Source organism: Stenella coeruleoalba (assembly GCF_951394435.1).
Source record: "Stenella coeruleoalba genome assembly, chromosome: 12".
Taxonomy (NCBI): Eukaryota; Metazoa; Chordata; class Mammalia; order Artiodactyla; family Delphinidae; genus Stenella; species Stenella coeruleoalba.
The window spans coordinates 89554418-89626506 of NC_137158.1; the positions used below are offsets into that span (position 1 = coordinate 89554418).

The following is a 72089-nucleotide window of genomic DNA, read 5'->3' on the forward strand; positions in this document are numbered from 1 at the left end:
CTCCATTGTATATTCTTGCCTGCTTTGTTGTAGATTAACTGACCATAAATGTATGGATTTATTTCTGGGCTTCCTCTTCTGGACTCTCTACATTGATCTATGTGTCTATTTTAGGGCCAGTACCTTAGTGTTTTGACTACTGTAGCTCTGTAGTATAGTCTGAAGTTAGGGAGAATGATGCCTCCAGTTTTTTTTTTTTTAAATAATAGAAAAAATCTTTAAAAATATTTATTTTATGCACAGAACTTGTTTAAACTTGGAAATTGTATGCATTTAACCCATTATGCAAGATGGGATTTTTAAAATTGTTATTTTAATATACACAGGCAGGCCTCAATTAAGAATAAGTGAGATTCTAAAGCAACTCAGTTTTGTGAAAGTTATAACATATGAACACATTACCTTATTAGCAATCTCATACACAATATTAACATTTTCTTGTTTTGCCCACCAAAGGCTCTTTTTTTCAATAATGACCTTGAGCCATAGTTATGCACTGAGTGCTTTAATATCTAAATAACGAGAATGAGTTTATTTCTATGAAAAAATATATTCATAAATTCAGCAAGAATCATCACAAATTCAAACTCTTTAGGCTCCTTAATCAGCTCTCCCTTCTGCTAAGCCCTAAAGCTTCTTTGGTGACCCTTTGTTCTAGGTTAAATCTTGGCTAGTAAAGTCAGATACAGAAGTTTTGGAAGATACAGAAGTTTTGGAAGAAAATGCAGGATTCTGAATGTAGGAGATACAGAAGTTTTGGAAGAAAATGCAGGATTCTGAATGTAGGAGAAGACTGACAGAGAAAGGAAATGTGAGTAGATGTTGTGACTAGATCTCTTTCATCTTTCTGAGAGTATCTCTTCCCTGACCTCTCTAATCACCCCCTTCCTCTTCCTTTCCACTCCTCCTCCCAAAGAATGACCACCAGAGTTTCCATCTTGGTTACCAATATGCTCCTATTCATTTTAGAACTTTACTCAATGCAACTGTCATTGAGTTTTATTTAAAATTTCTTTCTGAATGCTACGTAATGGCCTTTCAATTTTGTTTTATTTCATCTTCTTTTATGATAAATAGCAGAGGAAATAAAAACAGTGTATGCTTTTAACACCTCTTTAATCAGAAAATCTGTATATACAAAGTTATCAATTGTCTTTACAAAAAAATGATTTAATGCAATTTTATTGAGCATACAAGCAATTCTGGGCATTTCCCTATGGGGGTTTTGGCTAAACTCAGCTGTACTCCACATGCCCTTCATCTGTCTTTGGGGACTAGTAGGCTAGCACAGGGATATTCTTCTCACGGATTTTGCTGTAGCACAGGATAGAAATCCCAACTGCACATGTGCTTTCCTAGCCATTGATCAACTTACTCTTACTAACATTCAATAGGCTAAAGTCAGTCATTTGCAAAAGTCAAGGTCAAGATGTGGAAAAATATATTCAACATTTTAAATGGGACAAACTGCAAAGTCAAATAATAGATTGTAGTGGCATGGATGAGTAAAATAGTGAGATCATTAACGTAATCTACCACAGTCCTTAGACACTAATTTGCTGTGATGCCTCCAGTTTTGTTCTTTGTTTTTTCAAGACTGCTTTCATAATTCAGGGCCTTTTGGGGTTGCATATAAGTTTTAGAATTATTTGTTCTAGTTCTGTGAAAAATGCCAAGGGTATTTTGATAGGGATTGCACTGAATCTGTAGATTGCTTTGAGTAGTATGGACAGTTTAACAATATTATTTCTTTCAATCCAACAACATGGGATATCTTTCCATTTCATTATGTTATTTTCAAATCCCTTCATCAGTGATTTACAGATTTCAGAGTATAGGTATTTCATGCCATTGGTTAAGGTTATTCCTCGGTGTTTTATTCTGTGTGATGCAATTTTCTTTTAATTTTATTTATTTTCTTATACAGCAGGTTCTTATTAGTCATCAATTTTATACACATCAGTGTATACATGTCAATCCCAACAGCCGAATCCATCACACCATCATCCCCAACCCCCCGCAGCTTTCCCCGCTTGATGTCCATACGTTTGTTCTCTACATCTGTGTCTCAACTTCTGCCCTGCAAACCAGTTCATCTGTACCATTTTTCTAGGTTCCACATACATGCGTTAATATACGATATTTGTTTTTCTCTTTCTGACTTACTTCACTCTGTATGACAGTCTCTAGATCCATCCACATCTCAACAAATGACCCAATTTCGTTCCTTTATATGGCTGAGTAATATCCCATTGTATATATGTACCACATCTTCTTTATCCATTCGTCTGTCGATGGGCATTTAGGTTGCTTCCATGACCTGGCTATTGTAAATAGTGCTGCAATGAACATTCGGGTGCATGTGTCTTTTTGAATTATGGTTTTCTCTGGGTATATGCCCAGTAGTGGGATTGCTGGATCATATGGTAATTCTATTTTTCATTTTTTAAGGAACCTCCATACTGTTCTCCATAGTGGCTGTATCAATTTACATTCCCACCAAGAGTGCAAGAGGGTTCCCTTTCCTCCACACCCTCTCCAGCATTTGTTGTTTGTAGATTTTCTCATGATGCCCACTCTAACTGCTGTGAGGTGATACCTCATTGCAGTTATGATTTGCATTTCTCTAATAATTAGTGATCTTGAGCAGCTTTTCATGTGCTTCTTGGCCATCTGTATGTCTTCTTTGGAAAAATGTCTATTTAGGTTTTCTGCCCACTTTTGGATTGGGTTGTTTGTTCTTTTACTATTGAGCTGCATGAGCGGTTTATATATTTTGGAGATTAATCCTTTGTCCGTTGATTCGTTTGCAAATATTTTCTCCCATTCTGAGGGTTGTCTTTTCATCTTGTTTATGGTTTCCGTTGCTGTGCAAAAGCTTTTAAGTTTCATTAGGTTCTGTTTATTTTTGTTTTTATTTCCATTACTCTAGGAGGTGGATCAAAAAAGATCTTGCTGTAATTTATGTCAAAGAGTGTTCTTCCTATGTTTTTCTCTAAGAGTTTTATAGTGTCCGGTCTTACATTTAGGTTTCTAATCCATTTTGAGTTTATTTTTGTGTATGGTATTAGGGAGTGTTCTAATTTCATTCTTTCACATGTAGCTGTCCAGTTTTCCCAGCACCACTTATTGAAGAGACTGTCTTTTCTCCATCGTATATCCTTGCCTCCTTTGTCATAGATTAGTTGACCATAGTTGCGTGGGTTTATCTCTGGGCTTTCTATCTTGTTCCATTGATCTATGTTTCTGTTTCTGTGCCAGTACCATATTGTCTCGATTATACTGTGGCTTTGTAGTATAGTCTGAAGTCAGGGAGTCTGATTCCTCCAGCTCTGTTTTTTTCCCTCAAGACTGCTTTGGCTATTCAGGATCTTTTGTGTCTCCATACAAATTTTGAGATTTTTTGTTCTAGTTCCATAAAAAATGCCATTGGTAATTTGACAGGGATTGCATTGAATCTGTAGATTGCTTTGGGTAGTATAGTCATTTTCACAATATTGATTCTTCCAATCCAAGAACATGGTATATCTCTCCATCTATTTGTATCATCTTTAATTTCTTTCATCAGTGTCTTATAGTTTTCTGCATACAGGTCTTTTGTCTCCCTAGGTAGGTTTATTCCTAGGTATTTTATTCTTTCTGTTGCAATGGTAAATGGGAGTGTTTCCTTAATTTCTCTTTCAGATTTTTCATCATTAGTGTATAGGAATGCAAGAAATTTCTGTGCATTAATTTTGTGTCCTTCAACTTTACCAAATTCATTGATTAGCTCTACTAGTTTTCTGGTGGCATCTTTAGAATTCTCTATGTATAGTATCATGTCATCTACAAACAGTGACAGTTTTACTTCTTCTTTTCCAATTTGTATTCATTTTATTTCTTTTTCTTCTATGACTGCCATGGCAAGGACTTCCAAAACTATGTTGAGTAATAGTGGTGAGAGTGGATGTCCTTGTCTTGCTCCTGATCTTAGTGGAAATGGTTTCAGTTTTTCACCATTGAGAATGATGTTTGCTGTGGGTTTGTCGTATATGGCCTTTATTATGTTGAGGTAGGTTCCCTCTATGCCCACTTTCTGGAGAGTTTTTATCATAAATGGGTGTTGAACTTTGTCAAAAGCTTTTTCTGCATTTATTGAGATGATCATATGGTTTTTATTCTTCAATTTGTTAATATGGTGTATCACATTGATTGATTTGTGTATATTGAAGATTTCTTGCATCCCTGGGATAAATCCCACTTGATCATGGTGTATGTTCCTTTTAATGTGTTGTTGGATTCTGTTTGCTAGTATTTTACTGAGGATTTTTGCATCTATATTCATCAGTGATATTTGTCTGTAATTTTCTTTTTTTGTAGTATCTTTGTCTGGTTTTGGTATCAGGGTTATGGTGGCCTCATAGAATGAGTTTGGGAGTGTTCCTCCCTCTGCAAATTTTTGGAAGAGTTTGAGAAGGATGGGCGTTAGCTCTTCTCTACATGTTTGATAGAATTCACCTGTGAAGCCATCTGGTCCTGGACTTTTGTTTGTTGGAAGATTTTTCATCACAGTTTCAATTTCAGTTCTTGTGATTGGTCTGTTCATATTTTCTATTTCTTCCTGGTTCAGTCTTGGAAGGTTATACCTTTCTAACAATTTGTCCATTTCTTCCAGGTTGTCCATTTTATTGGCATAGCATTGCTTGTAGTAGTCTCTTAGGATGCTTTGTATTTCCGCAGTGTCTGCTGTAACTTCTCCTTTTTCATTTCTAATTTTATTGATTTGAGTCCTCTCCCTCTTTTTCTTGATGAGTCTGGCTAATGGTTTATCAATTTTGTTTATCTTCTCAAAGAACAAGCTTTTAGTTTTATTGATCTTTGCTATTGTTTTGTTTCTATTTCATTTATTTCAGCTCTGATCTTTATGATTTCTTTCCTTCTGCTAACTTTGGGTTTCGTTTGTTCTTCTTTGTCTAGTTCCTTTAGGTGTAAGGTTAGATTGTTTATTTGAGATTTTTCTTGTTTTCTTGAGGTAGGCTTGTATAGCTATAAACTTCCTTAGAACTGCTTTTGCTACATCCCATAGGTTTTGGATCATCGTGTTTTCATTGTCATTTGTCTCCAGGTATTTTTTCATTTCCTCTTTGATTTCTTCAGTGATCTCCTGGTTATTTAGTAACGTATTGTTTAGCCTCCATGTGTTTGTGCTTTTTACGTTTTTTCCCCTGTAATTGATTTCTAATCTCATAGCTTTGTGGTCAGAAAAGATGCTTGATATGATTTCAATTTTCTTAAATTTACTGAGGCTTGATTTGTGACCCAAGATGTGATCTATCCTGGAGAATGTTCCATGCGCACTTGAGAAGAAAGTGTAATCTGCTGTTTTGGATGGAATGTCCTATAAATATCAATTAAATCTATCTGGTCTATTGTGTCATTTAAAGCTTGCGTTTCCTTATTAATTTTCTGTTTGGATGACCTGTCCATTGGTGTAAGTGAGGTGTTAAAGTCCCCCACTATTATTGTGTTACTGTTAATTTCCTATTTTATAGCTGTTAGCAGTTGCCTTATGTATTGAGGTGCTCCTATTTTGGGTGCATATGTATTTCTGATTGTCATGTCTTCTTCTTGGATTGATCCCTTGATCATTATGTAGTGTCCTTCCTTTTCTCTTGTAACATTCTTTAAAGTCTATTTTAATTGATATGAGTATTGCTACTCCAGCTTTCTTTTGATTTCTATTTGCATGGAATATCTTTTTCCATCCCCTCACTTTCAGTCTGTATGTGTCCCTAGGTCTGATGTGGGTCTCTTGTAGACATCATATATATGGGTCTTGCTTTTGTATCCATTCAGCAAGCCTCTGTCTTTTGGTTGGAGCATTTAATCCATTCACGTTTAAGGTAATTATTGATATGTATGTTCCTATGACCATTTTCTTAATTGTTTTGGGTTTGTTTTTGTAGGTCCTTTTCTTCTCTTGTGTTTCCCACTTAGAGAAGTTCCTTTAGCATTTGTTGTAGAGCTGGTTTGGTGGTGCTGAATTCTCTTAGCGTTTGCTTGTCCGTAAAGCTTTTGATTTCTCCATCGAATATGAATGAGATCTTTCCCGGGTAGAGTAATCTTGGATGTAGGTTCTTCCCTTTCATCACTTTACATATATCATGCCACTCCCTTCTGGCTTGTAGACTTTCTGCTGAGAAATCAGCTGTTAACCTTAGGGGAGTTCCCTTGTATGTTATTTGTCATTTTTCCCTTGCTGCTTTCAATAATTTTCCTTTGTTTTTAATTTTTGCCAATTTGATTACTATGTGTCTCGGCATGTTTCTCCTTGTGTTTATCCTCTATGGGACTCACTGTGCTTCCTGGACTTGGGTGGCTATTTCCTTTCCCATATTAGGGAATTTTTCAACTACAATCCCTTCAAATATTTTCTCTGGTCCTTTCTCTCTCTCTTCTCCTTCTGGGACCCCTCTAATGCGAATGTTGTTGCGTTTAATGTTGTCCCAGAGGTCTCTTAGGCTGTCTTCATTTCTTTTCATTCTTTTTTCTTTATTCTGTTCTGTGGCAGTGAATTCCACCATTCTGTCTTCCAGGTCACTTATCCATTCTTTTGTCTTAGTTATTCTGCTATTGATTCATTCTAGAGTAGTTTTCATTTCAGTTATTGTATTGTTCATCTCTGTTTGTTTGTTCTTTAATTCTTCTAGGTCTTTGTTAAATATTTCTTGCATCTTCTTGATCTTTGCCTCTATTCTTTTTCCAAGGTCCTGTATCATCTTCACTATCATTATTCTGAATTCTTTTTCTGGAAGGTTGCCTATCTCCACTTCATTTAGTTGTTTTTCTGGGGTTTTATCTTGTTCCTTCATCTGATACATAGCCCTCTGCTTTTTCATCTTGTCTACCTTTCTGCGAATGTGGTTTTTGTTCCACAGGTTGCAGGACTGTAGTTCTTCTTGCTTCTGCTGTCTGCCCTCTGGTGGATTAGGCTATCTAAGAGGCTTCTGCAAGTTTCCTGATGGGAGAGACTGGTCCAAAGATATAATTAGCACTTCCAATGAGGAGGAACTCACATCTTCACAATCCTAGGTTCTGCATGGTTAGGCGTCCTGATCCCTCAAACTTCATTGACACTTCCAGATCACTGACGTATTATCCAGTAGAACATCACACTGAGGGCACCTTGGTATCCTGCTAGTGTTGGAGGGTCTCCTGCAGAGGCGGGGGTGGCTGTTGCTCACCGTGAGGACAAGGACACTGGCAGCAGAAGTTCTGGGAAGTACGCCTTTGCGTGAGCCCTCCCAGAGTCTGCCATTAGCCCCACGAAAGAGCCGAGTGGGCTCCAGTTTTGGGTTGCCTCCTGTGTGATGCAATTTTAAAGGGGATTGTTTCCTTCCTTTCTCTTTCTGATAGTTTATTATTAGTGCATAGGAAAGCAACAGATTGCTATGTATTAATCTTGTATCCTGCAACTTTACTGAATTCTTTTATTAGTTCTAATAGTTTTCTGGTGAAGACTTTAGGGTTTTCTGTATATAGTTATCATGTCATCTGCAAATAGTGACAGTTTTATTTCTTTCCTTCCAATCTGGATGTCTTCTAATTCCTTTTCTTGTCTGATTACTGTGGCTAGGACTTCCAAGAAAAAGAAGAGCAAACAAACCCCAAAATCAGCAGAAGGAAGGAAACAATAAAGATCAGAGAGAAAATAGATAAAATAGAGACAAAAAAATAGAAAGGGTCAATGAAACCAAGAGCTGTTTTCTTGAAAAGATAAATAAAATTCATAGACCTGTATCCAGGCTCATGAAGAAGAAAAGAGAGGACCTAAATAAACAAAATAAGAAACAAAAGAGGTGAAATAAAAACCAATATCACAAAGGCAGAAAAATCATAAGAGAATTCTACAAACAGTTATCTGCCAACAAATTGAACAGCCTAGAAGAAATGGACAAATTTCTAGAATCATATAACCTTCCAAAACTAAATCAGGAAGAAACTGACCATCTGAACAGATGAAACACTAGTAGTGAAATAAATTTGTTATAATAAAAAAAAAAAAACCCTGCAAACAAAAGTCCAGAACCAGACAGCTTCACAGGGGAACTCTACCAAATGTATAAAGAGCTAATACCTATCCTCAAACTATTCCAAAACATTGAAGAGGATGGAACACTCCCAAATTCATTCTATGAGTCCACCATTACCCTGATACCAAAACAAAACAAAGACACTCCAAAAAAATTAAATTACAGGCCAATATCTCTGAGGAATATAGATGCAAAAATCATCAACAAAATATTAGCAAACTGAATTCAACAATATATAAAAAGAATCATGCAACCTGAGCAAGTGGGATTTATTCCAGGGATTCAAAGATGGCTCAATGTTCACAAATCAATCAATACGATGCACCACATTGACAAAAGAAAGGATCAAAATCACATGCTCATCTCAATAGTCTCAGAAAAAGCATCTGACAAAAATCCAACATCCATTCATGAGTTAAAACTCTCATCAAAGTGGGTACAGAGGGAACATATATTAACATCAACAAACCCACAGACAACATCATACTCAATGGTGAAAAGCTGAAAGACTTTCTGCTAAATTCAGGAACAAGACAAGGATGCCTACCCTTGCTAGGCTGTTTTATGACCAGGCAGAATGTGGGCTGTGTCCTCTGCTCAAGCTGACCTTCCTCAAGCTGCAGGTCGAAGCAGATCACCTTTTAGGGTGAGCAAGTGTCATCTGCTGATCCAGAGTGTGGTATGTGGGGAAGAGCAGAGCCCTCATCTCCCAGTCAAGCAAACCAGACAAAGTTCTAGCCCAGTGCTCTTCAGAGGGGTGGAAAGGGTAGAATCAAGGCTGCAGGGATATAGAGTGGGTGCTCAGCTGTCATCTGGGGTCCGCTGCACACCTCCCCCACGCAGTGTATCCCATTTTCTTTCCCTTGCATATTTTTTGTTTATCCATTCATTTTACTGGAGCATAATTCCACTAGCTTCTTGAGAAATGGTGCCTGGGCAACAAAGTTTTTTAAGATTTGCATGTCTTAAAATGTTTTTCTTCTATCCTGCCATTTGATGGATAATTTTATTGGGTGTGGAATTTCATGTTAGAAATTAATTTCCTTCAGAATCATGAAGCCGTTTTCTCATTTTCTTCTTACTCCCAGGTGTTTCTTTTGCGAAGCCCAAAACCTTTGTGCCTGCCTGTTTTTTCTTCGCGATCCAGTGTCTTCCTCTTGTTCCCAGGTGTTCTGAAGTTTCACTGTACGTGCATCAGTGTGGTTCTGTTTCCATCCATTGTGTTGGGCCCTTGGCGAAATCTTTACATCTGGCAACTCACATCTCACTGGTCTGGAAAATTATTTTGTTGTTATTTTTTGTTTGTTTGTTTTCCTTATTTTCCCTTTATAATTCCTTTGGTTTGGATGTTGAATTTTCCGGGCTGATCTTGTAATATTCTAATATTTTCTTTTATATATTCTATCTTTTGTGATTTTTTTAATCTTTCAAATCTTCTAGTGAGTTTTTAATTTCTGCTAGCAATAAAAAGCATTTTTTTCCTGAGTTGTTCTTTTTTCTGAATGTTCCTCTTCTATAGTACCCTGTTCTTCGTTCAATGTTTTCTTTTCTCTCTGAGGATGTTAATGACAAGTTTCCTTTTCTTCTATCAGCATAATTCCTGCTCCTTCCAGGTTGTGTTTCTCTACCTGTGCTTTTAGGTCTTGTCTCTCATGCTAAGGCTTCCCCTCAGTGCCATTCCATCCTGTTGTCTGTTCAGGATGAGGACCAGGGGATGGAAAAGCTGGCTGGAAGCTCAGAGGGGACGACTGGCAGTTGTTATGTCTGAATTTATTGTGGGTTATCTGGTTGAGCCAGTTGTCAGGGAGCACCTGATATCTATTATTCCAGTTCTGTAGAGGCTGGTGGGTAGGAAGTCTTCTAATTTCCTGCTTGTACATACTGGCTGACAACCTGGGGAGCTAAATGGTGAAGGGCTGGGGGAGGAGGAATCCCTGCCCACAACCCTCAATATGCAAGTGAGGACTGAGTTATGTTTACAGAACAGCAATCAGGCCCTCAGTAGAACCTGGAATCCCTTAAACATCACAGGTTTCTGCCAAGGGAAGGTTGGGGCAGATGCCCAAATACACAGACTGGAGAGAGGGATGTAGAGTACCCTTTGAATTTCTTTTCAAACCATCTTCCCCATCTTGCTTTGTTTCTAGCTCCACCCTTAATCCCTGATTCCAGAGGTGCTTGATGCTGCCCTGCCTGAGGGTTTTGAGGATTCTGTCCCATAACTCAGGTTGGTCTCAGCTTCTCCCACTGCTGCCTTGGGGTTCTTTTGTATCTGCTAAATCAGTTAGCAATAATCCAACTTCGGGCTTCCCCGGTGGCGCAGTGGTTGAGAGTCCGCCTGCCGATGCAGGAGACACGGGTTTGTGCCGTGGTCTGGGAAGATCCCACATGCCGCGGAGCGGCTGGGCCCGTGAGCCATGGCCACTGAGCCTGCGCGTCTGGAGCCTGTGCTCTGCAACGGGAGAGACCACGACAGTGAGAGGCCCGCGTACCGCAAAAAAAAAAAATAATAATAATAATCCAACTTCTCTCCATCTTCCAAAACTTTATTGCTATTTTATTCCACTCCTCTATATCTCATCCTTGTGGCTTTTTCAACAGAATTCTCTTGTCTTAGTTTGGTGTATTTTTGCAAGAGAATGAGATGCGAGATGATGTGCATTTACAACTAACCACCTCTAAGCTATAAATTGCTAAGTTCCTTCCAAATTCAAACTTTTACATACAACTCAACATAGCTGGAGATTATTTGGGTATATAATAGAGATAATATTCCAACCTGATACAAACAAAACTTGACTTTCCCAAACCCCAGCTTTTACAACATTCACCCTTTCCCACACTAGAGCACGATGCTGCCATTATTATAAATTAAGTTCTTACGTCTGTTTAGGGCAATTTTAAGATTATGTATCCTTTCCTATTGATCTATAAGTCAATTATCACACCAGAGCATCCAAAACACTCAAACACATATGCAGGCTCACACGGGCACACACACGTTCACACATGCACACACAGGGGCACACATGTTCATGTGCTCACACACACTCTTACACACATGCACATGTTCACAGATGCACACACACGTGCACACACGCTCGATGACTTGGTGTTTCCTCGGGTAACTGTCTCCAGGAAGAAAGGGAGGAAGGCGAGGGCAGGTGGTAGGAAGAGCCTCCTGTACCCAGAAGGCAGTGCCGACACGCAGCATCATGTGACCTGCTCTCGGGAGTCGTCCTGGTTTCTGATGGTGAGCAGACATCTTTTCTCAAGTACGGAAGAAACACAGTGTGGATGGACTACCAACTAGTTGTTCTCACGTTAGCCTACGGCTGCAGCTGAGCAGTTTGTGGAAACTCGCCCAAGATTTTGGGTATTGAAAGCATATTTGGGCAAACACTCCAAGCCCAAACTCAGCACTTTATCAATGTTGTTCAAGCACAGGCTTTGCCAAACAAACAACAGATAAATACATACATAAAAGGTAAATATTAAGACAATTTCTTCTGATTAGACAAACCCGAAGATTCATGCTGCTAATGTAGAAATGTTTCTAGTCATGATTAGTTGTAATATCTTTTATGGTTTTCTTTGGATCAGAGAGGAGAAAAGAAAACACAAAAGGAACAGGAAATTTAAAATTATTTCCTACGGTCTAGGAGGAAGAAATTGCCTATGGCTGAGTTGGAGAGAAACTTCTGAAAACTGGATTTATTCTGCCAGAAAGGGCTTTTGATTCTAAGCTGTCCTAAAGATACAGACAATTCAGTTAAGCATGCAACTCAAAGCAATGATTCAGGATGAGCTGGAAAGAGGCCTTCTGGTGAAGGCTGAGATATATGATTAAAAAGTAATTTAAAATAGTTAAGACCATGAAGAGTTTGGACTGGAAGTCGGGAAATTTGAGTTTTAGCCCCAGAATCTGCTTTTAATTAGTTCTGTAACTTAGGGAATTAACTTCTCTTTCAAAGCCTTGGCTTCCTCATCTAAAACGCAGAAGCCAATGCATACAGTCACCAAGGCCTCTTACAGCCCTAAGTCTCCCTGAGGGAAATTTCAGCCAGGACGCCACTGACACACTGGCAATGGAGAATAGGGTGGTCCCTGGGGTGAATCACAGCTGTGAGACACGGGACACGAGGTGAGCGCATTCTTCTCAACCAAAGCCTCATGGAGTCTTTCCTTCATGCATCTAAGAGCTTCCAAAACGCAAAGAGACAGACAGTCCCATTTTACATTTTTTAATTTTTGAGAGAAAGACAGGCAGAGTGATGACTACCCCACCTCTCCCCCAAGTGCAATGGAAGCCTGGGCCCTCCTGGGGTCCCACATGAGGCTCGGAGACCCTCCCACCATGCATCACCTCATCCCACCCCCAAGAATGAAAGGGGGTGCTCAGAGTGTGAGGAGAGTGCAGGAGGGAGTCCAGATATTATCAGCTGTGAGCCCAAACCCAGTCCACAGGAACGTGCCTGTGAATTTCTAACATCCCATATTTACCAAAAAGTGTAAAGGTCATAGCAGGTAGGGGCATTGGTTGTAAGAAGTAGCAACCCACTTGTCCTGGCATAAAAATAGGGGGCCTTTATTATAAGAATATGAGGTGATGCCTGACATCAAAGGAGGAGTGGAGCTGGGCCATGTGCACAGATCACTCTGTTCCCTGCATGGACCACTCTGTTCCCCACACAGGACCACTCAGTTCCCTTCCCCGCATGGACCACTCTGTTCCCTGCACAGGCAGACTCCATCATTTGCTTCTCTTGCCCATGTGGGAGTTGGCAGCCACCACTGCTCCAAGGTTCCTCGTCAGTCCTGAGCGTCAGTTCCCGGTTTCCAGGACGTGTGATCTGATGGGCCCACTTAGGTCAGAAGGTCATGGTTCATCCAACCAGCTGTAGCCCAGGGGAGGGGGACCAACCCTGTGCCTGAGGTGGGAAGTTCCCAGAACCATGAAGCTTACAGGCCCAAGAAGTCCTCCTGCAGAGAGGCTGCCGCATGGGGCAAGGAGCACATGGCATTTTAGTCTTGAGGGGAAAATTTAGAGTTGCTCTTTTGAAAACATTTTCCCTGTTTAGAAGTATTTTTCTTTCCACCAGGAAATCAGTATGATGAGCAGGAGAAACAATTCACCTAGAAGTAGTCCTGTATGTAAAGCTTTATCCCAAATGTTTGGCCACTCCAAGATTGTGTCGTCTGTTCATAAAACTATTTCGCATGTTTGCTTTGGGGACCAGCCTGTGCTGAATCGGTGTCAAACGACTGGGACAGGCTGTGTGGTGACCGACGGCCGGGAGCAGGCCAACCCAGCCTTCCAGTCAGGCCACAGGCCAAGGTTGCAGCACTGGATGGCGGCTGTCACATCCCACGGGAACCTGGATTCTGGCTCCCACAGCGCAGGCCCACTGGGGTCACGACCTGAAGGCGGACAAGAACGGAAAGGGATAGCCATTTCTCCCCTGGGTGGCAGGGCGGTCAGCCAGCAGCCTCGGGTCCAGAGCTGGAGCCCGAGGTGAGCAGCGGGGCTTGGGCCCGCAGACGGGGCTGTGACGGCAGGTTACGGCCCAGTGGGAAGGAAGCTCCTTGTTACATCAGCATACAGTCTGCTCCTGAAAAGACATTGTTTCCGCGTGGGATGGGGAGAGACCCCGTCTGCAGGAGGCCTGGGGCACGGAGGCAGGTCCCTCTCCTTTTCCCACACCCAGCCTGGGGCCTGGAGGACAGCTGTGGCCCAGCAGCCCCTCCTCTCTGGACCTCTGCTGTTTCCCTTGGGGAGGCTCCCAGGCCCAGGAGTAGCACAGACCACGCGGAAGGACATGGGGCACCTGTGGACCCCCCTTTGTGCTTCTTCTCCATCGAGCCACCCAGGCCACCTGCTGGGGCCACGTGCCCATGCCCACTGCCCAGCAGACTCTCACTGGCAGGACCCAGGCATTTCCCTAACACGCTTGTGTGTTTTCTGAGATGTGGTGTTAACCTCGTAAATGTCTGGATGAAAGTTCGAATAAACAAATAAAATCACCCATTGTCCTTGACCCCACGTGGACTGGTCTGTTCTAGCTGAGCCACGAGCCTGTCTCTGGAGTGTCTGTAAGCATGGATGGCTGCATGGGTCCACCTGCTGTGCTTCTCCACGTGGAAGCACCAAGCTCATCCAATGAAGGGATCACTTTTAAATCTGACGTTGGCTGTGATCAAGGACTACAGAGAACACGGTCTAGTCAATGAAGACAGTGTGTGAATAGCTGGGTCTCCCATGTCCTCAGTGAGCGCCTGTGGTGGGACCACATTTAGTAACAAGACGTTAGGAGTGATGGATAAAGGAACTGAGGATTCCAGTTAAGGGGGGAGGTTAAGGGGGTGAATTCAAAGGATGTACCAGCTGCAGTCGTCATTGATTCTCCTCCCCCATGTTTCCTCTCTTCTTTTCCCTGCCCCACCTCCCTCTGAGATCCCCCTTTATAACCTAGCAGGTCAGCTGCATAAGCCGCACTCTGCAACCCGGCCTAACAGACTGGCTTTATGTTTCCCTAGGCAAGCCCCTCGGCCAGTGGGTGTTATCTCACTAGGTGTGTGCTGAGCGTGTTCAAGAACCTGGTTCCCTTCTGTGTCGGGAGAAAAGTCACCATTGCCACCCTTGTGGGTCTTACTCAGCAAGACAGCCTTGCTTTCTGAGACCAGCAATTACGCTCCGTCTGAACAAATGAAGTCAGCGCCCAGAAGGGCCGCATCCCGGTTCACCTGGTCAGTCACTGGGGCTCACAAACCTGCCCAGAAAAAACCCACCAGATCCTCGGAACCACAGCCACTTCTCAGTCTTTCTGCCATCTCCCGGCTGGGTTCTGGCTTCTGACGTGAGATATTCCCTGTCCCCAAAATATTTCCTAATATCTCCTCAACCCAAGAAAGTTCAAAGACTCTACATTCAGATACCCATTCCAATGCATTTTAAAACCTTTCTGCCTATCACAATTATTGTAGCTGAGCTAAGCGACAAGGTCTAGCGTTTACAAATCACGTCCAATGTGGGCCCTTCTGCCAATTAATCTATTCAGCTGTTTTTCTGTAACTGTTTTCTCTCTGATCGTAGATAATGTCTTTCAAGGTATTAGGTGGCGCCAGTGCATTCCTTACACACTGCCTTACGGTCCTGCAAAGAAAGTTCTGTTTACATTATTACTTAGTGAGAACTAAGAGTTTGCTTGGATTCATTATTTCTTCTTTGGTCATGAAAAATGTGTGAATTATAAAACCTACCTTTCCCAAAAGCATACCTTTCCAAAACGTTGCCCAAATCTTGTTTTTTCTCTGATAGTGATTTTCTAAGTCACTTATTTTGGGGGGAAAGGGATGGAGAAAAGTACATTTTTTCCTTTTAATAGGGACCCTTAATATTTAATGGGAAACAATGATTCTAGTTCAATTTTGCCTTATGCCTGAGCCTAGTAAACATCATCATAATATGCATAAAAGTAACAACGACGTGCCAAATGTAAATGACGCCACCTTAAGAACCAAAGTAAACTCCTTCCCTTCAACGATTTGTGAACAAATAGATGAGGGGCCGCTGGAGATGGATCAGGTCAACTGTGTGTCGACTCCACTCCTGTGGGGGAGGGCCCCCTCTGCCACCCCCGAGCTGCCCACGGCCTGCTCCAGGCTCCCAGGCACCCCGGGAGAAGGTCCTGTGTGAGGAGGGGGGGCTGGACCCCCGATGCTGCCCCATCAAGGTCAAGGTGAGCCGGCAGACAGCCACAGAGAGGCAGCCTGCCCCCGTGCCTGGCCATTCCAGAGAGAGCTAGAGAGACACAGAGAGAGGGAAAGAGAGAAGGAAGGATGGAAGGACAGGAGGAGGTGGGGCTGCGGCCTCGCTCTGCCTGCCGGATCTCACGCCAATTTCTCGTAGTGACTCCGACCCAGACTCATTACCCAAAGGGAACCCTGGACCTAGCTTGGAGAAGCTGACACCACACAAGGCTTCAAAGCACCCTTGGACCCAGAGTCAGCCCAGCGACTCCCTTTGTTCACGTCCCCCCAAGCACATAGCGGCTGCTGGGACGATGCAATACAGGAGCCGGCACTCGACCGGCCAGGACAGCTGCCCCAGGGTCACGAGGCCAGGCGCCACGCCCTGCCGCATAACCTCTTGTCCTTGCTGACCTGGTGTACACGTGTATTTCCCAATTCCAAGAGTAGTAAGAGATTGCTCTGTCCCCTGATGTCTCACCAACAGTGGAGGCTCAACATCTTTCGGTGACTGACACACGTGAGCTCACCCACAGGTGGACCCACCCAGCCCCATTCTCGGGCTCCCACCTCCCGGTCAGCGGGTAACAAGACGCAGTTCCATTCTGTGTCCTCACTCCTGGAGGCGGGTCTGCTTAGCCAGAGGTTTCAGATCAGACGTGTGGGGCTCAGGCCGAGGGCGCTCTGTCCCCGGGCCGCGTCTGTGGCCAGCCAGGGCCCTCTGTCCACAGCACGAGGCCGGGTGCCTGCCGAGGGGCTGTCCTGAAGCTTGAGGGCCCGTCGCTCCGAGAGCACGCTGCACCAGGCTACGCCCCACGTGCGTGTTCAGTCTCTGCATCCTACTCGGCCCTCGCGACTGGGGAAGGAAGAGGCACCCACCACACGCTGCATGCTGTTCACCCTGAGTTAAACGTGTTGCCACGTGTTCCTTCGTGTTCCTTCTCTCGTGTGTCTTCTCTAGCGATGACCTCGTCCAGGGTCAAGTTTGATCTTTTTATCGAGATGTCAGTTGTTTTCTGCCTTCTTTGTTAAACTTCTCCCTATAAATACTCTTACCAGCCTGTCCTTGGTGTTTCACTGTTTCACGTGAACACTTGGGATTCGTACATATTCAAGCCTAAATCATTCCCTTGATCACATGACTGACCGTGTCAGACATAGGACAGCCTTTCCCACCCATGACTGTATGAACGTTAACCTGTACTTTCTTCTCTACTTCACGGTTAATGTGCTAACATTTACATTTCTGATCCCCATGGAATTTAGTCTATGAGGTTTAAAGCAGAATTCTAGTTTTATTTTACTACGAACTGTTTGCCCATTATTTCCTGCTGTGCTTTTGTGAAAATAAACCCTTCTTCATTCACTGAGCTGAGGTGTCACTCTAATTTTACACCAAATCCCCACATATTCTGGAGTATCTTTCTAGACTTGTATTCTATTCAGTCTCTGTTGCTTTGGTGGGACCTTACAGCTTTAACTAAGCCCTTCTTAAAGCGTGTGACAGTGTAGCACGGCCCTCACACCCTTCCATTTCAGGTTACTTTTGAAAAGTTTAGCATGTTTATTCTTCCCAATGAGCTGTAGATTAATTTTGTCACTGTCTCCTAAAATTGCATTAGGGATTTTCTTTGAACTGTATAAAAATGTTACAGGTTCCTTTTAAAAATGTAAATCTTTAAATATTTTATGTCTTCTCCATTTATCCAGATCTTCTTGATGAAAATTTTTATATTTTCTTCATAAAAGAACTTTACCCTAGCACAGTCATCCCTAGGAATTTTTCATTGTTACTGTGAATAGAATCGTTTTTATTACATCTTATGGTCACACAAGTCTCTCCAGTTTTCAGGCAGCTAGTATTCTCTTCAGCGTTGACAGCCCTGTTTCTCTTCTCCCCTGGACACACACACCACCTGCTTCCTTCTCTTGCCTCTCGCTTTCTCTAAACCAGTCCTGCCATTATTCCGAGTTCACCGCTTCCAGGGCCAAAACGGCGACTGCAACATCATCTGTGGGGTTCAGACTAATGTCCCCTATCAAGACGGAAAGCTGTCTTTATAATTTTAATGAATTATGAGTTTCAATTTTATTAAATGTTCCTTTGGCTGCTGTCAAGATAATCATAGGTTGTGAATTCTATAAATACATTTTTAAATAACAAACACCTTTTTTTCCTGGAATAAGACCAGCTGTGTTTTAATGTATTAATGTTTATTTATTAATATAGATCAACTGGATTTATGTATTAGTACCTCTGCTGTCTTCCCACCGAAGAGCGGCTGGGTGGGCAGGCCCAGTCAGAACATGCTTCTGTCGTTAGCTGACCGCGTCATTCCTTTATCTCCTAGGATTTACTGTTGCAGAGAGGTCTGCCAGATTTTTGTAATCTGTTTTTAATTAGCTTGCTCTCTCAGAATGCTGAAAACATTTTTTTTCTTCTTTTAAAAATCTTTTGCCATGTTTGCTTACTGTAAGTGTTCTTTTATCAACTTTGGAGAAGCTTCTTCTCCATCCAGGAACAGGCACCTGAGCTGTCCCTCTGTCGCCATGTCCCGTGTTGGGCTCAGCATCCCTCACCTCTGGGTCTCCCGTCCCCTCCGGTGTTTGTCCTCCTGTTCAGCCTGAAGGAGATGCTCCAGTGCATCTCCCACATCACTGGTTCTCGACATCATTAATTATGCTTCATTAATTATGCCTGTACTGCCTCCCATCTGCATTATAAATCAGGCCAATATTAGTTTTATTGCAAACCTCCCTTTTATTATTTAGCTCCATTTACCTCTCAGTACTTGTCTTTGTTTTTAGCTGACGTATCATTTTATATTTTATTAATAATTTGAAATACTCCTTTGAAATAATTTTCTGCATTTTGGAGACCATCAAAATCATACTTTCCCTCTCTGCCTTAAATCTTTTAGTTGTAAAAGTATTTTTATTTAGACTTTTTAATAATAGGCTCCACATTCTACTGGGTATTTTTTTTCCCTCTTTATACCTTTATAAACAAGATAACTGTTTGCAACTCATGCTGTCACAGCAAGAATAAGTACATCTCTCTTGGTCTCTCTGTCCATTGATATAATGACTAAAATCATTTTTCAAAACTAACGAGAGAAAGTAAGGTATCCAGCTACTAGTCTTTGCAATTCTTTATGCTCCTTTACAGTTCTTAGCTTACTTTGTACACTGAAAACATTACCCAGGATGTACACCCAGATGCCTTCCACCAATTCACGTCTATACGTTTACCTCCCAGAATATAGTGGGTCACCATTGGTTTTCCTGTAGTTTACCTCAACTTATTTCCTAATATCTGTAGTAGTGTATCATTTTAAGAAAATGATAAAAGAAAGGGAAGAGAAGAAAGTCATATGCACTTCAGAATTCTGCCTCACAAGCAGCTTTAAAGGCATTAGGGTATGAATTACCATCTACTGCTACACAACAAATTACCCGAAAGCTTAGTGACCTAAACAGCAGACGTTAGTTACCTCACAGTTTCTGTGCATCAGGAATCTGTGCAGAGTTTATCTGGAGGCCTCTGGTTCAAGGTCTTTCATGAGGTTGTAGTCAAACAGCCAGCCAGGGCTGCGGTCTCATCTGGAAGCTGGATGGGGAGGGGTCCACTTGCACTCACATGGCCTTGGCAGGCTCCAGTTCCTCATGGACGGTGGGGATGAGGGCTTCAATGCTTGCTGAGCCACATGGGCCTCTCCAAAAGACTGCTTCCAGCGTGGAAATCTGCTTCCCCAGCACAAGCGAACTGAGAGAGCAAAAGTGAGAGAGCAGAAGTGAGAGAGAGCAAGGGAAGCCCCCAGGATGGCAGTCAGGGTCTTTCTAAAACTGAATATTGAGAGTGATATCTCATGATGTCTTCTCTTCTGCCTCGTTCCCCCTTTAAAAGTGAGTCACTGGCGCCACTCACAGCCCAGAGGCAGGGATCACCAGGGTCCACCCCAGAGGATGGCTGCAGCTGGTCACCTCCTTCATGGTTGGTCACAGGCAGCGAACACATGGAGGAAGAGACAGGAAAGTACTTTCTACCATTTTTCAGATACTACTGCCAAGAAGTACAACTGGGGTCTCTCACGAAGAAGACCAAGCCTTGGTCGGCTTCTTGATCCATCTTCGTTACTCCCAGTATCTATCACTGAAAGGTTTTGGTATTAGATGGTCTATTGGTTGAAATTTTTCATTTTGAAAATTTCTCTGTCTTCACTTGTATTTGTTGTGATGCTGGATATAAAGTTTTGCGCTGAAACTTGTTAAACAGACCAAACAGAAGAACTTGCACTTCTTCTACCTTGAACGTGCTTTTAAACTAAATGTCCTTTCTAAGGAATAAACAGAGTCGGAATTACATATCTAAATCACGTGCGTGTTTATTCTAGAAAGCAATGGCTAAAAGCATCCACATAATCGAGGGGTGAGTTTTGCTTTTATTTATTCACATGTAATCCCATAGGTAGAGAAATCCCAAATATGATAAAGGCATAGTTGACTTAGGTATGATGGCAAACACAGCAAGTATCCTCAGGCGTTCTGCTGAATTAAAAAAGAAGGTTAGCCTGGTTAATGTTTTTATTTAGCTAAAATAGATATTACAGTTGATATAAACACAATAAAATTACAATAATATCATGAAACAGAGAAAAAGATATTTGAAATAGTGGTAACTCCCCTGGATTAGGGACTTCACTGTGTACATTCTTTAACAAAGTCAGGAATTTTAGCAACAAGAGGAGCTGTTAGTGAAGAGAATCACTTATCCTTGTGTCTTACACCTGATAGTGTAGGCAACCACAAATCCACAACAGCCTACCATCAATGTGCTTACCACACCAGTGAAGGCAGACACTTGGAGAAGCTTAGCGATGGCCCCAGCATGGCCCTTGCTAGCTGGCGGTACTCAGATTTGAACCCAGGAAGTCATACTGCAGAACGCATGCTCCTAACTTGCTATGAGTTGTTGCCTCAGTGAGGAACATGGGAACAGGTACATGATCAGTATTTGTTCACTTAATTAACAAATTCATGAATGCTTCAATGAATGGATGGACCTAGATTTTTTTTAACAAAATCTGATTCAAATTATGGAGTACTACCTCTTTTCTTTGGAAGGTTCTTATCCTAATAAGTGGTGCCTACAGAGAAAAGCTGCTTCGTTTATTTTTCTTAGTCAACATAATATCATGTTCGTGCTATTTTAAGAGGGGGGAAAAAGACAAAAGGAAAATGCATAATCACTACTGTAAACCAGTTTCATGTGTACAGAGGTAGCCATCTTTACCCTCATCCTTTATCCAATTTCAAAAACTTGGCAGTGTGTGGAGTTACCAGTCACCTCCTAAGACTTCTGGTGTTGGAAGTAAGACCCTAACTCTCACTGAATTATGGACTGGAAAAATCTGGTCTCCTTATGTGTTTTCCATATGGTTAGCTGAAGCTTTCTCTGCTCCAACACTGAGAAGGCCAGCATGTCTCCCCTGGCGGTTTTAAAGATTTTATAAAGTGGAAAATATTTTGCTTCCTTGGACTATCAAACTAGAGAGAATGAAAGACACTGCTATCATGTTTGGTGTTCATTTATTTTTCTGAATGTGGTAACCTCTTAAATCGGTGTGAGCTTAGGGGGCTTAAGGTTTGCAATTTGACCACATAAAACCAGAAATGTGTATGTATTTCTCTGTTAATATTTTGAGGAAAATATCTCCCCATCTTTATTATAGTGATACCTATTTTTCTGAATTCCATTATCTTCCCCAAAATGTTGTGTCTTTTAGTAGAAATAAGAAGTAGAAAAAATGTAAATTAATGTTTCTCCCTAGTGAGAAACAGGAGGAGGATGGAAAGTCATTCAGGAACTGAAACCAAGCATGATAATTGCCACTTTGGGGCTCTCAGACACAGGGCTTGCTTCTGTAGACTTCTTTACCAGCACCAAGAAAAAAAATCAAAAACTCTTACAGCCAAAGCTCTGTGAATATTTTTGCTTTTTATCTCAAGTAGTTCAGTAACACTTCTAAGAATTGTTAAAAACAATGGTGGATTAGATGATCCTGACTAATGATCTATTAAAACTCAGGGTCTGAATGCAATTTTCATCATTTCCAATTGCTTTCCAACTGAACTAAAACTTGGCAGGATTACTAAAACTGCCCTTAAATTCTTTATTTCATCATGCTAAGTTTTAATTTGTTTAATTTACTTGTTGGCCATTAAAAGTATAATTTTATTTTTCCAGAGGTCACTCACATGTTTGTTTAGCCCATCTGACTTGACAGTTTGCAACAAAGAAAACAGAAATTAAAGATAATGGTATATTAATTCAGGTTTTGATATAGTTTTTATTAATATTATTTTACGTTGAGGAGGGAATACTGTTTCAAAAGGTTTGATTTGAAAAATGGTTCTTTACAACTGCTTTGCCAGATGACAGCAAACTGATGTAGAAAGTGGTGGATCAAGGTAGGTGGGGAGGAAAATTGTACTAAATATGATTTTGCAAAAGACAGGCTTCAAAACTGAAATTTATTTTCTAGGAAACTTTTGAGCAAGGTTAAATAGTGAGTATTAAAGAACTTGAAAATTTATATTTCCAGCCACCCAGTCTTATGACATTTTGTTCAAGTAATATTTATTTTTATATATTCCGGTAAGGGGAACTTAGGTCTAAGTCCATACATCCAATGTAAGTGAACACATGAAGAATTTGCTAGGAAAGGTGAGCACACAACACTGAAGATCACTTGGCCCATAAAGTCAGTCTTTGGAATCAATCTATGACAAAGGAGGCAAGAACATACAATGGGGAAAAGACAGTCTCTTCAACAAGTGGTGCTGGGAAAGCTGGATAGCTACATGTAAAAGAATGAAATTAGAACACTTCCTAACACCGTACACAAAAATAAACTCAAAATGGATTAAAGACCTAAATGTAAGACTGGAAACCTTAAAACGCCTTAGAAGAAAACAAGGTAGAACGCTTTTTGACATAAGCTGTAGTAATATTTATTTTTGGATCTCTCCTAAGGCAAAGGAAACAAGATCAAAAGTACACAAATGAGACCTAATTAAACTTTAAAAAATTTGCACAGCAAAGGAAACCACTGACAAAATGAAAAAACAACATACCGAGTGGGCGAAAATACTTGCAAGTAATACGACAGATAAGGGGTTAATATCCAAAATATATAAATGTTCATACAACTCAATATCAAAAAAATAAACAACCTGATTAAAAAATGAGCAGAAGCTTGAATAGACATTTTTCCAAAGAAGACATACAGGTGGCCAACAGGCACATGAAAAGATTCTCAACATCTCTACTCGTCAGGAACATACAAATAAAAAACACAATAAGATATAACCTCACACCTGTCAGAATGGCTGTCACCAAAAGACCACAAATAACAAATGTTGGTAAGGATGTGGAGAAAAGGGAACCCTTGTATGCTGTTGGTGAGAATGTAAATTGGTGCAGCCGCTATGAAAAACAGTATGTAGGTTCCTCAAAAAACTAAAAATAGAACTACCATATGACTGAGCAATTCCACTCCTGAGTATATATCCAAAGAAAATGAAACACTAATTAGAAAAGATATGTGCACCCCGATATTCATAGCAGCATTATTTACAATAGCCAAGAATATGGAAGCAACCTAAGTGTCCATCAACAGATGAATAAAGAAGATGTGGTACACACATACAAGGACTACTACTCAGCCATAAAAAAGAATGAAATAATGCCATTTGCAACCACGTGGATGGACCTGGAGGGTACTGTGCTAAATGAAATGTCAGACAGAGAAAGACAAATACTGTATGATATCAGCTATATGTGGAATCTCAAAAATAAAACAAATGAATATAACAAAACAGAAACAGACACACAGATATAGAGAACAAACTAGTGGCTACCAGTGCAGGGGGGGAAGAGAGGAGAGGCAAGCTGGGGAGATGGGATTAAGAGATACAAAAACTACTATGTATAAAATAGATGAGCAACAAGGATATGTTATAGCACAGAGAATAGAGCCATTATTTTATAATAACTTTAAATGGAGTACGATATTGAATCATTACATTGTACGTCTAAAACTAATACTGTAAATCAACTATACTTCAAATAGATAAGTAAGTAAATAAATAAATATATGTTAGTATTTTGCCCTGAATTAACTGGGTCCAAGGGACTCTGGCTTTTGCAAAGAGTTGACATTTTGTTCAGGGACAGTGGGAAAGGCTTGTCATTATCTCAGAAGAGGAAATGGGCTTTCTATAGTTCACCTCTAAGTACCAGATTTGGTGTAGATTTTTAAAAAGGTATTCTTTAGGAAGTTCCTACAGTATTTCTATTCTTCTGTCCTTACTTTGCTAAGTATATTTATTGATATACAATATACAATATTTATTGTATGTTTACTGTATATCAATAAATCTACTTAGTGCAGTTGATTGTACATCAATTTTACCTAGATAAGGCTATTGAAAGCATAGTCAAACTCATTTGTTGCAGTTAAAGAGTGGTAGGAGAGAAATTTATATCCACAATACATACGCTAGGGGGGAAAGCTGAGAAAAAACCTTCTAAGCCTCCACGCCAAGAACTAGAAAGGGAACACCAAACGGAACTGAGGAAAAGATAAAGGGAATCATGAAAAGCAGAGGCCAGCGCGTTATAAACATATGTGTTTGTTTGTGTTTGCAAGCACCTGTTGTCTATTAATCACCTGAGATTCTACCTGACACAGGTTCCTATGCATGACTGTTCCTTCGTGTTCTCATGGAAGGAGGTTGGCATTGCTTTCTCTTCTCAGACAGCTGATGCACCACTGACCCAACGTGCAGACTCTGTAGCAAATTCCAGGATGTTTGAGCTCAAGTCTGATAAGGAAAGAAAATGTAGGATTCTAGATACTGGGAAAACTTGTAACTAAATTAAATGTTTTAGTGACATTATAAATCATGGTACATCAAAGTTAGTAAAGAAAAAGTGGTAACTCAAGAATAACAGAGAGGGGAAATTGGATTAACAAACTGTCATTAGAACAAAGTAAAAGTGGGCAGGAGAAGGATGGAGTGGGAGTTTGGGGTCAGCAGATGCAAACTACTATATACGGAATGGATAAACAACAAGGTCCTAGTGTATAGCACAGGGAACTCTATTCAATATTCTGTGATAAACCATAACGAAAAATAAGTTTTTTTAAAAAAGAATTATACTTATGTATAACTCAGTCACTTTGCTGTATAACACAACATTGTAAATCAACTATACCTTAATTTAAAAAAAAGTAAAAGTATCTTGGTAAAGACAAAAGCAAAATCAGAAATGTTGACCGAAAGTATGACCTTTCTTAAGAAGGAAGGTCTCCTGCTCTGTTAAGCAAGTGACTATTAACTTCTCTCTTGCTCTTTTCACTCCCCTTATATACCATGTGCTCCTAGTATGCAGGTTTGGTGTCTCACGTTATTCTTAAATTATCCAATAGGGCCTCTTAAGGAGTGGCTGGGTCCTAATGTTGAGCAATGCAAGATGACCCTAAACAACCTTTTTTTACTTTTGCTTTTATTGGTGGTGGTGGTGTTGAGGGGACACTTTCAGTAAGTCTGGAGATGCTAATGAAGACATCATCTTGTCAAGGCCCCCGCAAAAGATCTGAGGGAAACAAATGGCTACACTTGACTAAAACATCTGTGAAAAACCATAAATTTGTGGATTTAACATGGTCAGGTAATAGAAAATGTGCTACAAAAATATCCCTTGGTCAAAAAACCCACCGGATTAATCACGAAAACATATAATAAATGACTATGGTACCTGGATATGACTGCCACCAAGCCTCGGGATGTGGATTATAGAGAAACAGACACGTGATTATGATCCTTGGACCAAAGAGCACCGCCCAGGTGGAAGAGGAACATGCTGCCAGGGGTGAGGTAGGAAAACGGGCTCATTTCTGTGCCCCCAGAAGCCGGGATGCAGACACACCACTCAGTCGCCCCAGGGCACTGTCTCCAAGCCCGTCCTCCAGATGAAGGGCCACCTTGCCATCACTGATGGGGTTCAAGAACTAGGGGGACCTCATGCTGGCAAATACTCCCCATGCTGCAGCCCATACAAGGTCATGGGGAGGTCATTCGGAATGGTGGGGGTCAGCCGTGAGTGTAAATGTACAAACTTGTTTTCTGACCTTTTAATCTTAGTCGATTCCAGTGGCAATGGCACAGCTGGAAACAGTGGGGGCCACAGAGACATGCTACTCTTGGTTCAGCCAGCTTCTGAGATAAACAAGAACAGACTAAGTTGTCAAAGGCTTAGGGTTTGGTTCACAAGCAAGTTACTAGGTTATGGTAGTGACTGTCAAAATGTGCTCCACGGAGACTAATTCTGGGTGACATTAACACATTACCCGAAAATAATTGGTCCAATGGCCAAATGTGTATGGGAGGGACGAGGGGAAGATGGCGGAAGAGGAAGACGCGGAGATCACCTTCCTCCCCACAGATACACCAGAAATACATCTACACGTGGAACAACTCCTACAGAACACCTACTGAATGCTCGCAGAAGACCTCAGACCTCCCAAAAGGCAAGAAAGTCCCCACGTACCAGGGTAGGACAAAAGAAAAAAGAATAAACAGAGACAAAAGAATAGGGACTTTGTCTGGTCCCTTTCCCATCAGAAAGACAAGATCCAGCCTCATCCACCAGAACACAGGCACTAGTCCCCTCCACCAGGAAGCCTACACAACCCACTGAACCAACTTTAGCCACTGGGGACAGACACCAAAAACAACGGGAACTACGAACCTGCAGCCTGCAAAAAGGAGACCCAAAACACAGTAAGATAAGCAAAATGAGAAGACAGAAAAACACACAGCAGATGAAGGTGTAAGATAAAAACCCACCAGACCTAAGAAATGAAGAGGAAATAGGCAGTCTACCTGAAAAAGAATTCAGAATAATGATAGTAAAGATGATCCAAAATCTTGGAAATAGAATAGACAAAATGCAAGAAACATTTAACAAGGACCTAGAAGAACTAAAGATGAAACAAGCAACGATGAACAACACAATAAATGAAATTAAAAATACTCTAGATGGGATCAATAGCAGAATAACTGAGGCAGAAGAACGGATAAGTGACCTGGAAGATAAAATAGTGGAAATAACTATTGCAGAGCAGAATAAAGAAAAAAGAATTAAAAGAAATGAGGACAGTCTCAGAGACCTCTGGGACAACATTAAACGCACCAACATTCGAATTATAGGGGTTCCAGAAGAAGAAGAGAAAAAGAAAGGGACTGAGAAAATATTTGAAGAGATTATAGTTGAAAACTTCCCTAATATGGGAAAGGAAATAGTTAATCAAGTCCAGGAAGCACAGAGAGTCCCATACAGGATAAATACAAGGAGAAATATGCCAAGACACATAGTAATCAAACTGTCAAAAATTAAATACAAAGAAAACATATTAAAAGCAGCAAGGGAAAAACAACAAATAACACACAAGGGAATCCCCATAAGGTTAACAGCTGATCTTTCAGCAGAAACTCTGCAAGCCAGAAGGGACTGGCAGGACATATTTCAAGTGATGAAGGAGAAAAACCTGCAACCAAGATTACTCTACCCAGCAAGGATCTCATTCAGATTTCATAGAGAAATTAAAACCTTTACAGACAAGCAAAAGCTGAGAGAGTTCAGCACCACCAAACCAGCTTTACAACAAACGCTAAAGGAACTTCTCTAGGCAAGAAACACAAGAGAAGGAAAAGACCTACAATAACGAACCCAAAACAATTAAGAAAATGGGAATAGGAACATACATATTGATAACTACCTTAAATGTAAATGGACTAAATGCTCCCACCAAAAGACACAGATTGGTTGAATGGATACAGAAACAAGACCCATAGATATGCTGTCTACAGGAGACCCACTTCAGACCTAGAGACACATACAGACTGAAGGTAAGGGGATGGAAAAAGATATTCCATGCAAATGGAAACTAAAAGAAAGCGGGAGCAGCAATTCTCATATCGGACAAAATAGACTTTAAAATAAAGACTATCAGAAGAGACAAAGAAGGACACTACATAATGATCAAGGGATCGATCCAAGAAGAAGATATAACAATTGTAAATATTTATGCACCCAACATAGGTGCACCTCAATACATAAGGCAAATACAGCCACAAAAGGGGAAATCGACAGTAGCACATTCATAGTAGGGGACTTTAACACCCCACTTTCACCAATGGACAGATCATCCAAAATGAAAATAAATAAGGGAACACAAGCTTTAAACGATACATTAAACAAGATGGACTTAATTGATATTTATGGGATATTCCATCCAAAAACAACAGAATACACATTTTTCTCAAGTGCTCATGGAACATTCTCCATGATAGATCATATCTTGGGTCACAAACCAAGCCTTGGTAAATTTAAGAAAATTGAAATTGTATCAAGTATCTTTTCCGACCACAAAGCTATGAGACTAGATATCAATTACAGGAAAAGATCTGTAAAAAATACAAACACATGGAGGCTAAACAATACACTACTTAATAACGAAGTGATCACTGAAGAAATCAAAGAGGAAATAAAAAAAATACCTAGAAACAAATGACAATGGAGACACGATGACCCGAAACCTATGGGATGCAGCAAAAGCAGTTCTAAGAGGGAAGTTTATAGCAATACAATCCTACCTTAAGAAACAGGAAACGTCTCGAAAAAACAACCTAACCTTGCACCTAAAGCAATTAGAGAAAGAAGAACAAAAAAAACCCCAAAGTTAGCAGAAAGAAAGAAATCACAAAAATCAGATCAGAAATAAATGAAAAAGAAATGAAGGAAATGATAGCAAAGATCAATAAAACTAAAAGCTGGTTCTTTAAGAAGATAAACAAAATTGATAAACCATTAGCCAGACTCATCAAGAAAAAAAGGGAGAATACTCAAATCAATAGACTTAGAAATGAAAAAGGAGAAGTAACAACTGACACTGCAGAAATACAAAAGATCATGAGAGATTACTACAAGCAACTCTATGCCAATAAAATGGACAACCTGGAAGAAATGGACAAATACTTAGAAATGCAAAACCTGCCAAGACTGAACCAGGAAGAAAGAGAAAATATGAACAGACCGATCACAAGCACTGAAATTGAGACTGTGATTAAAAATCTTCCAACAAACAAAAGCCCAGGACCAGATGGCTTCACAGGCGAATTCTATCAAACATTTAGAGAAGAGCTAACACCTATCCTTCTCAAACTCTTCCAAAATATAGCAGAGGGAGGAACACTCCCAAACTCATTCTACAAGGCCACCATCACCCTATACCAAAACCAGAAAAGATGTCAGAAACTGCAGTTTGCGGCCGTGGCAGACGAAGGACAGGAAGGCAGGCTGGTAACGGCAGAGCAGAAAGCTGGGAAGACCGTGGGCATTAATTACCTGGTCGGCAGCTCTGTGAACTCAACTTAAAGCCACTCCGTCACTGGGCTTCTTGTCATGTGAAATAGTGACTTTGATATTTTCTTTAAGTCATTTTCAGTTGGGTTTTCTGTATCCAAAAACATGCTAACTGCTCAGAGTAAAGCCAAGATTATATTTATAGTTGATTATGAACAGATTAGAAAGTATAGAAAATTTCTGCCTCCACAAACATGCATAAGCCAGAAGCCACCCTGGAAATAATCTAATAAACATAAATTTAATAAGAATAAATATAACAAAAACCTATGTACCCACCATTCCACCCACCTCCACTGAATGTCATTTTATCATATTGCTTTGGGGTTTTATTATTGAAAAATAAAATATTATAGATATAACTCAAGCCCCAAGTTTCCTCTTCCCTGGAAAAGATTATAAAAATTGTATGAACAAGTATAAATAAATTATTCGATACAGATGTAACTTTGATAAAAGAACAACCTAAATGATTTTTGCATGAGAAATGGTGACTGACATTGTGTTTAGGGAATGATTTCCTTGTTTCCTCCACCGCTAACTCTAATAAAATCACACTGACTCTAAGCTCTGCTTCCAAAGAGCTAATACACTCCTTTGCCACCATCTGTAAAATATCTAGAATACTTGAGGAAAATAAAAGTACATATATGGCATTTTTCTTGTCATGATGCCACGGATTAATAGGATTAAACCTTGTGTTGTTTTAGCAAAGAACAGGCCTGAGGTCCAGGCTGTTGGAAGAAAATGTGGCATATTATCACACGTAAAAGTACCTATAAATAGTGTACAAGAGAAAAAAACACTGTTTAGCTGTTTAGAAAATACAAAATAATTTAAAACTGAACAAATCAACCAAACTGCTAACATCAGACATAATTAGTAGGTACTGAGAACGTTATGGGAAACCATTTTATCCTCAGACGTACATAGGAATGTGGTAACAAGAAATCAGGGAAGAAAACCATGGATGTGCTCAACTTTCAACTCTTACAGGAATAACACCTAGAAGTGTTCACCGAACTGACCCTCGGTTTCTAAAGCTTATGCAAGTATTTGAATTCTACTATCCCCCGACAATCAGTAGTTAGAAACAAATGTGCAAGTAGATTCCACCACTTCACAAGCACACTCGCAATTTGTAAATCTTGGAAGTCCAGGAAGCAAACCAGCTGTAAAAGTACAGGACAAATTAGAACCAACAAGTCGGTGCCCCTGAGGACTGTTCCGTACGACAAGCCTCGTTAATTCATGGCCCACAGAGGAATCCCTTCTAGCAATATGGTTTTGCTCTAAAGATCCCTAACGGGGATTTGAGCGCGGTCCCAAAGGCTGCAGCTTTCCGAGGCGTGACCGAGCGCTACCGTCACGCATGAGTCACGGCCGGACTCTGCCCCTGAGCATCTGTCCCCACACAGGGGAGGCGGGAAGGCCCGGCTGGAGTCCGTGAGCCAACAGCCATTTGTGCTCAGGTTATGGGATTTAGAGATTGTGGGTTTGCTTTCCCAGGAAAGTGAGGGATCATTCCCAATTCTTCCATCTGGTGTGGAATCCCCACCATAAATATTTCATCCTCTCCAGCACTGCACATGGACAGCACTCTGCTTTCATCAACAGCAGCTTGTCCGGAGGACACCTGGGAGGGGCTGAGTCAGCCGTCCCACCTGCAGGAGGAGAGAGGACAACCTCGGCCGGCTTTGCTGGTCGTTTTATTGTTCAACAGTTTTTGAGGCTTCAGTATGAAATACAATAAACTAGGAAACTGGGCAAGAAAGAGCAACCGTGGGAGGGAAAAAGAAGAGAGGAGGGAAGTTCTTACTGTTTCGCTTCTAAAGGAAAGGAAGACTGGTCTTAACACACTGTTCCAAATCACCCGTGTGTTTCTTTCAGGAAAACCGACTCTCTGAACTACCTCAGCAGAAGCCACCACAACTTTTATAGCACCTATGACTTTGTTTAACTCTCATTTCAGGATGAACCCAGCAACCTCTTATCCTCTGGACTCTACCAGGCAACAGTCCCCTTTTCACCGTCTGAGGTCCCCACTCCATGTACACCGCGGCCTGTGGCCAATTCTGAGTTTTCAGTATGTGCATATGCTTAACCTCTCCTTGATGGGGGTCCCCCCCAGTGACGCTCCCTAGTACACAGGGCCCCCCTGTGCTTCCCTCCCTCATAATGACCCTCTGTGTCCTGGGACAGGAGACTTCTCCAGAAACACCCATCACTCACAGCTGATGCTCAACAACAATGAAAAACGCTTCTTCCAGCTTTGTTCTTAGAAGTGCTCCCTGGTCTGTGAGCTCCTGGACATCAGCAATGTCTGAAGGTCTTTGGGAGGCTCTGGTGCCCCAGCAACCCCAGTAGTTTGCGAATATCTGCTATTTATAAGCCAGGTGTTTGGAAGACACGCAATGTGGTGAGCGCAGGCGGCTGTCCATTCACTGAATAATCAATCACACAAACGCTCCTCTGCATCTTCCCCTGAACCAGAGAAGTGACGGCGCATCAGGAGAATCAACATCGCTCCTAAGTGGTAACACTGCCAAGGCCTGAGTTAAAATTACTGCTTTAGGAACTGCCTAAGCCTTCAATGCTTTGCTTAGTATTTCTCCAGTCAGAGTATACAGTCATATTATTGATGTATAAGAATCCATTTTGCTTCAAGAGGTTGAAATGTTAATTATGTTTACAGTTCTTGCTCTGGTTGAGAAGATATATTTGGGTCAAAGCTGGCAGCACTCCGTGAGACTCAGTGGTCACTACTTAACACAGTAGACAGATGCACAGTGAAGAATCCACCTTTGTCCCCAAAGGGGTCTGGTCTCGGTCCTCAGCTCCTGGGAGGGATCTGTGTGTGTCTGGAGCCTTGGGCTGGCCAGGCAGCAGCAATGTGATGTGGGGTGTGGGCCCTGAGGCCTTCAGGGGCAGGGAACTTATGGACAGATAAGCCACGAGGACAGGTACTCATGCCTACATAACAGAGCCCCAGGAACAATTCCGCACCGAGGCTGGGTGACTCCTGGTTGGCTGGCCATCACACACATACCGGCAGAGTCCTGACTCGACGGGGAGAGGGCCATCGGAGGCCCCACTTGTGCATCTCCTGGACCCTGTGCTACACACATCTACCCTTGACCGACTTTAGTCTGTGCCTTTTCCTTGAGTTAAACCACAACCGTGAGTATACAATTCTCAGTGAGGCCTTCTGGGACTCACTGTCAGACTCGATGAGCTTTGCAGGTCCCTGAAGTGGCAGAAGTGAGGGGACTGTGCCCTCTGACCTCCTGGTTGTCTAAGCCCTTAGCATCAGGGTAAGGTTTTGGAAAACTAAGTCAAATTGAATCACTTCTCTGCTCTAAACCCTCAACGGTCTCCCATGTCACCCAATGTCCTCTCAGAGGCCCCATCACAAGTCTGTGCCACTCCCTTGCCGACAGGTCCTCTTTGCGGCCATCACCACCCCTCCCCCTCTCTCTGCTCCAGCCCTGGGGCCCTCCTGCTGCTCACTGACCACACTGAGCAAGGTCCTACCTCAGGACCTCTGCATCCAATTCCTCTGCTCTCCCCCCAGACATCCCAACGGCCCACCCTCAGCTCTGCAGATGTCCCTGTCTGTGAAGCCTGCCTAGCAACCCTGAGTAGACCCCTTCTCCTGTCTTTTCTCCAAAGACTCCTAACTTCACATTTACTTGTCTTGTTTAATGTTCTCTCTCCATGAGTTCTGCTCACTGTCGAGCTCACAGCACTTAGAGCAGAGCACACAGGGGGCACTCAGGGAATACTTGTGGACGGCGAGCCAGTGAACGAACGGTGCCTGCCCCTGCCCCTCACAAAGCACCCAGAGGGAGGGGGATCACACCTGAAGACGGGTCATCGCCTTTGGTCCACCTGAACCCAGGCAGGCCAGCAGACATGAACACACTCGGCTGGGAGAAGAGAACAAGGCAGAACCAGAGTGACAGGTTCTAGACCCCAGCGCTTGGGAGGGAGACAGCATTTGACTTGCTACGGATGGGCTCAAAGTTCTCATAAACTCAGAGAGCCTGCCTTGTGAAACCTGGGAAAGGAAAATTGGGTGAATGCCTGGAATTGAAAGTTACTGTGGGAAACGTAACTCAGGGTCAACAAGGGAAGAAGAGTGGAACTGACAGAAGTCAGGGGATGGTCAGGGATGCAACCCTGGGAACCTGCTGCTACAGACAGGCTTTACCCAAATTAAAGCAAAAGGCCCTCTGAGCTTCAACAATAGATAAACTAGATGTTTTGGTGGATGGACCTAGAGTCTGTCATAGAGAGTGAAGTCAGTCAGAAAGAGAAAAACAAATACCGTATGCTAACACATATATATGTATACATGGAATCTAAAAAAAAAAAAAGTTCTGAAGAACTTAGGGGCAGGACAGGAATAAAGACATTAATGTAGAGAATGGACTTGAGGACACAGGGAGGGGGAAGGGTAAGCTGTGACAAAGTGAGAGAGTGGCATGGACATATATACACTACCAAACGTAAAACAGATAGCTAGTGGGAAGCAGCCGCATAGCACAGGGAGATGGGAGGGAGGGAGACACAAGAGGGAAGAGATATGGGGACATATGTATATGCATAACTGATTCACTTTGCTATAAAGCAGAAACTAACACACCATTGTAAAGCAATTATACTCCAATAAAGATGTAAAAAAAAAAAGAGTCAATTCATGCAAAAAAACCAGATGTGATAGAGAATGGTAGAACTTTTTTTGTGTGTGTGTGGTTCGCGGGCCTCTCACCGCTGTGGCCTCTCCCATTGCGGAGCACAGCCTCCAGACGCACAGGCTCAGGGGCCACGGCTCACGGGCCCAGCTGCTCCACGGCATATGGGATCCTCCCGGACTGGGGCACAAACCCGCGTCCCCTGCATCAGCAGGCGGACTCCCAACCACTGCGCCACCAGGGAAGCCCCAGAACTTTTAAACTAATACAGCTTTCTATAATCACAAGAAAGAAGCATTGGATTCCTTTTAAGTTTTTTTTAAAGTTGCTAAAGTGAACCACCCAATGAAAAATTCTTGACTCAATTTTTATTCCCTGCAAATATGCAAATTAGCCAGTTTCATCACTAACTTCATCTTGGAAAAAATCCATTAGAGCAAGAAAAAGGTGGTTCCTCACATGTAATTGAGATTTTTCTGGCAAAATACAAGATCATTTTCTTGACCTCAAAATCCATTCTGTTCTGCTAAACAAGTCTGAAAGGCTCCCAGCTCCATTTCCTAGGACACCAGAAGTCTCCATGTACTTCCCTACTTGCCTTCCACCTCGAGACAGAGAATGCCTTTCAGTGTCTCCAAACGTCTTGACTCTGTTCCCACAGCACAGGAATGTGCACAGCTGCAGTTAAAGGAAGGGGTATTACCTCATGGAACATCTCAAAGCTTGTGAGTGGCAAAAAGCAGGTTGTGAGATAACACAAGTTCCTTCCCCGTTCCCACGACCCCTTACAGCTGTATCGCGTCAAGTTGGAGGGGTCACCCTGCCCACTTCTCTGTCTGAAGAAAAGGAATATTTCTCTGGGTATGTGGACGTCCTCTGACAGGTAGAGAACGATGCCACGTCGGGCCTCCTGCGTGTTTGGCCCAGAGATGACCTTCTGGGATGAAAGGGGTATTGTCGCTGCTGAGCAGCTGGAGGGGCTGAGAGCAGGGAGACGCTGAAAGGGCCAGTGTTTGCCAACCCACCAATGACCCAAGGGCAGCTGAAGCAGGAAAACCAGTGACAACACATCAGTATGTGAGGGGTGACTCCCAGGAAGGAGATTTGGGTCAAAAAGCTACAGGGTGACATCACTGCACAGCAGGGCTTGACACAGAGCATTTACTTATGTTGAGTCCAACTGAATGCCCGCCATTCAAGAACCACTTGCTGAGGGTGTAGATTGTAGAAAGCAATCCACGGGGTGAGGGGACAACCTTCCAAGGGGCTGAGCGCGTCGAGCTGGGGCAAAAGAAAGAGGGGGGACAGGCGCGCCCTGACCGGCACACGCCGAGTGCGACTTGGCTTGAATCCGCCTTCTCGAGACGCTCTGCGGCTGCGCGTGTGACGGGTGCGCTGTGTGGACGTGCTGAGATGCACTCCCGTCTCATTTTCTGTTCTCGCGTTGCCATTTCCACCAGAACAAGGAGATGCTGGCACCCCGCATCCTGCTCTGGAAGCGGAGCAGCAGGACGCCGGGAGCTTGCTCCAGGCTTTTTTCCGTGTTACCTGACCCTGCCCTACACGTCACACTGTCATGAGTCATGTCTTCACCTGGCGCCCTGGTGGTGCACTGTCCCCCGAGTGGCCTCCTGTGTGTCTCCCTGCCAGCATCCATGCGCATGGTGGGGTGACGAGGCCAAGCTCTGAGGGGTTCTCTCTGTGCCGCCTTCACCTGCAGGAAGATGACCTCATCACCCAGGCAGGGCCGTGTCCCTCTTCTCTGAGTTTCACAGGTCACTCACAAGGGACATTTGGGTGTGGGGACCGACTTCTGAGAGTCTGGGCCGTGGAATGCTGTCCATCCCACACACCTCAGCCTCCCTGCCCCAAAGAGCCTGGTCTCCCTGCTCCCGCTGGGGACCCGTCAGTCGTGCTGGAAGCCGTGTCTCATCAGGAAAGGCTGATGGGCTCCTCTCATAAACCAGGGGCACACGCTTTTGCACCCCCGGTCCAACCGCACACACTAGCGGATGGAACTGTTGCGTTAGCTAAAAAGGTCGTTCCGGTTTTTCCATACCATCTTACAGAAAAACCCAGACAAACTTTTTTGGGCAACCCAATATTAGAGGAATAAGGATGCCAGGCTTCCCCTTCACCACCAATTCCTCCAAGGGAGTAGAAAAACTCTTTCCTCTCCTTTAAAAAGCCACAAGAGCTATAGTCAGTTTGGGCTAAAACAACTTACTTTTATTGCATAACCACACTGTATAATCATTATATTTTTGAGCAAATTTCAGCTTCAGAATTTGACAAGCCCTTTGTTAACTAATTAAGTGCTAAGTAAGATCTGTCTTATTAATCATGTTCATTTGAGCTATAAAATTGAGGCCTGAGTTATCAAAAGGAAAATTAAGGAAGCTGGCTTGGCCCTGAGTGTACCAGCTGAATTACACGCGAGATGCCCCTGGAGGCTGCCGCAACAGAGCTGGAACGCAAGTCAGTTGCGAGCACCAGGTTCCTCTGGAACGCATGACGCCAAGGGGGCTGCGCAAACAGCTGCTGCAGCGGAGCCCACGCGCCCCTGGCCACGCCGACTGCCCGGCCCAAAGCTGCCTGACACTCTCTGCCGTACTGAGCTTCCCAGTGTGGGATTTATTGGTTCACTTCTGGATCACGGACCACCCGGGTGAGACGCCACGCCTCATGGTTTTTCGTTACCAGACGAAGGTCCAAGTGTCACCAAACAACTGGAGGAAATGAGAAGGCACACGGAGGGCTGGCCACCAGGCACGGGCCACGCCAGCCTCGGTCCCGGGAGGTGCACAGACCGGCCGACGCGGACGCTGCCGGGACGCTCAGCCCAAACCCTGCAGCCGTGCCTCTGGGCACCTCTGGGCCACCGAGGGTCTCCGGCCACAGAATCCAGGTCTCGTCACTCTCATTCCCAACCCGCTTCAACCGGAGGCGGATTTCAGACAGCCACGAACCCAGGGCCGAAGAATCCTGGGTGGGAAGAGCGGGCGCTCGACCCGAGGCAGCAGGACGTGGAGGAAGCAGGCGGCCGCTGGGGGGCCCTCTGCCCCGGGGGTCCCGGCACGCGCCTCGTACACCCCCAGGTGACAGTGACAGAGCCGACCAGGCCGTCCTCCCCAGCGGCCCCGCCTCCGAGCCCCTCACTTCTGTTCCCTCCTCAGCAGCGCCCTTCCCAGACCTCCAGGCCCACCACCCTCTGCCTGAAGCACTGCCTCCCAGGGACGCCCGGAGCACAGCCAAACTCCCCACAGAGCACCAGCCCCGACAGGAAGTGCCTGCCGCGCCTCACCCTCTTCCAGGCTGGATGCAGGACGTCCTAGGTCGCCACCCCGGCGGCAGCAGCGTCACCAGCAGCAGCGCCACCAGCAGCAGCAGCGCCAGCAGCCGGCGCGTGCGCACCAGGCCCGCACTAAGTCCAAGCGGAGCTGCGGCGCGGCCTCTGTCCCCTGGCGGCTGGGCGGGGCCCCACCTACCCCCGCCCCACCCGACTCCGCCTCTATCGCGTCTCGCGGGACTAGCCCCCCTTGCGCCCTTTCCGGGCCCATTTCTGGTCTCGCAGCCGCCTCTGGACGGCGTGGGTGTTGCTCCCCCGGGCAGAGCAGGTGGCCGCGTGCGCTGCTCCGGCGGCCGTGGCTCATCCGTGATGCCTGGTTGGCCCCAGCCGCTCTCACGGCCGCCTGGCCCACCCGGCAGAGTGGCCCTGGGCAGGATTTGCCCAGTGACCAGTGGACACTGTATGGACGGCGTCTGGCCCGTGTTCTCTGCCCGGCGCTGTGCGTGGCCCAGGCAAGCCATCCGCGGACACTGGGGTGCGATGATGCCGGCCCAGCGAGAGGATGGCCGTGCGCCGTGTGCCTGACCAGGCGGGCATCCAGCGTGGGCGGGGCACCGGAGACCCGGTCACCCGGCCTGGGCGCTCTGGCTGTCTACGTGGTGCCAGGGACGGTACATGGCTGTGGTCCTGCAAGAGTCTGGACTCTTTCTTAGAAGCCACCAAGCTGTAGTCTTCAAACAAGGAGCTGCGCCGAGCCACTGTCTTCCGGGTTTGAAGGCATTTGCCCGATGCCAGTGGAGGCAAAGAGAGGTTCCAGCTTGCCGACCGCGGCCTGGGCCTGGAACAGAGGACGGGGCCTGCAGTTTGGGGGGCAGTGACAGTGGTCCCTCGTCCCAAGCCTCCACGCTGCAGTGAATCTACAAGGGGCCTGGCTCCGAGGAAGGCAGCTGCGCTGTGACCGGGAGAAGCGCGGCTCTCCCTCGGCTGGAGGAGCGTGTGTCCCTAACCGCAGTCACCGGACGTCTGGCGGGGGAGTGGAGGGCGGGAGGCGGCGCCCACGGGGGACGCAGGTTGGTGCTCCCGGGGCCTCCGGCCAGGGAGCGGAGACCAGCGCGGCTGGACGGAAGCTTATTAGACGTTTTCCGAAATACCTAAGGTCTAATCCCCGCTTTAAATCTCTGCAGATACAAAATGGAAGGCTGAATCATGGTCTCGGTGAAGTCTTAGGAGAAAAAATATAAAGTGGCTCAGAAAGCATAGCAATTTTTATTTTTTTATTTTTTTTACTAAATATTTAGAGTAGAAGCTCCACCCCTTTCCAGCATAGATTTTTCTCTAGGGGATTGCAGGACCAGCAGGCCTCTCTCTTGCTCTGTGTTCTCTCTCCTCTGATGTCTTTTGAACTTTCCCTTGCATGGCCTCAGAAGTGAAGAACCAAACACAACAAGCCAAGAAAAGGAAGTTCATCCGTTTCAGAAGGTTTAGAGAAACGTCTAGATTGTGGAACCGTAACAGTTCTGGACACTTCCTGTGCATCACCACCACGGTCTTGAAGCTTTAAGAAAGAAATGGGCAGCATTTCCCACACACATATGATTACAGGATCTCTTTCCCAAAGCACCTCCTATGGCTTTTGTGCCGTGGACGCATGTCAGGAAATCCGAGCTGTATGGCAGGTGCTCAGTCCTTCCCAGTCCGTAGCATGAGCCGGCATCAGATGAAGCCCTGGGGGGAGTGAACGCATGTACTGAAGACATTCATAGTGTCACTGTTCTGCTCAGTCCTCCCGTAGGTAGCGAAGTGGGCTTGTGCCTGGCTGTGGGGTGCAGGGAGACAGGGAGGCTGGAGGAAGTCTGCTCTGCTGATCTGAGAGAGAAGGAGACAAGCTTCCAGAAATGCTTTGGCAAACTATCTGAGCTGGTACAGGAGGTGAGCGACAGCGTAGGGCCAACTGTGTACTTGTGGGTCAAAACCAGTTTTCCAGACTAGTGGCGTTCCTCCAAGCCATGTTTCAGGACCAAGTTCCCTTGTGTCACCTGGGTCCCCTGACCTGAGCTGCAGAAGGGCAGGACAGGAGTTGTGCCCCTGGAGCTGTAGAATTCAGCCTAGGAGTGCAGTCACCCCACCCCATTCCAGCCCAAACGCAGCTGTGGGCCACTCCCACCTGCAGGAGAGCTTGGGCTCAGAGAGGAGCGTGTGCCCAGGAGGACAGGAGAGACGGTGAGCGTCAGCCCGTCTGCTGTGGGGCTCAGAGGAGGCTAAGTCACGTGACGTCCCAGCCAGAGTGTCGGCGTTTGGATGGCTCACGGCAGTGGAGGAGCCAAGCGCAGCCGAGCCCAGGACACCCTTGGAGGCCACGCCAGCAGGATCTCTGGAGAATCTGATGTGTGGTGTGAGAGGAAGGGGGAGTCAAATGTGGACCAGCGTTTTGGAGACGTGACAACTGGAAGAATACAGCCCTGCAAGAGTGGTTCCATGGCTTTCGTGTTCCTTCCTGCATCCCCATCCTCTGGGGCCTGATAGGGGTTTACTAAAGACCCACGGAAAGAACGGATGCCTGGAGGACAGCGCCTACGGATGCGTGCAGCCATCACGGGAACGGGGTTAGGAAATAGCTCCACACAGCACGGGAGACACCTGACTGATAGCTTTCAAACTAGCCTCCCAGCTGACTTCTGCCATGAAGCTGTCCCTGTCTACAATAATTATTATAAAATCACTCAGAGAAGTAGAAATGAGACTTACCGGTAGAACTGTGGGCTCCATGATCAGCTGGGGTGGTGTTTCTGGGTCAGGGAGAGGCTGTTGTTGTCACATCCTAGGTGGCCCCCTGAAATGCACATTCAAACACCAGCTCGGAAGCGGAATGTCTTTGAAGGAGTCGGCTGCACACCCACCAGGTAGGCCTTCCACGTATGTGTTTTTCCACACGTGGTTGGGACATTTCTGCTAAAACAAAACAAAGACACGATATTTCACCTGAGCCTTTGCCACCCCTCAACGGTGTCAGTCAGGTCTGTAGTCATAGGTTTCACAGGACGCCTTTCTGTGTCCTCACAATATGCTCTCCTGAGGCTAATAACTTAGACTCAGGTATAACTGCCATCATCGCTGGAATAGAAAACCATGTCTACACGCGTCCGTTACGTGCTCTCCACCCACCCGTCACTGCCCAGTTCACAGGTCATTTAAGGATGGGTTCCTCTGGACGAACGCTCTGCAGTGAGATTTCATAACCTGCTGTCCTCCAGGAGCCCATGTTTGTGGCTCAGGGCATCCACAGCACAGGTGTCGGTGGACGGCATCAGGGGCCCCCAGATGTGACTGGGCTTCCTGCGAAACTGGAGAAGCGTTTCTGGGCATCACGTTGGCCGCCCGGTGCAGTGATGCTGCCCGAGCCTGCAGGGCTGCCCGTGTTCCAGCCGCATCTCGGAATCCCGGGCCGAGGTCAGCGCCCTCCCAGTGGAGCAGCTTGTCCTTGGGGGAGGGCAGGCCCTTGGTCTGTGGTGGTTTAGACTTTGAATCTTTGAGGCAACCAGACCTTGTGGGAGGTGAAATCTAGGAAAAGGACCTGCATGGCTGTGGACGGCCATGGAGGGCGGACGCTTTCCGGGTGAGACTCCAGCGCTGCTCTTGGTCTTGGATTGGGGCCACCAGCCAGCAGCACAGGCCCATCCTGCCTCACCTTGTCTTCTGTTCCCCTCTCCTCTGGGAGAGTCGGTGACCAACAAGGGCCAGAGGCCCCTTGCATGCAGCAGAGGCTGTTACCCGCCCCCAGGGCTCCCCTAGTTCTCTGCTCCCCCCATAGGCTCAGGCAGGGGTTAAGTCAGGGCCTAGGAGAGGGCTGGGCGCACAGGGAGGCATGGGCTTGTAATCATCAGCACCTTCAAATGCAGACAACGCAAGCTTACCGTGATAGGCTGGAGCTGGGCTGATTAAAAACACCACATCACCGTCAGAAGAGCAGGGGTCACATGCAGACCATAGCTTTGGGGCCTGCTTCTCACGTTTTCGAATGTTTCTGGTTTTGCCTCAATCCTGAGTGAATGGAAAACCTCAAACGTGACTGTAGTGAGCCCACGGCTCCCTTCTGTTGCCGTGAAATCCCTCATCAATGCTCATTGGAGACCTTTCTGGGCTCTCCACTCTGCGTCGTGACTACAAGCCTGCACCCTAGGTCCGGGCTGCCCTGGCTCCACTTCCAGCTCTCAGGCCACAAGCACCTGCCTTGGGCTCGGTGTCCGTGGCTATAACGTGGGGTCGAGAATAGGCGGGAGGCCTGGCTGAGGTACTATGTGGACAGAGGCATGTCTTAGATGGTGCCTGTCACCCAGTAGCACTATACAGGGTTAGGCGCTGTTGTTGTTACTACAGATGGAAATTTAAAGACGAGATTAGTCGTCGCCGTGGAACTTTCCCTCCGCCCCAGCTGAAACTGGAACTGCAGGGGTGAGGCGGGTGGTGCAGAGCACGGCTCCACGCCAGCACCAGCACCCGCCTTGCTGCGCCGTCCTCCCCACCCAGCGGAGCTCTGGCCCGGAGCCTCCCGGCTGCAGCCGGAGGTGGGGCTGTGGACGCTCACGGCCCCCGGGCCCCGTGCAGTCCAGCGGTAGCCGTGACAGCTGAACCCCTGACCTGGGCTGGGCAAATGGGAAGCTTAATTTCCCTGGACTCATGAGCCCCTGAGTCCTCGCGTGTTGGGTCAGGTGGGAGGGAGAATGTGGCAGTGTTGGGGTCCCCACTCCCTCTGCTACCTGAACTGCCCCCCAAATCTGTTTCCATATATGGGGCCTCCCAGTGAGGTGTGCTTTATTTAAAAACAGGCTCTGTCACTTAGAGAAAAAACATGGAGCCGGAAGACCAGAGAGCTGGCCTCTCCCACATGCGTGGTGGGGCTGTGTGGAGCGCCGGGCTCCGGCCCACCCGGCTCAGCAAACAGAACCGAACTGCAGGCATCCGCCCTGCGTAGGAGCTGGAGATGCAGAGTCGTGACATCCAGCCTTTGCTTCAAGGAGTTCGTGGGCTGCGGGAGGACAGAGCTGAGGGGGGCGGCTGGGGTCCCAGGACGGGGAGGGCAAGCGGAGCGTACACTTGGGCTGAGCTCTGAAGCTGGGGACTCTCATGTGCGGGGAGCGCTATGGGAACGGGGCGACTGTTCAAGGATGGTGGTTGCGATCCCGGCCAGGAGGGACGGATGTGCTGCGAAGGCGGCAGGGAGGCCACAAGGCAGGTCTGCTTTTGCGCGTGCCCTGGGCCTCCCAAGTTTCCACACGGCCACAACACAGAAACGCCTGGCTGGCTGGCGCCCAGGGTGAACCGGGGGACGCGGGAGCACCTACGTGGGCGAGGCAAGCGAAAACGCACTCCTCCTTTCTTTGTATTATATGGCCTTGAGGGAAAAGTGAAACATCAAACATTAGAGAGATCCTTAAATGCTGAGCTGGAACACTTCCAACAACAATATTTTCAAACTTTAAATGAAAACTTTAGCATGTGCTTGCAAATATCACTCTTTTATATCAGGCTTTGTAAACAAATTGGCTACAGGAATCTGACTCAGAATTTTTACCGAATCATTCTGATAATCACCATTGCTTAAAAAACAAGTCTTTGTACTCATGAGCAGACAAGGTATCACTTCGTCCTCTAATTGACTGAATGTCCTGTCTTGCCATTAAACAAAATTGGAAAAATTGATCTCATTAAAATAGACTTAAAATGTGTGATCATTTATGAATCTAACTTGCTTTTCTCTCACTGACTGACGTAGTTGAGATTTGTTTTGATGATGCAAAAGGATTTCTAATTCAGCAGAACTTTTAAATTCAACTATTTCAAAATAAAGAAACTCTTCCACAAGAATATACAGATGTTTCTCTACTAATTTTGTTCTTTTGGCTTCAAATTATAACACCAACCACACATGACTGCAAAGCCATCTTTAACATTACTTTTCCAAAGCTGGACTTTTGCTTTACATTTGTGGACTTTTTCACTACATGTTAATATATTTCAATTGTTTACACTTTGGACCTCACATACGTCAATTAAGTGAACAATTTTTATAAGACACTACTATCATAAACAAATCTTCAAAGTAAGAATAGCTCACAAAATGTCATGTTTTTTTTTTTTCCTAATTCGTTCTTTTTCTTAAAAACATTTGGTTAACCTTCCTTAAGCAGTCAGGCAGCTTAGAAATTCGAGTGGTCTTCAGATTACATTTCCTCTCATAAAGATAAAACTGGATGGACAGCGATGGCTTGGATTTTACTAATTCATCATTTAGATAACACTTGTAGCGTGGAAATTAGAGCTACAGGAATATTTTTAACATAAAGAGCTTCTCTCTTTATGTGATTAAAACTGTGCACTCCTGGAACCTTGGGTTTCCAGAGTGAACTCTTGGTTCAGAGCCTTCCATCTCCTCTTACTGCACCCACAGGAATGGTAGACAGACAGACGCAGGTGGGGTCTCCATCGACCTCGTTTGTTTCAAACATGCTTTTGATATTCATCCAGATGCTTCTTATGGTACCGCCTTCAGGACAAATTATTTTCTTCCACGAATTTCTCTTCAGGGATTCTACAGGGGTTTTTAACAATTACTAATGTCTATACACAGAATCATCCTTCTGCAATAAGGGCTTTTTGACTTAACAGTCTTCTGGATTGGTCTTGTCTCTGTGTCAGCGGATATATGCCTCTCAATAGCACAGAAGAGGCATCTCTTCTGTTCCCTTTGCCTTGCTGGGCCCAAACATGGCAACTTCTGCAATTGTGGGAGGCGTTTTGCTGTGGCCACTCAATGGATGAGCTCGTTTCTAGCTTCTTAAATTCATTTTGATAATCTTGTAACTAATCTCTTAAAATAATTTTGTTTACTGAGAAGTGTTCGGGGTGGAGGTGAGGCCCAGCACAGAGGTGCCCAAGGGGGCTCTGAGGTCTCTAGCTTGGTGAATGGCTGGGTGATGGGGCTACTGACAGAATGGAACCCAGAGAGAGGCGGCTGGGGATGACAGATAATGAGTCCAGATTAGGATGTCAGTTTGAATTGCGTGTGGGGGTGACAGATGGGAATATCCAGCAGGCATTAAGGAAATGAAGAAAAGAATCGATGTCTACGCCACCAGGACATACGTGATCTTCGAACACATCAGTTGGATGCCATATATATATATATACAATGTGCTGCACGTTTGTTGAAATGACAGGACAGAGTTTACCTGAGCTGCTGCAGTAGGGGAGAGAAACCTCGGTATGGAACCGAGCCCAACTCCAGGCACAGCAAGGCCAGCTGGGGATCCATAACCGAGCAGAGGGTCATCAGGAATCAACGGAATCATTCCTTCCTCTAATATTAGTAGCAGTAGTTGGACAAGTATTTCTCCTTTTCCGCATCACTGCCATCTGGGAGGGGAACAGGGTCGCTGTGCTGCGGCTGCACTGCTGCTGTGGCTCCTTACTGTCACACGGACACACGTGAGGATCACAGAGAAAAGCGGTTTGTGCACAAATATTGTCTCATCTAAGCCACACGCCTTCACACCCAGCTGAGCGTAGGCCTCAGACAGCTCTCCTGTGCCCTGGAGAACTGTGCCCCCAGCCCCCAGTCCTGGAGTCTCACTGAGCCTCCACAGGGAGAGGTGAATTGGCCATGGTCCTGTGATATACCTTGGAATATGGAGAGACGTGATGCTGGCCAAGGCCACACAGGGCAGAGTTTGCTGGACACCTTGCACTTTTGCCCTCTGACCCAGGAAGAGCCATTCCAGGTGGCTGTGCGCCCCAGGTGAAGGGACCTCCGCCTGACTCTCAACTGCCCAGGAGCACGGAGCCAGCAGGTATGCGGATCGTTCTGCAGTGTTACCACAGCAAACTCTTGTGCCAGCACTAACCCCCTTTCCAATATCTCTTCCACCTTTCTCTGCCCTTAAGATTCACAACCAATACAAAAATATCACTCGCTTGAAATAAGAAGAATTTTTAAATGAGCCACCTGTTCTATGATTAGTCAATAATCCGCCTACAGCTCATATCGTTTCAAAGGCTGACATAGTTTCCCCAAGTCCTGGTTTCTTGGCAGTCTGTGCGGTGATTGTCTGGAACTGGGACTCTGCCACGTGGAACGTGGGCTCCATGTCACATACTTGATTCTATGCAGATTAACTATTCAGCTTCATTGCATCCTGCCCAGATTATTATTTTCTGAGATTTATTAACTCTCCATAAAGTAAAAGCCATCCATTCAGAGCTCTCCTCTATTTGCAGTCCTTGAAATAGTTTATGCCAAACATGTTTGTCTAATATGAAGGAAAAGAGATACAAAGATTTGGTACAAACTCAGGGGAATTCCTGACAAACCTCATAACATTTGAATCTGTTGAGGCAAAAGAAAAACATGCATGAAGTGGTGATTTTCTCTGGTACAGCACAGCAGACACACCATCACACGTGGGGAGAAGATGCACATTGAGGCAACGTGGAAACAAAAGGCCTTCGGGCCATGCTGACCCCTGCGCCAGCAACGCCGTGCAGGCCTGTGGTTCTGAAGGGCCTGTGTGAGCGCTGTGCTCCTGGGACCCAGCCCCACTGACGCTTGCCTGAATGTTGTTCGGTCGGCCCTTTAGCATCAAGGACTGAAGACGTTAGAAAGGACAGGACAGGGACGCAAGCAAGTTTTCATGTAAAGACAAGAGAGCAAGGGCTCAGAAAACATGAACAGAAGTGTGGGCCTTCCAACCTAGAAAGGCGTTCCTGGGGTGGAGAAGAAAGAGGTGCACCCACGTGTCCGTCCGGAACAATCCTGTAAACAAACTAAACTAAAGGACAGGAGATGTAGCAGGAAGGCCCGTGTGCACACAGCCAACTGCAGTGATATTTGAGCAACAGAGAGAGGAAGGCAGCACTAGCCCCAGAGTTAAGAAGCTTAAAATGGTGTCGGAATATTTGGGGTAGAAAATTACTCAACATTTTGAATTTCCCCTTTGCATAATTTTTACTTATTACATTTACTTCTCTTACCTCTTTTCCGGAATGCTCGCTCATCAAAATCTATTTTTTGCACTTACACCTGATGGAATTAGAGCTCTGGTTTTTGAATGGTAGGCTGCAGGGTAGTTAAAACATCATCATGAAGACCCCTAGGACAGAGTCATGGTCGTTGCTCTGGAGGAATGAGCCCAGCTGTCTGAGGTGAGCAGCCCGGATGCCATCAAAGTCTCCCACTGAGATGGAGGCGGGGAGCCCAGCCCCCTTCAGGAAGCCCGTCCTCAGGCTGGCTGCCAGCTCCAGAACTGTACGTCCCCACTGCACCCCACTGCACCGTGGTCTCCCAAGTCCCGGAACAGGGTCTGGAGCACAGCGGGTGCAGGATGCGAGCTGTTAAATAAGCAAATGGATGAAATATTGCAGAAGTTAGATCCAGTTTTACCACTAAAATTGTTGTTTGGTCACGTTCCCCAACCATTACTGGAAATATGCACACACATCTGTGTCTGTTTTTCTTTTAGGAAACATTTTATTGAGACGTCATTACATATAGAAGCACATTCTCTTTTCCAAATGCATTCACTCAAGGAGCCCACACGGGTGACAGAAGGTGTCCACGACCCCAGAAGGTGCCTCTGTCCCTACCCAGACAGGCCCCTGATGCCATCTGATTTCTCTTGTCATAGTTTTTTTTGAATTCTTCTGGAACTTCATGTAATTTCTGTCATAGACTGTGTACTCTTTTCCGTCTGGCTTCTTTCACTCAGCATAATAGGTGAGATCCATTAATGTTACTACGCGTATCAGAAGCGTACGCCTGTATCGGTGAGAAGTATCCCCTGTATACACACACCACAGCGCCTCCGCTTTCCTGGTGACGGACCTCAGGGCTTGTTCTTGTTCTTGATACTACGAACAAAGCTTCGATGACCATGCTCACATGAGGTGTTCTGTGGACCTGTATGTTCTCTCTCTTAGATGAATATCTGAGAGTGGAATTTCTGGGACACAGGGAAGATGCATGTTTAACTTTTTGAAAAAGTGCCAAACATTTTCCCAGACTATTCCATTTTACACTCTGTTGGCCATATTTGAGAGTTATGATCAAATCCTTGACAACGCTGTATTGTCAATCTTTTTAAGTTATTGACATTCTGATGTGTATAGAAGTATCTCATTGTGGTTTTAATTTGCATTTCCCTAACGGTTAATGATATTGAGCAATTTTCCCTTTCATATTGCCACTCACGTATCTTCTTTTGTGAGCTGCCTATTCAACTATTCTGCCCATTTTTGGTTGTTTGTCTTTTATGATAAATTATAGTAGTTCTTTATATTATTGAGACACAAGCTTTTGGTCTGATATATGTACTGTAAATATTCTCTCCCGTTCTATGGCTTGCTTATTGATTTTCCTAATTAATTTTCCTCTTTTGAAGAGCAAAATATTTGTTATCCATTCAGAAAGAAAAATGGTCAACTTAGTTATCCCCCCCGCAAAATTTTTAAAATATAGTTTACTTTAAAACAACTATAGCAAACTGCATGGATTCATTCCATATCTTTGAAAGAAACATCCTACTTTATTTATCTCACAGAAGGTAAATCAGTATGGTTTCACTTAGGAAGGTATTTTTGTTTTCATATTTTCTCATCCATCTGTGATGTATTTCAGTCACCCAGGGCTTATTCATTGAGGATGGAATGTGATTTGACGTGCCCGGGTACTTCTGTCATACCATCATGTGTGTGGCTCTCCAGGTCCAAAGGCAAAGTTTCAGTTCTTTAGTGGAAAGTTTGGCGTTTTCTTGGTGGCTAGTAAATATTTGTAAATTACAAAAGCAGGGTCCTTTCTGGATAATAGGAGACTGTTGGACGTCGGAAGATCATTATATAAAGGAAAGGCTGCAGCAGGAGAGCAGACAAAGGGCAGCAGCAGCTTGAGTCTTGGTCAAAAAGGAGACATTTCCAGGAAGATGCTACAGCATGATGGGGACTTGACGGAGCCACCCAGAGAGAAACACTGAGAAGTCCGAGACTGGGGAGCAGAGTGCTACCAACAAGAACCACATCAGAGGAGGGTGATGCTAAACCCACCGGAGGCCAAGCTCCAAACGTGGAAATCGTCTTTACTGGATCTTGCATTTCAGAGTGAAAAGTATATGCGGCATGCGTACTTTGTTAAATTTGCGTAACTTTCCTCTTCTTCCTGCCAATAGCTTGTTCTGTTATCCAGAGGGGTAACTACAAATTTAGTACATAGTGATTCAACTGGGAGCATCTCTCTATAAACAGCTGCTACTGCGATTCCAATGACACGTGACAGCCATTAACGGCCCCAGGGTCGCAGCCCGAGTTCACATCCCAGGCTTGCCCACAGTGGCCCACAGCCTGAAGGCACCCAGGCCATGTGGCTGGTCAGCGTGGGCGCCCCTGACCAACGTACTTCCTTAAAACGTTAGCAGAAGTAGAGAAGAGCTGGTCACTCTGATGATGAGAGTGGTAATCTAGCGACAGCGGTGCAATGAAACACCTGCCTCCAGATGCTGGCGAGTGGAGCCATGCTGCCAGGACAGAAGTGCCAGAAGGCTGTGTCCACGTGCCCTGGACCCTGCATGTGGAGAGTTAGGATGCCCCGTTTTCTAAGACTCGGGGGTTGAAAGTATTTGTATGGAGAATATAAATCTGCTATTGACGCAACTTCACACGCTGGCAAAAAAAAGAGGAGGCAGAGGAGGGGTAGGATGGTCTCCCCTCCTCGGGCGAGCTGCCTCAGGGTCACATCTGAGTGCCCAACACCTGCGCCTGGGTACACGTCTCTGCTCCATCACCAACTGCCCCACTGCTCCTCCTCATCTGTCCCCACTCTTCCTTGAAGCATTCACGTAAGTGCCCATCTTTTCCACGCAACCTCACTTTTCTTGCCATTAATTTCAAAATTACAGACAAGCACACTTGTTCCGAGTCAAACTGTACATTTCTCTTCAATATTGATATTAGCTTTGTTACCATTCAGTTCTTCTCCTGGAATCTTTATGTTCTTATCTTTGCCAGGGAAACATAGGAATTAAATTGCTTCCATTCATTTTTTTTAGTCCTCTGTTGAAAAACTCAAATAAAGGACTGCAGAGGAAAGGGCAGATTTAACGGAGTGTGGTCAGTAAATGTGACATACATACTTTCGTAACTTGAGGTCTCACACCGCAAGTGACTCAAAACCTAAATGGCAAAGCAGGAGCGCCATCACTGGAGACGTGTCCCAGACCAAAACCAGAATCTTCATTGGCTCTCCCGATACCCTGTACCTTCATGAGCCAGCTCTTGTGCCGGCAGTGTGTCAGAGTACCATGAAGTTGTCAATAGAAGTAAAATTAAAGTTAAGTTGGGAACATACAGAAGAAACCAATCAAATAAATTATTCCTAAGATTAAAGCCTGAAACAAAGCTGGCACTAAATAAAGTTTTTATCAGAAAGTGGAAAGAAAGAAGTCAGAGAGGAAAGAAAGGGTGGCAGAAAGGCAGGCTTTGTATATGGGTCTGGATCTGTATATTACTGCTCCCTCTTTTGAAAAACATATTTGGTTGAGCCGTATGGAGCTGCCATTTTGTAGGGTAAAGACAGTCAAATATTGGTAATTTAATATGGTTCAGTCTAATAGTATCAGCACGAAGATTCCTGCTAGACATGTGAAAAAGCTATCTTTTCAAATGTTGAGTTGTCCGCACCCCACTTCAACCCTTCCTTCCAGACGGATGCATCTGTAGGTGTTAGCATATCCCACAAATTTCATCCTTTTCTCTGTTTATCAGTCAACCATTTGCAAAACTAATAATAGTAACCTTTACTATGAAAACACCCAGGCACCTTCCTCCCAAAGTCTGAAATACAAAGTCAGTTCTGCTAACGAAACAGAATGCACTCCCACATCTGAAAAGAATGCCCTTAAACAGAATGTCAAAAAGAGCAGAAACTGTTTATTCCAGAATTTGTTTAGACCACCCCTCTGCAGCGAGGCTTGCGTGGACCACAATCACATTCTTGCTTTGTGCCAAACGTTGTGCAGACCCATGACATGTGCCACATAACATTAGTCATTTGATCATTCAAATACCAAAAAGGAATCTTAATAGCTGTTGTGTGCTGGCCCCAGCCTGTCAATAACCAACACTGTGGCTGAACCGGCCCTTGTGGTTCTCATTATGATGGCAAGACACCCCTCAGCACTAACTATTGGGAAACTTGAAAAACTAAAGGTTTATTACTTACAGGACCTGGAAATTACACAGCACACCTGGTGCCACACTGCGAGGTCAGGGGGATAGAGAGACAGAGAGGTGGAGAGAGGGAGGGAGGGAGGGAGGGAGAGAAGGATACCGTGAGCACAGGCCTGGGGTCCTACTTTTCCTGGGGCTTGGCGTGGGGGCCTGGGGTTTTCCTAGGCTCACTCTTTACTGGTGAATTTAAAACATGAAAGCAGGAATTTAAAGTGCAGAAAGAGAAAATAAAACAAGTGCCCCAATGGTCAGTCGCTGCAATTAAATAAGATCTTCCAAACAAAGCCACCTCAGTGGGGAAGGTGGCCTGGCTCTGTATCTGGCGTGGCTAATAGCAATGTGCTTTTCCCAGGTAGCCTTCCTTGAAGCTGATGCCCTATCTGAAGTGGGGGCCTGGGCAATCAAAGCTTAAGTTATGCATTTGCGTTACAAAAAGGAAAAACCCCACCTGTTAGGGCTCACCCTACCACCCAGCCTGTGATGCCAAGCCATCAGAGTCAAAGGTGAGGGTGGTGAGAATGTAACTGCCTCCGTAGCTGATGTGCTAAGTCAGGGGTAGGGTGCATTGTAACTCAGAAAGCACATATCTAAATAGGATTCTAGTCCCAAATCCTATAATAAATACACAGACAGCAGTCTGAAATCTCGTCTGTATCCACGGTCCCAAATTTGAAGTGTCCTGCAATAAAACTAAGTCAGTGACCTTGGGGGCCCGAGGAATCTGGTCAAAGATTTGGGTGACATTGTGAACTACTTATTGTCTTGGCCACCTGGTATAAGAAGGTTTGAACCTGTCCTGAGTTGCTGGGTTGTCTTTATCTCATTGAACCCTCTCTTAGTCCAGAGAGTAGGTCAGTTCAAGTAGAGGCTGTGTCTCATTTCAGGAAGTGGCGATGCAGGTGGGTTCCCCAAGTTAGGCCTACATGGCACACATACTTGCATCAGGTTTTTAATAAAAGGTGTTTCTATGGCAACAAAGGAAAACCAATGGTTAGTGATTGGAGCAGACTATAATCTGAGTTCTGAAAGCAGCCAGGTAAGGTTTCTAGATGTGGGGTTCGAAGAATCTCCAGATGGAGTGAGGGCAGGCAGTGGCAACCTGACATCTTTTCCCTACTTGCAGCTTGAATGTCTCTGGTGGTCTTTCTGAGTGACCACACAGCAACAAGCATGAAGCTGCTGTGGCAACATGAACTGCTGTGATTTCTCTAAGCTTATATCAAATTGTCCAACTTTAGCTTGCATGGCTTCAGGAAAAAGGCGGTTTTAGTTCTCAATGATTCCAAGTCAGAGGGTGGGAGAAAAACTGGAAACATTAGTTTGGAGAGCTGAGGCCTGAGGTTAGAGGAAACAGGGAGAATTTAGGATCTGGTCTGCTTTACAGGTCAGAAACAAAACCTCAAACACAATTAACAGAACTAGAGTCTAATATCCCCAACTGTATATTATAGTTTCTACTGAAACATTGTTTTCTGTCTACAGTCATCCCCTTGCTATCAAAGACAACATATAAGACTAATTTATTTACAAATTAAGTCTAGTTTCAATAAACTGGCCTGATTATTTACATAAGTGCAGCAAGAATTCCAACTGACCATATTGGCTCTTTTTAAGTCTGCTTTGCAGGAACTGTTCATAAAGAATCTCAGATTGAGCTTTTAAAAGCCTCCGGAGGCTAGGAAGCCAAGCCGAGGACTTGCCGTTAGGCTTTGCCTGCGGCACCTATAGACTTGAGTTAAGTCCTCTCTTCTCAAGGTCCCCAAGGTATCCTGAGGTTCCTGCACCTGCCAGGAAGCGACCTCCTTTACTCACCTGATAAGGCAGCCGGGAACCCTGGAAGCAGGCCATAGGTTGGTTTTCCAAACTGTCTGGTCATATCTGAGTCTATGCACATTCTCAAATGATACCTTCCAGTCAAAGTCTTGGGAATTAAATAATGTTTCCAATGGTGTCCTATTACAAGGAGAATAGAATCTTATTGAACTTATGCAAATAACTATATTGCCATGAAAATAAGAAGACTCACTGAGAGTTTTCTAATTCTGGAGGGATCATGTAGGGAGAAAGAGATAAATGTTTCACCTTTGTTCACAAAGATATACTTTACCAAATCGTTGTAAATCATAGATAGCTTAAGAGAATAGGATTCCCTAAATCTGGAAAAAACAAAAGGTTAAAGAACCAACAGTGTTTCAAAAAAAGTCACAGAATTGTAATGACCCTCATCCGTTCATTCGCTCCCAGGTAATTAATTCTCGTTGACCTTGACCTGTGGTTTGCAGTTTCATGAATATAGTGTCACGTAAACTCCTACCCAGGTCAGCGGTGTGATCTGAGCATTACCAGAAACCTATCTTCCAGAATACTTGTCAGAGACCTCTCCATGGAAATCTCTGAATATGAAACGCATCTGTAAAAAGCCTCAGAGTAAAACAATAACTGTAAATGACAAAAGACCTAGAAATGATCATGATTAAATATCTAATGAGAATTCATTATAATGCAGTTGGCAAGGAAATTTGGTTATTTCTGTGACATACAACATTTTAAGATGATAATGAGAATTACAAATGATAACACACATATAAGATTTCTAGGAATTTCATATAATTTCTGGAACACATATCAATAACGCATATCCATACAAGAATATCCATAAAGAAGTTTTAGCATGATTTCTTCCGATAAAACACAAAACCTTTGCTTTCTAGCCAGATTACTTATGGTAAAGAAAAGCATTCTGTAATCTATCAGAAGCATACCAATACTCCAAGAAAACTTTGTCCTTTCAGCTGATGAAAGAAAATTACATAAGCAAACTATTGCTATTAAAGCTTAGGTTAAAAAAACAAAAACCACACACACCTTATAATAATGATCCGAGTTTACCCAACTTCACTACACAAGATAAAATTCTTTTTCTCTCTCTCTTCCCAGCTGTATACCCCATTTTGTCCTTTATTTTCCTATTTCCCATTCTGAAATAACCAGTTTTACTTTAGGACAAATTTATTTTCTTTTTACTTAAAAAAAAAAAAAATCTTCATACGTTTCGTACCCAAAAACACATCTATTTTCCTTGCGTGTAGACGTTTCCTTATTTCTAGACGTTTTAATAACATATATTACTTAGAATTCTTAACCCTTAGAAGCCCAATGGGTTTATCATTTCCGTGACAGTAGTGACCCTAATGACCCCCTCTTTATTTCCAACCCTGAGGAGGGCCTATTTGACCTTGAGTCCAGAGATTTACTTTTATAGGCTACTCCTCCTAATTACAGGAACTTTAAGAATGTTATAGAGTTTAAGATGTTTAGAGATACCAGCGAGTTGGTGCACTCTGGCAGCTGTGAATAATAAGAGCTCATTCCAAACAAACAAAAAATCCCACAAGAGCCAATTCATTCCCCTCTCTCCTTTCTGCTGCATAAAATCTTCAATAAAAGTTTGCATTTTAACTAAGGTGTAGTTTCTGATCTCAGTTCCTATTTGATTTTGTCCTGTTACCTGAATCTTCTGTGTTGCCACTGGAACATTCGGGATGATGTCACTGTGAGCCCCCTTCATAGGCGGCCTCTTTCCTCTCCAGGGTGTCCCAAGACACCTCTCCGGGATTGGGGTCTGCCTCCATTGGGCAATGCAGAGAGTCTTTGGGAAAGGCCGCCAGGCCTGCACAGAGCAACACCCAGGAGCCTTCCATGGTGTTTTGCATTTGTCAAGGAGCTGATGCACCTCCTCAGGGTTCATAGGAAGTGCTGGCACCAGGTGTTCCGGACGTTATATTTGTCCATTGTTTTTTAGCAACATCACACCAGGGACTGGATCCATAATATCCCACTGGGTCAGGGGTGGTGCCACTGGTTTCTGGGTGCAAGGTTACTTCACTCTTCTGGGTTAGGACACGTAGTCCGGGCGCAACTCACTGAGTCAGAGGTTGAAGGCAGAGGTCTCTCGTCCTGCTCACCTGCGGAATCCTGTCCTCACGTCCTTTAGCCCAGAGCCTCTCCTTGGACCATGACAATAGCCTTGCCATCCAATCCACCTCTTGGCCTCAAGGCATGGAGAACCCTCCCCACATTAACAGTCAACTAAGGCCGTTATAGTTAGTCATTAGACAGATGGCCTTGATCACACTGCTCTTGGGAGAGTGTCCGATGGTTATGGCAGCCGTGATCTTTGGATCAACACCACCGGGAACACACAACAGAGGCGATAATAAGCAGAAGCACATAGCAGCTTGCAACCCCCGCCAAGCAGTGGTCCTTCCCCAGATGGTGTTACTCACCTGAGTCAGATGGTTGTTAAGCAAGTTGCAGGTAAAGAGCATCACCCTTGGTTAATTCCAAGTGCAATCACGACACCAATTTATTGTGTTGATCTCAGCCTATCAATAATCAGTGTTGTGGTTGCACCGGCCCTTGTGGTTCTTATTATGATCGCAAGACATCCTTCAGCAAAAATCTTCAGGAAACTTTGAAAAAAATAAAGGTTTATTATTTACAGGACCCCAGGACACCTGGGGCCACACAGCGAGGTCACAGGTAGAGAGAGTGAGAGAGAGAGAGAGAAAGAATGCATGGGCCTGGGTTCTGCTTTTCTTGGGGTTGAGGGTGGGAGCCCAGGGTTTCAAGGCCTCACTCTTTATTGGTGAATTTATTGATAAAACATAGGAATAGGAATGTAAAGCATGAGAAGAGGAAAACACAAGTGGCCCAAACGGTCAGTTATCAAAATCAACCAGGATCCTCCAAACAGAGGAGCCTCTGAGAGGAAGCGGCCTGGCTCTCGCTAGTGTGGCCACGGTGTGTTTGCTGGAGACCTCCTGCAGGGGAGCAGATGCCCTCTTTGAGGTGGGTGCTTCAGTCAGGCTCTTGAATCACAAAGAAAAGCCAACCGTCAGGCTGCACAGCAGCCATCTAACGATGGGGAACGTCTCTTCCTACTTTTCCATCCCAGGCCAGGCTCCCTGGAGAGCAGTGCCACTTCCCCTGCCAAGCGCTTGCCAGCAGGCTTCCTCACCATCCTGCCTCCTCCAGGCAGCCCACCTGGAACAAGGCCTTCACAGGAGGCTGCCTCAGCCTACCTGCCCGTAAGATGGGGAATGCCTGCCTAGCAAAATCCTGATGGGGTCAAGACGGTGGTCTGGCTCACCTCCTTCCACAATGCACCAGATGCTTTTGAAACCACTGGTTGTCAGGTACGAGATGTCTTCCCACGGCCCTCAGGAGGTCGCCTCTCCAGTCTGGCCTCCTCAGAAGCCTCCTGTGGGGTCTTTTCTCTCAGCAAGGATGCCCTCCACCCCCTGGTTTCTACCCTCCATGTCACAAGCATCGCCCCTCCCATCTCCAGTGCTGGTTCCACCAGCAGACACACCACCGGTGCCATGCCAGCAGTCTTTATCCTGGCGAAAGCGTCTCAGGAAGCCTGGCGCAACCATGTCCTTCACAGCTACCTGACAGAAGCCAGTTCCTCTCAACCTGATGAAACCTATGAATTTGGCATGTGAAAAGAATGCATTAAAATGGGTTTTCCAAGATGAAATTTCATCACTCCTCTCACTGTGACACAGCCTTTGTCAAGTATTTGGAAAATGAAAATAATTCCTATCAAACTCCAATGGTTATTATAAAAATGGGATAATGAAATGAGATCTAGTTAAAAATTAAAAGTTCGATATAAATACATTATTTTTAATACTGCTCTCTGAGGAAGGCAGAAGAACCAATGACTTTTACTTACGGTACACTTGCTCGTTGCTTGAAAATGTCTAATTGCTTTATGACGCTGATAAAACACGAACATTATATTTCAACAAGAGAGATTTCGGCAGCACCCAATGACAGCAACACCCTGCCCCTTGCTGGTGGTGTGTGCAGAAGTACTGCTGTGCGTCGAGACCAGCCGGGGAGGCCTTCTGAGCGCAGAACAGTCCACCCCTAGCCTGAGTCAGCGGCCCCGGAGCCCCGCTGTCCACACCCTCAGCAGTAGCTTTTCCAAATTCACTCTGTCCTGCATCTTCCCTTGATAAAGCTCACACATCAGAGGTTTTTCCTTAAGATATTATTTAGCTATTTTTATTGACATTAAATAATGTTAAATTAATTATCTTCTTAAAGTCACATTTGATGTAACGGGACTCAGGACTTACTCTGGAGAAAATTTATATAAAAATGAAAGCAATATATAACATAAACTAACATTTAGTATGAAAGTCATACACAAAACTGGCATGTTAAAAACAATAGAATCGGGGCCTCCCTGGTGGCGCAGTGGTTGAGAGTCCGCCTGCCGATGCAGGGGACGTGGTTCGTGCCCCGGTCCGGGAGGATCACACATGCCGCGGAGCGGCTGGGCCCGTGAGCCATGGCCACTGAGCCTGCGCGTCCGGAGTCTGTGCTCCGCAACGGGAGAGGCCACAGCAGTGAGAGGCCCGCGTACCACAAAAAAAAAAAACAAAAAAAAAACAGAATCTGGTGCACAGTTGGTGGGAATGTACAATGGTACAGATGCTTTGAGGTTCCTCAAAAAATTAAACATAGAATTATCACATGATCCAGCAATTCCACGTCCAGGTATTTTTCCAAAAGAATTGGAAGCAAGGTCTTGAACAGATACTTGGAAACCAGTGTTCATCGCAGTGCGATTCACAATAGCTAAAGTGTGGAAGCAATCCACGTGTCCATCAGTGCAACGGAATAGTGTTCAGACTTAAAAAGGAAGAAAATTCTCACACCTGTTACACCACCGATGGACCTTGAGCACATGATGCTCCGTAGAAAGCCAGTCACAAAAGGACAAACACTGTGCGCTTCCACTTATACGAGGTCCCTGGAGGAGCCACATGCTGTAGAACGGTAGGAAGAGGGATGGTGGGCGCCAGGGCTGGGGTGGGGAGGGGAAGTTGGGATTTAACGGTGACCGGATATCAGTTTTGCAAGAGGAGAAAGTTCTGGAGATGGATGTTAGTGATGGTTGCACAGCAATGAGACTGTAGCTAATACCACTGAACTGTACACTTAAAGATGTTTTCTATTTTATGTGTATTTTACCAGAATTAAGAATAATATTGCAAAAATTTCTAAATTTTAATGATGTAACTGAACTTAAGACTATTAAATAAGGTTCTATGGGCTCACTTGCCCATAGAACGCTCCATTGACCTATTTTAAACTAGTTTTAAGTGAAATTTACTTTAACAAAGAAGAACAGTATGATTACTATAAATGGATAAAAATGTCTGGATAACTGCAAATGTTAGAAAAGTTAAAATTAGTTATGCTAAAATTTTGCTTCTCGTTCTGCAAGAAGTGTGGATATCTATGGTCAGTGTTTGGAATCACAGTGAGGAGCTCAGGAATCCAGCCCCAGACGTTTCTGAGGGGCTGGAGGGTCATGTCTCTGGGGAGCAAGGGGAGTAGGGGTAGTTGGGGCGCTCGGAGGGGTCCAGATGGGGCAGGAAACACTAGATCTTCACAGGGTGTTTCCATGTGGATGGCCTCCCGTGTTGTTGGTCGTTCGTACCTGGAATTGCTCTAGATGCATCCTGACTCTTCTGGGATCTGAGAAAGACTTGGTTGTGGGACCTCTGGAGGCAGATACATCTCTGAGGAACTCGTGTTGGGGCGACTGGACCCTGTCCCCACTGGACGGTCATCCACAGCAGCGGGGGAGGCCCGGAAGCTAGGGTGTGTGAGATGGAGGTCCCGGGCAAAGGCCAGTTCACCCAGTAAAACTAGGGCACATCAACCAGAAGGCCTGGGGTTAGGACCACCACAGCTGTGTTCCCACCGCCCCAAAGTGAACTCTCCCCCCTCCCTCCCAACCTCTGTCTCTGTCTCTGTCCCTCTGTCTGTGTCTGTCTCTCTCTCCCCCTTCCCTCTCTCTCTGCAAAGTCTAAGTTGTGAAACAAATACTAGGTTATTTCTTATTGAAGAACTTTCTATTTTAACTTTCCTAAACTCTGGGCATAAGTGCTCGAGGCCATTTCCATTCTTCCAGGGCAGGGATTCCTTCTGAGGCATGGGCAGGCCACGGATATGAGGGCAGCATAGACGCGGCCGGCCGCTCACAGGACGAGCACCCACACACAGGCCCCATGCGGGCCCCCGGCGGCCTCCAGCCCACAGGTCGGCGTCATTCTGCCTGAAACAGCTGAAGCTTGCCGCCCAAGGTGGCTGTGACAGGCTGCGATGGAAAATAAAACACGTGTGGTTTCGATCACCTTTTATTAACTGAGAAACCTATGGGGAGAGTAAGCTTAAGGGGTACGTTTTCCTTATTGCAATTTTCTAGACCACAGAGCAAAACGCATTAAAAATAGTAAGATCTATATATAGAACAGGTGCTATGCTTACACGTGATTAATCCAAACTGCATTTTGTTGCTATTCTAATATTTGTCACTGCCGAGCTCAGAATCAATCCGTCTACACCGCCCAAAGGGGACAAGGGGTCCTTTCTAAACGTCCCACGGTCCCAAACAACCATGAGAGCTCAGGGACCAGACGCACCACATTGGATCCGCGGTCACTGGGACGGGGCCTCCCGTGCAGGGGCCCGGGACACCGTGGGCCGAGACCCTCCCTGCACCCACTGCTGCCCAGCGGGCACGGGTGGGGCGGCTGGGTCAGGCCCAAGCGCCAGGGTGCCTGGCCAACCCTCCCTCCCACTCGCTCCCCGGGCCCGCGTGGTGGGGCGGCTGCGGTGGCACCAGCCCCGCAAGGCACGGGCTGCGTCTCCGGGAGAGAATTCGGAAGAGGCCCGCAAGCCTCCGGCCCCAGGCTTATGGGCGCCGGCTGCCCTCACAGAGCACCGTACACCGGGGGGCTTAACAACACATCTGGAGGCTGAATCCAAGGGCAGGGTGTCAGCTCTGGTGAGGCCACTCCCCGGTCACGGGCTGCGCTCTCGCCATATGCGCACGTGGCCTTTCGCCCCTTGGGCACGTGGAGGGCGCTCTTCCTCTTAGACGGCTGCCAGTCCTAGGGCCGATTCAACTCTTCGTCCAAATACGGCCACAGAGGCGTCAGGCCTTCACCACGTGAGCTGGGGGCAGGGAGGTGGCGGGACAACACGGCCCCAGGGGAGCCTGCCTCCCGTCCGCTTTCTCGGCCGTAAGGCTGCTTTCCATTCTCCGTCTCCCGACTCCCGTGTCTAACCGGCCTGACCTCAGATGGGGAAATGAGTGCTGTGTTCTGACCCGGGACCCCAGCCTGTGCTGACCTGGCCATAACCTTGGTAGGAACTGGGACCCAGACCGTGCGGGGCTGGGTCCCTGCAGAGCCGGCGCCGGGGTCCTGGGCTTCACTAAGGGCGCCACCGGGGACTGGACCTGCCGGTCACAGCAGGACAGTGGCTGCGTCCTTTACTAGGACAGTTGCAGCAACACCTGCCTGAGTAGAGTCCTAGCCATTAGTTACTGCCAGGTCTGAGGACTCAGACCTTGTTCCTTGCTCCAAATTCCACCCTTGACTCCGGGTCCTGAGGGGCTGCGCTGAGTTCACAGTCACCTTCGCAAGGTCCCAGGTTGGCTTAAATGTTCTAATCACACCAGCACTGGGCAGGCTTACCTCAGAGACCCCCAGCTATCTCTTTTCCCCAAAGAGTAGTGGATTTAAAAAAAAAAAAAAAAAACAGGATGGGGGCTGTTTTCATCAACTTGATTAAAAAACAAATAAATGAAGTGATTTTTCCTTCTAAAGGCTAAGGAAGCACTGGAAGTCCGTAGTTTGAACACTCTGTCAGCGGAAAGAGATCTCCGTAGCAGGGCCAGAGGGGCCTGAAAAACATGCTCTGAACCTGCCCTTTGCCAAGCGCCTCGACAGAACTACTCTAACATCAGTGACCTTAGCCTTGTCCAGTCAACGGTCATTTCCGCGTGCATGACGCATAGGGCTGCCACTCTGACGTTTTTAGGTGCCTCACAGTGACCTCTGATCTGCACTGAAATTCTATATTTAAAATGTTACTCTATCTATGGCCAGTTGGATGTCACACTATAACTTCAAACCCAGTTAACTCACACTCATCCTACTGTGATGCCCATCTGTCAAACGATATAAAATCTGGATGAAGCTTTGAACCTTCCCTCTATTCAAACGACACACTGAGCATCTAACCATCACTGCCTCTCCTTCCAATACCTGTCGTCGTCGCCTGCTCCCACCTTCAGACGGCCACTGTGCTAGGCTGGGTCCTGGTCCCTCACACTGGAATCACCCGACCTGCGCCTCAGCTTTTGTCCTCATCCACCCACCCTCCTTCTAGCCCATCTCGCAAACGTCCGCCAATACATCTTCCTAAGTCGCTTCAATACTCCCTTCAGTATTATGGTCAATAATTTAAACAAAATCCGTTAGCTGTCTCAAGGTCAGGTTGACTTTGATCTTGGGTCCAGTGTTCCTCGTGTCTGCACCTGTGTAATAAACACTGTGTCTGCTGTGGTGGGGGCAGATGGACCTTCAGAGTTCCCGCAGTCACATGGGGTGCGGGAACTGCATAGAAACCCGCACGCTCTGGCTCTGGGCCCAGAGGTGCTTTGGAGATGGTGATATGGCCCAGCCCAGGGGCCCTGAGTGGGCTGGTGCCAGGAAACAACGGGAGGCCTCTGCACGGATGGGCCACCAGCAGGGGCTTGACCCACTGCTCTAGCTCACTGTGCGTCCTCCAGACACTTACAAACACCCTGACTTGGCCAGTTCAGGCCTTAAACAAAGCACCAAATGCCGGGCAGTGTATGAACAACCGACATTGATTTCTCACAGTCTGGAGGCTGGAAGATCAAGGCCTGGTGATTGTAATGACCTGATATGATAAACTGATGCTGACAGTGCAGATTTGGGCCCAAGGATGCGTACTGTTCTAGAAGGAGAACTTAGTTCTTATTTCAAATAAAAGGCTAAAAGAGAGATTTCACATTGGGGCAGAATTGCACTCATTCACAAGATCCAAAATAATTTTATTCTCATGGGCATGGGTCACATTTATTTTAAAATTTCTCTTGAATTGGATTATATCAGAGACAATGATGATAAAGCACACACAACCAGGATAAAAAAAAATAGCTCCATCTGCAAAACACTGCTACAAATCTCATGCTAACAACATCTTAGAACATTAATAATCCTTTCTTAGAACGGATCTTGAAACAACATAAACAATTTTCAGATAGCAGTAGCACTTCTATTTCCAAACTCTTGAACCACTAAGAAAAGAGAAAAGCAGCAAAATCCAGTGGGTAGAGGCAGTAGATCTTATTCACATGGATTTTGTTCGAATTTGGCCAGGAATTAACCTCAGAATGTCAGGTCTCCCTTGATATACTTGGAATATACACTGTACGACCCCCAGTGACTGCATTGGTCCCTGTGGAGCAGGTGTCACTTGGTGGCTGAAGAGAGAAAAGGAGGCAGCAGGGCAGATGCGGGAGCATCATGGAAAACGGAGCTGTAGGAAGACAGCGAATGACTTAGCTCTAGAAGACACTTTTTTAAAGACGTATAGACATGACCTGAGTCCCTTTGGAGCCAGGTATCAAACTGCAACCCAGAATCAAGAAAAGGAAAACTCTCCCAATTCATCTGCAGGGAGGACTGGAAAGTCACTGTGAGAACTCAGAGGGGGACATGAATGACTCCTTTGGTTGCAAGGGACAGAAACCCAACTTGGACTAGCTTAACAGAAGGCATTTTATTATGTGTTATGGGAATATCAAAAGAAGCAAAGAACAAAATGGATTTTGGAGTCAGGAAAGGCCAAAGCCATAGACTTAACTGTCAGCAGGACTCTGCCCTCATCACCTGTGTCTGCTCCTTGATACATGAATTCCTTATTCCTCTTTCCCTTTGGAAACCATGTCTTCCTAATTCTCTGGTCCACATGGCCGGAAGAAAACAAAACAAACACAACAGAAATCTACATCACTTAACCTACCAGGTTTCAGCTCTGCCACTGCTTCTTCTCAGCTTCAGTTTCAAAATTTGACCTGAGTGGGATTGTGTGTTCAGCGACTTGATGCACCTATGATAACCATATGGGTAGAAAGTTCCCAGAACAGTGGGGAGACTAAAAGACAAGCTATGAGGGACAGGGTTGACACCATTCCTGAAATAAGATTAGGATACCCAACTGAAGCAGGGATATTGATTCCACTAGCAAACTCTAGGGCAGTTAGTGTGAAGATTACAACAATTCCAGGGTTTGCCCAGGATGCATGAATGTATATAGTTGAGCAGGCAAGAAAACAAGGGCAAAAATGAAAAAGAGACAGTGTGGTAAGCTTACGAGGCACACTCTGTCAGCCTCAGGAAATCACTGGCTTCTGTTTTAAGAAGGGGAGGGACACAGGCTTTACTGGCCATATGGACACAGAAGGCAAGGACTTGGGATCTCAGGAAGGGAGCTGGGACTGAGGAAGCCACACAAAGCCGGAAGGTTCATGTGTCTAAAGCTGAGTGAAGTGTGGACTAGAAAGACCACCCGGATGCCCAGGAAGACAAGGCTACCTTAGCTTGAGGTGAGGAAACTGCCTCCAAAATCCATAAGCACAGGGCTGCTCTTGCAGTTTTAACTTATGCTACATGAAACAAGAATATCCAAGCCAAGGAGCTCACAAAAACAAAAAAATGTGGTCTTGGTCAGGAAGACTCCCAGATCACCTCACAGAGCAAACCAAGACCCTCCTCAATCATTCCTTCAACTAAAGCCATGCAGGATCCTCACGATAAACTCTGATCATGGTCATCTTTGAATATTTCCCCATGAAGTAGAGTTGGTGGATACAATTATCAGCAGAACTGGAGTACAAAAACTTTAGACAATAGAGCCATATCATATACAGTCTTTAAATCAATTGTTTAAAATGACTAGAAATGTAATAAGAGTATAGGCACCATAATAAAAAATGGAAAGATTGAAAAGAACTAAAGTGAAACTAGAAATAAGAGTAGTTACTGAACATAAAGAGTCAATTGATGGGTGAAGAGCTGAAGAGCTGATTAGAAACAGCTGAAGATAGGATTAGTGAACTGGAAAACAGATATGAAGAAATCATCCAGAATGTAGCTCATAGAGTTGAAAGGATGAAAAATGTGAAAGAGAGTTTAGATGACAGACTAAGTCTAATATTCATTTAATAGGAATTCCAGAAGAAGAGAAATCCAAGAAAATGTAGAAGAGGGACTATTTGAGGGGATATTAGCTAGAAATAACCAGAAGTAGGGGGAAATTTAATTGTCATTGATGGAACAAAATGAGTTCTAGAAAAGTTAAATAATAATAAATCCATACTTTATACTAAGTCTCCAGGATGGTACACACAATAATCTTTCTCAATTGGTGGGCTTCATTATGAACCTTTATCACATGGTGGTCGGCTCTAGGTAAATACCAGTGCCCATGTCCACTCCTAGAGACTTGGGTTCATTTAGGGTGGGGTGAGGCAAAAACAGGAACACCAAAACACAGGCCCCAAGTGACTCTGAGATGCAGCAAGAATCCAGGTCCACTTTTTCACATATTACTCATTTGTAAGTACTACTGTCAGCTACTGGCCATTAACTTTGTCATGGTGTTCGTCACTGAAAATAGATCTTTAACTCTGATGAAAATAAATTCACCCAAGTTTTTTTTGTCTAGTGTTTTATACTTTCCAAATTTTGTCTAAAAAGTCTTTCCCCAAACTACCACTGGCATTTTTCACAGAACTAGAACAAAAAATTTCACAATTTGTATGGAAACACAAAAGACCCTGAATAGACAAAGCAATCTTGAGAACAAAAAATGGAGCTGGAGGAATCAGGCTCCCTGACTTCAGACTATACTACAAAGCTACAGTAATCAAGACAGTATGGTGCTGGCACAAAAACAGAAAGATAGATCAATGGAACAGGATAGAAAGCCCAGAGATAAACCCACGCACCTTATCTTTGATAAAGGAGGCAGGAATGTACAATGGAGAAAGGACAGCCTCTTCAATAAGTGGTGCGGGGAAAACTGGACAGGTACATGTAAAAGTATGAGATTAGAACACTCCCTAACACCATACACAAAAATAAGCTCAAAATGGATTAAAGACCTAAATGTAAGGCCAGAAACTCTCAAACTCTTAGAGGAAAACATAGACATAAATCTATGACATAAATCACAGCAAGATCCTTTTTGACCCAGCTCCTAGGGAAATGGAAATAAAAACAAAAATAAACAAATGGGACCTAATGAAACTTCAAAGCTTTTGCACAGCAAAGAAAACCGTAAACAAGACCAAAAGACAACCCTCAGAATGGGAGAAAATATTTGCAAATGAAGCAACTGACAAAGGATTAATCTCCAAAATTTACAAGCAGCTCTTGCAGGTCAATAACCAAAAAACAAACAACCCAATCCAAAAATGAGCAGAAGACCTAAATAGACATTTCTCCAAAGAAGATATACAGACTGCCAACAAACACATGAAAGCATGCTCAACATCACTAATCATCAGAGAAATGCAAATCAAAACTACAATGAGATATCATCTCACACCGGCCAGAATGGCCATTATCAAAAAGTCTAGAAACAATAAATGCTGGAGAGGGTGTGGAGAAAAGGGAACCCTCTTGCACTGCTGGTGGGAATGTGAATTGGTACAGCCACTATGGAGAACACTATGGAGGTTCCTTTAAAAACTACAAATAGAACTACCATATGATCCAGCAATCCCACTACTGGGCATATACCCTGAGAAAACCAAAATTCAAAAAGAGTCATGTACCAAAATGTTCATTGCAGCTCTGTTTACAATAGCCCGGAGATGGAAACAACCTAAGTGTCCATCATCGGATGAATGGATAAAGAAGATGTGGCACATATATACAATGGAATATTATTCAGCCATAAAAAGAAATGAAATTGAGTTATTTGTAGTGAGGTGGATGGACCTAGAGTCTGTCATACAGAGTGAAGTAAGTCAGAAGGAGAAAGACAAATACTGTATGCTAACACATATATGTGGAATTAAAGAAAAAAAAATGTCATGAAGAGCCTAGGGGTAAGACCAGAATAAAGACACAGACCTACTAGAGAATGGACTTGAGGATATGGGGAGGGGGAAGGGTAAGCTGGGACAAAGTGAGAGAGTGGCATGGACATGTATACACTACCAAACGTAAAATAGATAGCTAGTGGGAAGCAGCCGCATAGCACAGGGAGATGAGCTCGGTGCTTTGTGAACACCTAGAGGGGTGGGATAGGGAGGGTGGGAGGGAGGGAGACGCAGAGGGAGGAGATATGGGAACATATGTATATGTATAACTGATTCACTTTGTTGTAAAGCAGAAACTAACACACCTTTGTAAAGCAATTATACTCCAATAAAGATGTAAAAAAAAAAAAAGTCTTTCCCAAGCATAGGTCACAAAGTTACTTTCCTATTATTTATTCTACTTACTTACAGTTTTACCTTTCAAACTTAGATATTAACGTTATCAGATGTATGCATTTTTCAATAGAAATACAGTTTTATTTCTTTTCAAAATAGAGAGCTAATTTTTCCTAAACATTGTACAAAATAATCTCTCTTTCCCCTCTTGTTTTGTGGTGCCATATTTGATAAATATTAAATCCACAAATATCTCTGAATTCTCTACTGTATTCCTCTGGCTTTATTTCGGTTATTGAACCAATAACATATTGCTTTCATTTCTGTGGTTTTGACGTAGTTCTCATTATCTAATAGGGAAAATATGAAGTTGACTGAGCTTTTATGGGTCTTTTTTCTCCAATATATGTTTTTTGGAACAAGCTTATTGAGTGCTACTGGAATTTTGATTGAGATTGCAATAAATTTATAAAATAGTGAAGAACTGGCATCCTTATAATATTAGGCTGTAACTTAAATTATAGAAGGATGGGGAATACTATTTAGATCTTCTATGTAGTCTATTAGAGTTTTAAAATTTGCTCCATGGTCATTTTTTATTTGTTTTTTGTAGTTCAGCTCCTAGATAGTTTCAAGAGTTATTTGGTATTATGAAGGAAATCTTATTTTTAAGTTTTGTTACTTACTATTGGTGTACTGGTAATTGTAACTAGTTATTACATGCAACAACCTTGCTGAATCATATTAGTTCTAATAGCTTAATGATTCTATTAGTTTTTCCAGTTGAATGACTCAAATCATCTGCAACTAATGAGAGCTTTGTCTTTCCTCTTTCAAGCCCTTTCACTCTCATTTATTTGTCTTTCCTTGTTCTATAGGCCAAGATCCCCAGTATTATGTGAAAAGGAGCTGTCAGAATAGTTACCCTTGTCATGTGCCTGATTGTAAGGAGAGTGCTTGTAAAATTTGTCCATTATGTAAAGTATTTGCTCTAAAATTTGGCATATAATTTGGCATATAAGGAAACTCTCCTTTCCATTCCTACATTGCTAGATTTCCTTTTAATTTTAAACAGTAGTGGATGTAAATGCTTCTTCTGTGTCTACTGAGATAATACAAAATATTTTCTCTTATCCAAGTAGTGAGTTAAGTCACTAGATCCTCTGATGTTGAAACGATCCTGCATTTGGGGATAACTATCAATCAGGATGTATTTTTAAGTGCACAGTTGAATGCAGTGGGCCATGGTTTCCTAAGGATTCACACAGGTCTATCCATAACTGAAATGGGCCCATAATCACTTTTTGCTTTATATTCAGCTGTTGCTAGAATAAAAAATACCCTACCCTCATTGTGAAGCAAGTGGAATTCTCATACATTCACAGCTGCTGGGAACATAGAATTGCATGGTCATGTGGAAAATGGTTTGGAAGTTTCTCATAAAGCAAAACATATATTTAATATATGACCCAGAAATCCCAGATGTAAGTGTGTATCCAAGGAAAATGAAAACATATGTTGGCACAAAGAGCTGTTCGTGGATGTTTCTGTAGCTAAATTCATAACAGGCTAAAATTCAGGCAACCAGAACATCCACAACTGGTGACTGTTTACCCCAAGTGTGATAACCATGCAATAGAGCAAACTGCTGGCAGGTGCAACAATATGAGAAAGTCCCAGAAAGCATTAGGCTACACGGAAGAATGCACACACCAAACACACACCGTATTATCCAGCTTATAGGGCTTCCTGAAAAGACACGCAGGGACAGAAATCAAATGTGGCCAGAGCGGGAAGAGGGAATTGACTGCAAAGGGGCTCAGGAGACCTTGGGTGAGAGGAATGTTCCTCAACCCCATTGTGGTGGGACCCGGGAGAGTGGGACGGTCTCTACCGAGATCGTGGTGGGACCTGGGGGAGGGAGATATTCTCTAGGTGTTTTAATGCCCAAAGCATAAAAAGAGACCTCTTTTCAATATCACACACCTTATGTGCATACAATGGAGCAATCCTGAAAAAATAAATAATAACCAGATGGGTTTTATTCTAACAGTAACAGAAGAATACACCAAAACTAGGCAAGCACTGTAGGTTCTAAGTCCAGACTTGGTCACACTCGGTACACATCTAACTTGTAAATCTGTTGCTAACAGCACAGGTTGCTAAAGCGCTAAATGTTTCTGTTCGTTGCTTTCCTCATAATCGTGAAACATCGCACAGCCTCCATCTGCCTCGATTTCCGCCATTAGGGAGACAAGTGTTTAAATGTGTCCTTTGTGTCAGCGTTTCCACAAGCTCTGAGGCCCGTTTCTTCATTCAGTCAGAGCCATCTTCCAAGTTTGCAACAAAAGGGGCGAGTCAAACAGCTCTGCCTACCATATTTTATTGTCTAAACAGGTCTGAAAATAGCTGCTTTCCTCTAAACACAAGTTTCTCTAGAAACTTCGTACTTTCCTTGTCCCCCATACAAAAATGTACGGCCCACTGTTGGTAGTAGGTGGCAGAGCACAGGCGCCGGGCACAGGTCGGGTCAGGCTGTGGGGTTCAAACCTCGAGCTGCCCTTCAGCAGCCGTGTCCTCTCAGTGAAGTTACACAAGATCATCTGCCTCAATGTTTTCATCCATAAAATCGGGACAAAGTTACCTAACCTCTCTGCCTCAACTTCTTTATCTATAAAACGGGGATGAGAACAGCATCTACTTCAGGGGATCTGAGAACTAAGTTAACATCAATAAAGTCTTAGAACAGTACTTGGCATATAGTAAAGACTATTATTTTATCATCTAAATATCGCCCTCCTCTGTGACAGCCAGGAATATCTCCTGCATTTTGGTTAGAATGTGAGAAGGTGCCATGATGTGTAAGTGAGCTCCACGTGCAAACTAAGGAAAGCATTTCAGAGAGAGAAGGGGCACCGGCTTGAAGACAGCAGGGAAAGCCTGGCTTGGCTGGACATCAACCCTCAATCCTTGGCTGACCCGTCAGGAGCCGGACAGGGCCTTCTGGCCTTTGCCTGCTGTGAGAGCTGCCACCCCCAGACAATAGGACCGACTTGCTTGTGAAGGGTGGTAAACCCCATGAGCGAGGTCCTAGGTCAACAAGGAACGAGGAGAAAGTGAGTAACAAGAAGTACCAAACGTAAGCCATAACCGTCATGCGAATAAAATCCGAACATTTCCAATGCACTATTTTTCCTGCATGAATCCAGCATAAGATACAATGTTTTTCTAATTTGGCCTGTGGGGTTATCTACAAACCATCCTTTCACTAGATGTCTTTCCTAAATGTAAGTAAATCCCCAAACTCAGAGCATCCTTGCAAAACAAACAAACAAAAGCAAAGAAACAAAACAAACAAAAGCAAAGAAACAAAAAAAAAAAACCAAGAAAAATCATCGCATTTACTCTGAGCATGCGTAAATCTCTACTTCAATCCTGCTTAGTAGGTTAGAGTTAAGGGCAATTAATGAAAAATGCTGTAAAAGAAGGATGTTTAGTCTTATTTGCTTAAAACTATTTGATTTGAAAATCGTCCCAATAGCTGAACACTTTCACACCCAGAGACCCATGACTCCATGCTCTCCAGAAAACCCATCTACCCCTCCCAGCCAGAGGTGACGAGGAGATCACGGGAACGCCAGATGGGAAATCCACCTTCCACACGTCCTGTGACGTGGTGGCGTCCCTGATCGTTAACGCCACCGCTAACAGCATGGACGCAAAGGGAGAGAAAGCCCCTATACGTTGCTGGCGTGAAGGGAGAAAGGCATGTCAGACTTGGGTTCCTGCCTAATTGAAACACAAGGCATATCTGTGCCAAGACGAATCAGCTGCCAGACTCTCCGGCACAGCTGTTGTTTGCCTTGGGCCTGGTAAGAATTTGCTTTGCTCACATGCTTTGGGAGACCGTGTGGTAGATGAGGGGGCAGGTCTGAAATCTCCATGAAAAACTTACTGTTCAGCCTTGCCCATCAAAAGAAGAAACTTAAAATGAAAACAGACTTTCAAATGTTCTCTAAAGCAGAATTTTAAGATTATATTCAATGCTGTTCTTATCCAGTTACTTCAAACAGGACAGTGAGTAGAAAAGGAGAAATAGCAGTATGAAAATTAGCTCTCTATGGGGACAGTATGATGGGTTGGGTTTGATCTTTTTTAATCCACTATTAAAACCCCCTTATCCTATTACATTTCTATATTTTGTTTGGTAGCCAGCACGAAAACAAAAGGAGAGCTCTCCAACTCTCTTTCCCCTTTTTTAACCTGGCACAAAACTTTAGAGGATAGCATGGAATCAAATCGTAAGAAGACCAAGGATAAAGCAACCTAAACGTCCATCGACAGATGAATGGATAAAGAAGATGTGGTATGAATGGACAATGGAATACTACTCAGCCATACAAAAGAACAAAATAATGCCATTTGCAGCAACACGGATGGACCTAGAGATGATCATACTAAGCGAAGTCAGTCAGACAGAAAAAGACAAATATCATATGATTTCACTTATATGTGGAATCTAAAAAAAAAATGATATAAATGAACTTACAAAACAGAAACAGACACAGATACAGAGAACAAACATGGTTACCAAAGGGGAATGCGAGGGTAGATAAATTAGAAATTTGGGATTAACAGATACACACTACTTGTGTGTCTATATACATAAAATAAACAACAAGGACCTACTGTATAGCACAGGGAACTATATTCAATATCTTGTTAAAAAAAAAAAAAGCAAGGATTTCCCTGTGATTGAGGCAGAAATAGTGCAGACTCACAGGCAAGTGGACCAGTTACCAGTTATGGAACCTCTGGTAAATTATCCAGCCTCTCTGTACCTCAGTTTTATCATCTGTCAAGTGGGGTCAGTACTGTAACTGTGTTCCAGATTGGGGATTGAGGTACACACATGGCAAGTACTAATATAGGTGCAAACTAACGTATGTAACACCTCCACAGCAGAAACCTTTAACAGTATCTCCACAGAGGTGCTTTGCCTTGACAGAGGCCGTTAAGTGCAAGGATTTAGTTTGGATTAAAAGCCTACAACTAGCTTATATTTGCGAGTGTTAGTCTCACAGGCCATCACGGCAGAGAACAGCGGGAGAAGGCACCGCACCGCTGTTCCCCCGTTGCAGCCTGGATGGTCACCTGTTTCGTTTTACGGATTTCAGAAAAGAAAGTCCCGCGCTGTAGCGTCGCCCACCTCCACGGTATGTAACCTGTCTCTCCCACAGGGCACCGGTCAGATCATGCCCGTCTCAGCCCGTTGTCTGATTATCCAGGCCTCATGAGGGGTCCTTGGCTATTACTCAGATCCCACTCGTGGTCAGTTAACTCAGAGCTTCCGGGATGGGTCTGGGTACCATGGTTTCCGAAATCTCTCCAGACGGTCCCACCATGGGCCAAGGCTAAGCTCTCCAAAGACTTAAATTCTATAATTTAATTACTTCTCGAAGTCTCTAATCCAGGGTAAATATTTCCACGTCGTTTAAGTTTGCTGAAGTCTGACATGTGGAAATATTTTGTGGTTGTCCTTCTGGCTTTGCCCGTGAGCCGTTCCTGTAACTCAGCTCCACCAGCCCCGGCCCAGCTCGGGTCTCTGCCCTGTGCTCTGCGGGAGGCGGCTCTGGGCCTGGGTGGGATTTGGATGGAGACACAGGGGTCTGCCCTGGCTAGACTCCCCCGGACGGCTCAGCACTGAGCCGCTAACCCAGGGAGGCGTTCACTGTGGAACAGCCCATCCTCCACACAGAGGCTTCAGGATGAGCGGGGGGGCAGGGTCACCCAGCCATCGGGGACGCCACGGGACATTTCCTCCGCACAGAGGCTTGCAGCAACTGTGTCCTTCCTGACCCAAAAACTTCCTGCGCCGTTACTAGAGGTAGTGTGACCCGTGTGCCCTGGACTCCTGCAGGGCAGGTAAGGCCAGGAACTGGCTGCTCTCCACCCGGGAGCAGACAGGCCCTGGGGAGGGGAGGGGTACTTAACAGATCTGCTTGTCTCCAGGAGGCTTTGGGAGTCTGCAGGGTGAGGCCCAGGGAATGAATCCCTGCTGCTCCGGGTCAGCGTGGAGATCTGGCTGTGTCGGGGGTGGGATCTGGGTATTGGGGGGGATCTGGGTGTGGAGGGGGTCTGAGTGCAGGAAGGGGTCTGGGTGCAG

General features: G+C 44.7%; 1 long non-coding RNA gene across 1 annotated transcript; it reads right to left on the reverse strand.

Moving 5' to 3' along the window:
* Positions 1-12116: 12116 nt before the first annotated feature.
* On the reverse strand, positions 12117-37475 carry LOC307195211. The gene is made up of 3 exons (XR_013830757.1): positions 37318-37475; positions 19316-19587; positions 12117-13493 (listed from the first exon to the last, which is right to left on the reverse strand). It is a non-coding gene; the product is annotated as an uncharacterized lncRNA (long non-coding RNA).
* Between the last annotated feature and the right edge of the window lie 34614 nt (positions 37476-72089).